Below are 72089 nucleotides of genomic sequence, written 5' to 3' on the forward strand. Positions count from 1 at the left end.
AAGACGAACATCGCAAACGTTCCGCTAGAGGCGCTGTTCGTGTTTGCATTCAAATTGAGATTTATCGCGAACGCGATGGAGACATTTTGTAACCGAAAACTTACACTACGGGCACTGGGCAACTTCTCGTGATCTGGCGGATTTTACGATCGGCCGCCGACATATACAAACGTAGGTACAATTCATAAAGCCAACTCATCTTTTGACGAGTATGGTGTAGGAAAAGGAATACACCGATCCAAACAATAGCGATTATGTCATGAACCAAGAGACAAGGTCGCAGTTATCGATTTTTACACAAAAACAACATCGAAAGGACCCTCTGCGCCGGCGCATGCGGGGCAGGGAGCGACAACATTTTTAGTTAATCCCACTAACATTATAAATTTGTAAAAGTTTGTAAGTCTGTTTGTTTGTATTTTATCACGTCTAAACCGCTGAACCGATGTAGATGGAATTCGGTAAACAGATAGTTTATGTCCCCGGGAAGGACATAGGACAGTTTTTATCCCGGAAATTGCATACTTATTTCGTTCGTTAATTTTACGATACCGATGAAACTCGAGGGCCCTTGCTTTCTTTTGACTATTATAGTAGTACGAGTACAAATATTGTATTGTATTGTATTGTATTGTAAAACTCTTTATTGTACATAACACACATGAAAATAACATCAAATATATGTCATTTCATCGTATTATGTCTGATAAGTTCGGTACAGGTTGTGCCACCAGAGTTCAAGTCACGCACACAAGAACATGTCGTTACGTGTGATGACTAGTCCTTCCTTCTTTCTGTAAAAAAGGTTGCCTGGAAGAGATCGCTCTTAAGCGATAAGGCCTATTGCTCACCTTGTAATTTTAATAATTTGTTTTCTGTACCGCTTACTATGTCTGGTGTACAATAAAGAGTCTTTGTATTGTATTGTATTGTATTGACAGCAGGATTTTGACATTTACTCATTCATTGAATTCTCCTTTTGTAATATCTTTTTGTAGATATGTAATAGGCATTCGATTTGTAGCATTCGAAGATGGCGGATGTAGACAATATCTAATTTTGCTATTTCTGTTTCTTTGGCTAGTTGAAGTATAATTTTGATAGTGTTTTATGCGACGATTAACCTTAACAGTGATCAGTGATCCCAAAATCCTATATTGCTCTCGTGTCTAACATTTTTTTAGTGTCTAACATTTTTTAATGCGCAAGTGGTCTACACGTGGTTTCTGGAATTTTACTATCAAGTTGCAAAAACTACAATCACTGTACAACGTGCCTCTCAAAGAGAGTTTAACTTGACACTGGCGAAATTGTCCTATTTATTAGGACAGAAAAGCCATATTTTAAAAGAGAAGAAGAAGAAGATATGTAATAAATAATTCCATGGAATAATTCACTTCAACTTTCGTGGCACTACCAATAAGTAAATTCAGTAAGCCGTTGTGAAAGCAAGATAAACACGCTTTTTCCGACAAAATACGATGGCTAAACTTTATTCACTTCATCCTTTGAGTATTTATCTAGCTAAATACTCAAAGACTTCATCTGTATTCTCGTACGGTTATTAGTCCCTTTATAAATCCTTAAAATGTGAACCTACGTCGTCGGGCCCCTGCCGGCAGCTGTCCCGCAGCTGTGCGCGACCGTTACGCCGCACGCGCCGGTCCCCATTCACACTCATACAACTCATTCTACTATATGATAAACTAGCTGTTTCCCGCGACTCGGTCCGCGCAGAATTCGCTTATTGCTTTCCCGCTGGAACAATTTTCGCGGGTCAAAAACTATTGTCTGTCTTCGGGACTTAAACTATCTGCAAGTAGGTATGCCATTTGTCATATTAAGTGGCATGCGAAAGTCGGTAAGTATATGTATGTAGGTATGTAAACTCTATATTGCACATAAAAATTAAAATACAAATACACAGAGAGTAGAACAAAGGCGAGCTTATCCCTAAAAAGGGATCTCTTCCAGCTAACCTAGTATATGTGTATATGTTTCGTTAAAACGGCTCGAATTGGGATGAAACTTGGTATGTACTCGTAGATCTGGACATCTGGAATAACAAATAAGCTACCTACTTTTTATCCTGATATTCCCACGGGATGGGGATAAAATCTCATAAACTTAACGGGTTTTGTTTTCGGAATGAAATGCCAAAATGTTTACCGCTAAGACTAGGGGCAGTCCAACAAATTGAATCATGTAGATACCAGAGTGGAACCTTGTGCAACTAATGTCATGTTGATAATGATATTCCATACTTTTGTCAAAGCAATCATAGTGAAATTGATTCATCATCATCATCATCCCAGCCTATATACGTCCCACTGCTGGGCACAGGCCTCCTCTCAGAACAAGAGGGCTTGGGCCGTAGTTCCCACGCGGGCCCAGTGCGGATTGGGAACTTCACACGCACCATTGAATTGCTTCGCAGGTTTGTGCAGGTTTCCTCACGATGTTTTCCTTCACCGCAAAGCTCGTGGTAAATTACAAATGTAATTCCGCACATGAATTTCGAAAAACTCAGAGGTGCGAGCCGGGGTTTGAACCCACGACCCTCTGTTTGAGAGGCGACAGGTCAAACCACTAGGCCACCACGGCTTACTAAAAATTGATTATTAAAAATTAATGTTCCACCTTGGTACGGACAAGGACTTTAATCCCTGACCCACCACGGAACCGTTTCAAAGTAAACGACATAGTGCCATCGCATAAGGAAAATCGTAATGACTTTTTCCTCTGAAAAGGTTCCATGGTGGCTCATGATCCTTGATCCTTGAACATACATGAATCAGTTTGTTCGACTGCTTACTTTACTAGCTTTTGCGCGCGGCTTCGCTCGCGCAGAATTGGTATATAGCTTAAACCTTTTTTTGATCCCACAGGAACCATACATTATTTCGGGATTAAAAGTAGCCTATATGTTAATCCAGGGTATATATTACCTGTATGCCAAATTTCATGCAAATTTTTGTAGGTAGTAGGACCTTGTGTAAGGTCCGCCCGGATTGCTACCACCATCTTGCTCGCTAATCCTGCCGTGAAGCAGCAGTGCTTGCACTGTTGTGTTTCGGCGTGGAGAGTAAGACAGCCGGTGAAATTACTGGCACTTGAGGTATCCCATCTTAGGCCTCTAGGCTGGCAACGCATCTGCAATAACAAACAAACAAACAAATAGGTAGTTACATATATATATGTATAATTAAATTGTAACGAGCGCGTTCTCACCAACAAACTGTAATATCAGTTTGGCGAGTGGATATTGTACAGTAAATAAGTGTATGTAATACCTATGAGAAATAAAATGATTAAAAAACCCCCTGGTGTTGCAGGTGTCTATGGGCGGTGGTGATCTCTTACCGTCAGGAGACCCACATGCTCGTTTGCCATCCAGTCGAATAAATAATCCTTTCAGTAGTTTTTTCGTGAAATAGTAACAAACATCCATCCATACAAACTTTCGCGTTTATAATATACTGAACGGCAAAAAATTTGCCCATCAAATGTATGCAAAATCGGCAATTTTGTATGAAGGGTGGGCCAAATTTTTTGCCGCTGAGTATATTAGTAAGAAGAGATCTCAACCAAAATAGGTATAATCGTACTGTGACCTTTGTCCCTCGCTAGAGAGAGACATACAAACGACAGAGAGAGCAACAACATCTGCCGGCAGGTGCGTGCGCTCGAGTGCACCGACAGGACTGCATTGTTTTCATCTTGCAGTTTATAATTAAGCGTATTTCTGCGAGCTTTTATTTAAATGCAATATTCATATGTAGTACTTAAGTATCTATATAATATTTAGGTGTGTAAGTTATCTTTTAAATTTGCAAATCGGGCACACTTAGCGACGTAAGTACAGTCGAAGAAACTGTATCGCGTACAGGGTGTAATCTTTGTGCTTCTAATGTCATGTTGATATTTCATACAACCACCTAAAACAAAGACATCTGCCAAAAAACAAAGGTAAGACTTTTATTTACACATATTCGATACACATAAAAGTACATTAGATGGAAAGAATATAAAAATAACATCGAATAGGTAGTATAAAGTACGATGTCAATTTAGAAAGAATGGAACACAATAATAAATAAAAATTGGACTCATTTAAAAATATTAATAAAAGTAAAACAAACTAATAACTAAACTATAACTATAAGAAAATTAAAAAAGTATCCCCCGCGGCATGAACCCAAAGATGTTGGCAGCATTTCCTCGCTGTGTTGTGCGAGGAAGCTGCCAGCTCCACGGTTCTCTGTCCTATCCGAAAGACGTTTAAAGTGAAATTGATTATGAAAAGGTTCCACCTTGGTATGCGTTCAGCAGAGTATGCCGAAGACGTTAAGGTACGCGGCTCATTTTATACTTTTTATACATTTATAGGTTTTGAAACTCCATCTGCAAAATATTAGGTATCGCTAAGTATCCCGCGGGACTCCGGGACCCACGTAATAACCTTTTATTTTATTTTAATTGCGGCATCAACAGCAATACAATATAGTTCCGGGATAAAAACTATCCTATGTCCTTCCCAGAGTCTCAAGCTATCTTCATACCAAATTTCATTTAAAAAATCGGTTCAGCGCTTTAAGCGATTTGATTATTTTCACATTTATATAGTAAGGATTCTGATGCATTCAACTATTATGTTAGGAAATTTATATTTTTACAGAAATTTGGCGTAATTACGCCTGAAATTATAAAATTCCCATAAACATATTTGTCGAAATTACGTCACTTCTAGTTCTAGCGTGATTAGCCGCAGCACTTCGGTTAACGTCTGACCGAAGTTAAAACGCCAAAACAAAACATGACGCAATTGCGGCAAACGTGTTGATAATAATTAAAAAAAGTATTTCAGGCGTAACTACGCAAAAATTCAGTTACGTAACTTCGATAAAGTGTGAATAAACCTTATATAAAACTCATGGTACCATCAGCCAAATATGTGGTCTACCACCCTAAAGTTGATAATCGTTTGCATGTCACAAAACAATAAATGCTAAATAGACTAGTCTGTCAAATTGAAAGTTCGACTTTAACAACATATTCATTTGATACGAAATTGTTTAAAAATTGATAGACCACTTATTTGGGTCAATCAACTATTTTACCGACACTTTGGGCGTCTCCTGCGTTTCCAAAATTGTCTCTGGCGTTACCAAAAAATCGTACTTTCAACAAGATATTTCACGGTTAATAGGTTGAACTTACGAAGGATGGCATATATTCATGTATACCATCTATTAAATTACAGAAAAAAATGTTACTTACAAAAATCTGCAATTGTTTGAAAAATGTTGCGGACAGATTAATGTCGGTAAAAAGTTGATTGACCCATTTGGCTGATGATACCTAAGTAAACTAAGTTTAGTATCCAAACCTCTTACTTATATAATTGACGAATTAAATGTTTGTCGCTAGTTTTAGAATGAACGCGATTTCCAATGCGAAAACTTTTACATCAATTTACAAGTATTGCACAAAGTTGATTGTGGACAACACTTAATATAAAATGATCCCAAAATTCCGTTACCGATAGCAGAACCTCTTATTATTACATAGGGTACCCTAAAATGATAAAATGTCACCCTCAAAGGCCTTCCGCTCACCGTCATTCAATAATTGCACAAAGTATAGATGTACACACATATAGGTACACATTAATATTATAAACATTTTAAAACCCTTAAAAATCCACCTTAACTCAAAGAAGTTCATTCTAAAGTGTCACTATTTAAAATCAAACTTAGGTCGTTTTCAAATTGACTCATTTAAGAAAAATAAAATATTCGTTCCATCGATAAACAGCTTTAACGGTTAAGTTTAAGTTTGAAAATGGCACTGCTATAGTTTTATTTGAATTCGGAACGAACAGCGCGTGCCACAAGGGTGCGCGTACGCATCGACCCCAAGTTTTTTTGAAATTGGAAGGAATGGCAGTTGACGGTTTACCGTTGAACGATGTAGACGTGTATGATAATAATAATTAAGGAATAATAATAAGTGAGTTATTAAATTAAGGAATCGTAACATAAGTTAGTGACAGTGTTAGAATAAGAAGAGAAAAGTGTTTGTGTGATTTAAAAAATACGTGATACTGGATTGCTGTCAACTTAAAGACATCTCACTTCAGAACAACAAATAAATTTTTGATAATACTCGTAATACAATTACTGCTCAATATAATTAAAAAACTATAAAAGCTCTTAACCACGATACAAAGAACAATTTAATTAAAGTGAACTAAGCTTTTATAAAACTTAACCGACCGAAGCTTTGCAACACCGTCTCGCAACTTAAAGAAAACCATAAAAGCACAACGGTCATGCTTTACAGCACACCCCTTTCTGAAGAATCCAACGGAAGCACGCTCTAAACACCCGGGGAAACTCTACGCTTAAAACATGGAATCGCCCAAAATAGTTTATAAATATTACTCTAATCCAGCCTTTTGCGGCCAAAGCGAGGGCTACAGTAAATACGCCAGGACTCCGGATAGAAGAATGTCGCCTCTAGGTGGCAATTCTCCGAGGAAATACGATTATGGTAACCGCATTGTCAGAACAGATATATCTGACAATCCGTTAAGAATGTCTCCAGCTGGGGCTTTAAGAAACAGAGATGAGCCACCAGAATTGCCACCTAAACCTCCAAAGTTTCAAAGGCATTTCCAAAGACAGTCCTCTTTAATATGTAAGCCTACCAGAACAGCTGTGAGGTGCCGATCAAGAAGTGAGGATCTAGAAATGGCACAATTCAAACTGGAGAAAACAAAGTATGACAGAAACGCTGAGAGCGACGATGGACTGGAAGACAGCAGGCAGAAACATAGATATGAAGTCATAAGAGACTTTGACGATTTAGTAGACTATTCTCCAACCAAAAAGAGGATAATAGAAGCAGATGCCAATGAAATAGATGAATATAACGTCGATGCGCCCGACGAGAATGAAATGAAAGAAATACCGACGGAAATAGTGAAAACTGTTAATGGTAAACTACACAGATACGCTATAGTTCCCTCTGATGATGATGAACCGGTTAGAAAACACGTTGCTATTACAAGTCCTGTTATGAATAAGAAGAATTTGATAGCTACACAGAAATTGCACGAGCTTTTGTCGACTCCTAGGAAATTGAAGAGTTATGCTAGCCAGCCTTCTGTGAGGATAACTCCGAACAAGACCATAAGCCCTATTAGATTTACAGAGACTCCTCAAAGGATAGTATCAAGTACTCCAACTCGAGGAGTTACTCCGTCAAAATCGTGTGCGAATTTAACGTCCTCAAGAAACCCTGCGTCCCCAATTTCACCGAAAGCACAGCAGAAGCTGAACTATGGGACACCTGGTGAATTCGAAAGGCCTGACGTGTTTGTAACCAGTTTCAGAGAGAAGAGTAGAGAGAGAAGTTTTGATCTGGATCGGAGGGAAGCGAGTCGAGAGAGCAGGAGGGAGTATGATAGGAGAAGTCCTAAGAAGGATAAGAAGAGTACTGCTATTATTATTCCTAGGTAAGTGATAGGTTTTAGGCAAAATGACCCAATCATGACCCAGGGTGGAACCTTTGTGCTACTAATGCCATGTTGACATCTCATACTTTTGTAAAGTTCCACTCTGGATCATGACTCATTGCTACCTACACTCTACAGATCATATTTGTCGTGAAATATTGTGACGAGGTTCTATAGTTATATGATTAGAGTTTCGTCCATCTGTCAAGATCCATTTTCACAGAAAGGCGTAACAGTATCAAACTGAAATTAATAACGAATACTTAGGTTTGCTATCCCATGAAAAAGATTTTTTTTATTTGAAGGTCCTTGTTTAATTGTTATACCTAAGTCGAAAATTCTTCAAGTTAACGTGTTTTTGCTTCAAAATGCATGAAAAAAGTACAAATCTGATGTTACAATAAGCAGCATGTTATCCGTAGTGTGTCCAAATCCATCCATACTAATATTATAAATGCGAAAGTCTGTGTGTTTGTATGGTTGTCGAAACGAAACGAAGGATCGACGTGACTTTTGGCATAGAGATAGTTTGTGGGCCGGACAGTGCAGTGACATAGGCTACTTTTTATGACGAAAAATGCACAGTTCCCGAGGGAACAGCGCGCGATAACCGAATTCCACACGAGCGAAGCCGCGGGCAAAAGCTAGTTTTATTATAATTGCATGCATTCACGGTTCTGTGGATCATTACGGCTATAAAGTTTTATGCGATTTCTCAAAAGTATTTTTTAGATACAGTTTTGTCATGACAGCAGGGCCGGACAACAAAGTGATCCTAGGGTTCCGTTTTTACCAACTAAGGCACAGTACCCTGAAAAATACCAAAAACAATACTGGCTTTTCCAGGGTGGCAGCTCCTCCGTCAGTATACTCCGACGAAACCTACAAGTCCTTTACGAGCGTGAAGACCGTCAGCGCTGCGGCCGCCTCGCTCACCATCGCAGCGCTGATGCTGACCCTGTGCGGCGGGCTCACCACTGGACTCAGTTTCTACATGATGTATACGGTAAAAACAGTTAGGGGTGACCTGTCGTTTTGCCGAGTTTAATTAGGCAGATTTTCGTTTCGCAGACAACTATTGACAGATTTTTCTTTTGGCCGAGCAACGTTTGGTATAATTTCGTTACGCCTATTATTTGTTTCGCCGAGTAGTCGGTAGGAAGAATAGCGATATGCAGATTTACTTTTAGTCGATTGTTTGTTTCGTAATTGTTTCAGTTGATCGAGCAACTGTTCGCCGAAACACGATAAGCAGAGTTATCGCATGACATCAAAATGTGTGGTTAGGTGCGATGACGAGCGTCAGCGAAGAGTGTTAGGTAGAATTGTGACCAACAATGCCAGAACCGAACTGCTGGCGTCGCGAATTATTTAGTTTGTTTTGACTTCAATATAAAATAAACCCAAATTCGAAAGCGAAAAGTTGTTCGAGCAAACGTTGAATATTTGTAGTGATTAATCGGCTAAACGAATTTCTGTTAATTGTTGTTCGGCTTACTGACTCAGAAGCCAACTGCCTACTAAAGGTTGAGTTACGAAACGTTAGTCTGCGAAACAATACATCTGCGTACAAATTCATCGGCGTACCGTTACTCGGCGAAACTTGGTCTGCCAATCAATAATCTGCGTAAAAATTGTCGGCGAATCATTAGGTAACCATACGGTAAAAGCAGTTAGGGTCTCCCTACATAATAAATTATATCCGAGGCCGCATTTAAGGCTGCTTGTAGACGTCCGCTGCTTTTACCGGACAACGGGCCGTCTATAAATGGATATCCTTGTATACATGTAATATTTTTACCGGATGGAAGTCATCAAGTAGACGGGAGCTAATAAACAAAACCTACCAAGAGCGTGTCGGACACGCCCAAAATAGGGCTCCGTAGCCATTACGAAAGTACTTAGTAAGTATTGTGAAAATAATAGTTAACAAGACAAAGAGCGTACAAAGGCGAACTTATCCCATAAAAGGGATGTCTTCCAGTTTGTATTAAGAGCTTGCATTAATAATGAAATATTTAGGACTTTTGTTTAAGTTATTATTGTGTTTTTAATTAGAGCGATCTGTTCAGGTGGGGCGTCGCTACTACCTTGACTTCGGAGTGCTGGCGGGCTTCACGTGCTTTCTGCTAGGGCTGCTTGGGCTGCGCTCGCGCAGGCAACAGTTGCTTCCTAACCGGAATTACATCTCTGGTAAGTGCAGCGTTCAAGATTAAATGGTGAATTTTTTTAAATATTTTTTTTACTTACATAATTGCGGTGGGCAATTTTTTTTTTACTTTTGTTGAATATAATCACTTGTTGAGATACAGCTTCGGATTAGGATTTCAATGATACAAGAGGCACCTAGTTATATTCAATAACTAAGTAGCTATGCGATATTGAAAAAAAAGTCGCCACCAAAATTACAATAGTGACAGCGAAATGAGGGCTATCGTTTTTTTCACTAGATGGCGCACTGTTGCGTGAGGTTTTTAAGTGTGGCTTTCAAAGTCTGTTATTACGGGCGTGAAAGCAAAGTTTAGATTAAATCATATTCAATACACCTTAAAACCGTACCATATCGAGCATGCCACAGTGTTCCATAGTCCCCGTTTGTTCGGAAAAAAGGGAGGACAAAGGTTTCCGAAAGACATAACTGTCTCAAAACACAGACATTCATTGCCCCGGAACGCATATTTGCCATAATTAATTTCAGATATTGCAAAATATTCACAAAATTATTCTAATTATAAATAACCGCGTAGCTCACCAAAAACTATGAGATTTGACATGTCGGAGACCTCACGCTACACTAGCGCCTCTAGCGGTGAATTCATACGCGATAGCCCTCATTACGTCTTTATCATTTTCATAGGTAATTAGTTTGAAATTACGAACTATTTACTATGATTACACTTACGTTTGTTTAGCACTGGTGTTTACCCGTGGCTTCGCATACCAACGTAACTCATTAGATAAGAACAACAGTTAGAATTGAAATTCCGGGATTTTCTACATCGTTGTTTTTATTGACGTTGCATTATATTATAAACAACCAGTGCCAAATTTCGTGACTTCATACCCTGGGGTTGTTATTTCAAGATTTTATCCATACCTATTCCGCAGGAATATCTAGAATAAGTTGCCAAGAGGCCCGCCTCTCTTTTTTAATTAGTTTTAGTTTTAGTTATTTTAATTTAATAGTAGTTTTAGTCCTATGGATATTTTGTATTTTCTTAATATTTTCTTAATAATTTATTGCCTAAGCTTTATTCCAGAGGTCCAGCTATCTGCTTACCAAATTTCATTCAAATCCGTCCAGCCGTTTTAGCGTGAACAGAATACACACAAACTTTCGCATTCATAATATTACTAGGATTAATAAAGTCTCATTCACTGTCTTTCCAGGGTACATCGTGCTATCTTCCTTCTCGCTCCTCAGCGCGTTTGGGCTCCTCTTACTCCTGTCCATGCAACCGCAGCCCGGCACGGCGCTGAGCGACATAACCTCCGGCGCTGTCTGCGCTGTCAGCGCTTTATCGCTGTTTGTGGCGTCGCTAGGCGTCCTAGCATCGTACTGCTGTGCTAGGGACCCGCCTGACAACAGGGTTGGGACTGCTAGGTGGTACTGATTAAGAAACGCTATCAATGTTCTTAACAAATATTTAGCCTTTGCAGCGAAAATGTGTAGTAGATTAGACGCTACTCAGAAAGTAGTGCTATCTCTTTCTGTATTACGGTACTGTAAACTCAGGTTTCTATAGTCCCAAGCGTTCATCAATTAGTCCAAAAAGTCTATTGGATTAGGCTGCCATGAACCTCCAAGATGACGTTAGCAGTTCCGTTATTGTTCGAAATGTTAAAAATCCGTTTGGACTAATTGATGAACGCTGGGACTATAGAAACCTGAGTTTACGGGAATTACCAACACTATTTTCTCTGTCATGTCATGATTGAAAATAAGTGAGCTAACACAATTCGGTGCGGTTATAAAAGTATTCGGTTACTCCTTACAATAAAGTACTCCCATACATAATGTTATCTTTGAAATTGTAGAGATTCTATACTTTTTGCCCGTGTCACTTGAAAATGTATAATCTAATCGCCATTTACTACGAAGTCTGAAGTTTGCATCGAGGCATTCCTTTCACGCTAATTTTTTTTTTTATACAATATAAGCTTGCGTTTGGCCACAATCAGGCCTGATGGAAAGCGAGGATGAGGCCTACGATGGAGCACGCTTGCCTAGTAAATGCTCATTCACCCTAGACGTGAAAGCGGCCAAATTGTAGTGTTCAGGAAACACAGTCGCAGGCGGGGAATGAGGGCTATCGCGTATGAATTCGCCACTAGAGGCGCTAGTGTAGCGTGAGGTCTCCGAATTGTTAAATCTCATAGTTTTTGGGTGAGCTACGCGAGTTTATTTATAATTAGAATAATTTTGTGAATATTTTGCAATATCTGAAATTAATTATGGCAAATATGCGTTCCGGGGCAATGAATGTCTGTGTTTTAAGACAGTTTTATCTTTCGGAAACCTTTGTCTTCGCTTTTTTCCGAACAAAACGGGGACTATGCAACACTGTGGCATGCTCGATATTTTTATGGTACAGTTTTAAGGTGTATTAAATATGATTTTAATCTAAACTTTGTTTTCACGCCCGTAATAACAGACTTTGAAAGCCATACTGAAAAACCTCACGCAACATTGCGCCATCTAGTGAGACAAAAAACGATAGCCCTCATTCCACTCCTTTACTGTGCGGTTGATGAAGGAAGAGCGAAAACGCTGTGCGGATTTTTTTAAATTTTATTAGGAGAATAAGAGGGATGGTATGTCGCGAACTTCATTTTAACTATTAGGGGGTAACCACACTTTACCGAAATTACGGACGAACACACTTTGCTAAGATTACGCGAGTCAATTTGGCGTAATTACGCCTGCAATGCTGCTTTAATTACTACCAACATTTGCTGAAATTACGTCACGTTTTGAGTATAACCGAACTTCGGTTAGGCGGTAACTGAAGTTAGTAATCACGCCAATACTTGACGTTTTTTCCCGCGAATGTGTAACTTATTATTATAATTGAAACAGGCTTTGTAAAGTGCAAAATTCGAACTTCATATCTTGCCGTTGCGCTGACGCTATACTACTCGTACTATTTATTAAGTGTGAGAGGGACGGAAGATACGACAAAAACTTCGATTTTCGTAGTAGCCCCCCGTATTGCAGGCGTAATGCTAATGACTAATGAATTCACAGAACAATAAGGGTTTATAAATCAATAAGGGTTTCTTGACCGGCGAAATATCGCTAGATGGCGTTAGTATCGACAGTCGAGAGGTCCGTTGGACAGTTCTTGTTTGCGATTGGCTATGCGAGCGGTGAGAAGACGCTGACGTTCGACAAACGCTATGAGGGCTATCGTTTTTTGTCTCACTAGATGGCGCACTGTTGCGTGAGGTTTTTAAGTATGGCTTTCAAAGTCTGTTATTACGGGCGTGAAAACAAAGTTTAGATTAAAATCATATTTAATACACCTTAAAACCGTACCATAAAAATATCGAGCATGCCACAGTGTTGCAAAGTCCCCGTTTTGTTCGGAAAAAGGGAGGACAAAGGTTTCCGAAAGACAAAACTGTCTCAAAACACAGACATTCATTGCCCCGGAACGCATATTTGACATAATTAATTTCAGATATTGCAAAATATTCACAAAATAATTCTAATTATAAATAAACCCGCGTAGCTCACCCAAAAACTATGAGATTTGACATTTCGGAGACCTCACGCTACACTAGCGCCTCTAGCGGCGAATTCATTTGCGATAGCCCTCATTGACACCGCGTCGACGCTGCGCGGGCGCCCGAAAGACGCCACTGGCGTCGTAGCACCGCAGCGTGAACGTAACGTTACGTCGACGCTGCGCGGGCGTTTACTAGACAGACGACGACGCTCGAAAGACGCTAAGTGGGCCCGGGCCCTAAAGTATGATCGAGCAAGCAATGAAGGTCTTCTGAGAGGTGAACCGATAGATGGCATTAGGGCGTTTTCAAAAAAGCGTACTTAACCTTTATTTTTTTGAAATTTTGGATATAATATGATTTACCTACTTAGAATCAAGAACACAATCGATTCTAATCGTTTAAAAGTCAGTTTTGTCACGCCTATCTGAGTGTATGAAAAAAACGTCGCAAAACTGACTTTTTTTTGGAAACATTTTTTAAACTATCGAAATCGATTGTACTCTTGATTCTTGAGTAGGAAAAGCCATATATTTTTCCAAAATTAAAAAAAGGTACACTTTTTTTTTTAAAACGCCCATTCGTCTTGGGGTCCGTTACATATTTAATTTTGTGTCACGTTTGGTATTGGTTTAGAACTAATTATGTAAATCTAAAGCACTCTAAAGCAAAATTTTAATGCTAAATGGACCTCTTTTATAAAGAAAAAGTTTCTCAAACCAGCATCCCTTCCAACTGGACCACGGGGCCCAACTATGAAATCGGGGAATCCCCTTTCTATAATTGAATGGTACAATAACGTATTGACGTCTTACTATGGTTTTTAAAACCTTAAACTAGAGGGCAGCAAAATTTTCTTCCGCCCCGGGTGGCTGTTACCCCGCTAAGCCACTGGATAAAGGAATTACTTTGGAGCAGTTACTTTTTAAGAGGTAGATCTGCTTCTTCTGTTGTCTGTTGACCTATGAAATCAAAAAATAGTACTCAAAATTTGTTATTAATTATGTACCTACTTTTATTAATGAAAATTTTCCTGTATTTTTTAGCCAAAGCTTTTTCGCTCTATGTTTATTTGTACTTATGAAATTGTTAAATTATAAAATAAATATTTATATAAAATGAACGTGTAATAATACTTATTAGTCCCAAAGTCTCTTTTTCGTTTCACAAAACCTGCAATGAATATAAGTTTAGTTAGCTACCGATTAACAAATAACAGATGCTTAACGATTTTGTGGAATGACTGCTCTCGGTTAGTCATTTCACAATTTTAATAACAAACATTGCAACATCCTATAAATAAAATTATCCTTTAGATCAGGAAATTGATGGTTGGGATTTACCCGTGGAATTTATCCTGCAGGGCTACTACGAAACTCGAAGTTCGTGTCGTGCGGTCCCTCTGACACTTATACTATTTAATACGAGAGCGAGAGGGACCGCACGACACGAACTTCGAGTTTCGAGTTTCGTAGTAGCCCTGCTGAACCTGACTGAACAAAAGAAAGGAAAATGTCACAGAATTTGTATTGTCCAATACACTTTCTTTACAATACACTTTAGTATGTTACGTAGAACGGAACTCAAAAAAATTATCGTCGTATTTTCCAGGAAAATATTTTAAAACTTCGATAGTGCATGAATTATTCCAGGATTTGAATACCTTTTACAATTTATTTTGATGCAAATTTATTACTTTAAAATCACATGCAAAATGTTTCCTACGCAGTAACGTTCATTTTATCAACGTTCGTCGCCACGTGTAATGGAATGGAACATCAGTCAGTCAGTCAGTGTCACAGACTATTAAGTGTTACTAATAAACGTCAATCAGTTCGCAAGTTATATCTAATTTTGATAACAAATTTAATTGAAACAACAATACAACATGATTTCCTGATAAAAGCTACGATTCAATAACATAACTGTAGATCGTACCACCGCTAGTTATGCATTATATACCTAGTTTATAGTAATTTAAGTTAGTTCGTGGTGATATTGTTAACTAATCAAGTAAGTCTTTGTTAACGTCGTATTTTACGTTTGGCTGTTTACAAATCGACCTTTGTTATTAAAAAAAAGTAATAAAGAAGTAACTGTTCTTGTTTTTCTTCATATCCATTGTGAGTCAGAATGGGCTTAAGATTTGATAAAAAGCCAAATTAAGTAGAGCAGTACGAATGCATATAAATTAGACATTTTGCTCTCTGTTAATTATAGCTATCTTAAAAATAATGTTATGTGAACTGTAGTTTCCTTTTTTTTATTAATTTACTGTTGATAGTGGGTTCATAGGGTTTGAGCAAATTTTTAGTGTTGAATGAATCACTTTTAAATTGTTTTATTTGGTGCTGAAATTTAACCTCGGTAGCTTGACAATATTTCTTAATCACTTTAAACTAAAAACTATTAACATAAATTTCCATGCAAATGATTTGTGCATCACAGAAAACTTGTCAGCTTGTCTTAACAGAACAAATATTGTACTTATTGTTATTGAAGTATACACTATGTTTTTCATGATTTACCATTAAACACAACAGATGGTTCAGTTCATTGATAAAAATATAACCTGGAAATTATTTTTTTTCACCAGTGATTTATTTTCATACATAATAAGTAATTAGTTGTTAAGGTCAAATTGCACAATTTACAAACTTTATAAGTGACATTGATTCAATTCAATTTTTGGTATTATAATGGCCCCATCGAACGATGCGATGATTCCGCCAATGTCGAGGTTGGATAAGACACTGCCAGTCGACTTCAGGTTGAGTACGGTAGAGCTGTCCTTGTTCGGTAGAATACCAGCCACAACCAATCTAAAACAAAAAGTAACCACCTGCCACCACTGAATAACCCACTACTTAACATATAGTTAGACACAGCTTAAACTACTGGATACTTTTTCTTTCAACTAAGGGATTTTAGGGTAATATACCAAAAAAAAAAACAAGGGGGGGGGAAGTAAAAAGGGAATCGGGTTTGGATTATAATTTGATGTTATTTTTAGATAAAAATGAGTCTGGTATACTACAAAAGGGGGAGAAAACCAGTGTTAAAAGGATAAGTGACATTGAAATGCAAATTAGAGAAACATCAAAAAAACTCACTTTTTAAATCATCTTTTGCTAAATTCATATTATGTGTGAATTAAAAAAAATGTAGTTCTGGACTTGAATAATCTTTGCACCATTTTACTGCAGATCATTAATTACCTATTTTAATTCTTAATTATCTTTTAAACATAATACTTTAAGCCACCATTGTCTTTTAAAAATTAACTTTAATGGGTATGAAAATGTCACTCATTTAATACAATAATTAATTGACACTTCGGGTATTTAATTTAAGATCTGTCTTTTTCTGATCGAAATAATGACAGATAATGATATTTATAAGTAATGACATCTTAAGTATGGTAATTACACACACACAAACATCACGCCTGTATTCCCAAATGGGGTAGGCAGAGCACACAAAACGTTACTGGTTCAGAGCCACTTTTAGCAATTTTAGATTTACAAAAACGGTACTATAGTGACAGGTTGCTAGCCTGTCGCCTACGGTATACCTAACCCCTTATCCTCAGTCGCCTCTTACGACATCCACGGAAGAAATGGAGAGGTGTAATTCTAACCTGACACCACGCGGGGAAATTACAATTAGTCTATTTTTTCGCTGATTTCTTATAACAATGGTCCAGACTAGAAGACAAATGTGCTAAGTGCAAAATTTTGAATTTTTAACATTTGAATGCCAAATACACAAAATAAGCATGCTCTTGCGTTTTCTCTTGTCAAAATAAAAATCTCTTGGCATGTCTACTAGTCTAGACCATTGAATTATGTATGTAACTTAATTTCGAAAAGAAAAATGACAGATGCGGCTTCATATGGTATGATGGCAGTTAAGCCGTTCAGTATCTAAGTAAAGATGCCCTGAATACAAACTATCAAGTGTCATTAAGTGTTATCTCTCCAGGCAGCAGAATGACGGACCACTCCGTCAGAATAGCTGCAGAGTCCCTGCTGGGCAGTGTGAACAACTCCCACTACAGGACTTTGTGTGAGTATTATTTAAATATTTTTTCTCAAAAATGACCGTAAAAATTGACATTATTCTTTACATATCAGAAGGTGAAGTGCATAGTTTATGGTCAGCGAAAAATTAAAAAGTTAAAACGATTGCAGGCGCGCTAGCTCGACAATAATGAATTAGCGCGCCTGCAATCAGTCACATTTTTTTAAAGTTAAAAAGGCCATGGCAATATTGGCACAAGTCGTATACATACAGCCAAGTCTAATGGCCGGTATCAGATATTTTGTTGGAACTCCGGACCTGCAGTTTATTTTTAATGAAAAAAGGCGGGAAAGCATAAGAAAAATATTGGAATAAAATTAAATTTTACAATATATTTTGAGAAAAAGTTTATTCTATTTCAGAATTATTCACCATTTTTGAGAAAAGCTTTATATTAGTCTCGGCTGAAATAGCAATTGCTGGCTTCGTATTAGTTAAACGGACTCGCAAGCTCGTCCGTTTAATACTCATACTCAGCCAGCAATTGCCTACTTCCAGGCCACGACAATAATCTACTATTTTATTAACTTCCAATTTATTGAATCAGGCATTACTTTGCGGAGGTCGTTATAAATTTCGTGATCGTAAATTGAAGTAAAAACACCTTTTAAAAGTAAAATAAATTTAATAAAAAATCACGTCTTTCGTCTTCCGTGGCTAGCCAATCTCTCGTTTTAAATGAAAAATTAATACATCTTTTAGTCTTTCTTTCTCCTTCACTCTTATACACTCAAATCTCATGCCATCTCTTATACTCGTTCATATACGTCATGCTACACTCCTTTCCACTCATCCTACAATCGGCCATACTATTAGTCTGCCCTTAGACTATACTACATAGTTTTTATAGTAACTTTAATGATTGCAAGTGAGCAAATTAGGTACCATCAGCCAAATATGTGCTCTACCACCCTAAAGTCGATAATCGCTTGCATGTCGCATATCAATAATGCCAATAGACGTGTCTCTCAACTTGAAAGTTCGACTTAAGCGACATATTCATTTGATAGGAACTTGTTTAAAAGTTGATAGACCACTTATTTGGCTGATTGTTTGATTGTTTGACCTAATTGTTTTTAGTTTATTAGCTTCCAGTAATCATAATGCTCATAATATAATAAATAATATGTTTCATAGTTTACAAATTATCTATTTATGTAGTCTTATGTTTAGTAATAAAACTGTGTAGTATATCTAAAACTGTGTAATATATCTTTGTAGCGGTCCGAGGGTCACCAACGGTGCTGGCTGAAAATCAGCGCTGGGGTGTTTATTATTAACGCTTCAGCATTATGCTGAGCCAGTGTCCGATTCACAACCGCAATGACGCATACTTCTTTCTACATGTTGTCTATTTGTACTTAATACTATTGTTGTGTCTTGCTTGTGTTGTGAATAAATGTATTTTCTTTCTTTCTTTCTTCTTTATAATGTTACTGATAGGGGATGGTCGCTAGTAATATTATTATAAAAGCGAAAGTTTGTATCTCTGTATGTCTGTTTATTACTCCCTCACACTAAAACGGCTGGACGAATTTAGACGATGAAGCTTTCGCAATTTTCATTCATATTCAATTAAATTCTTGTAAGCAATTATCATTAATAATTAATAGTATTTGGGCGATTGATAAAACTCGATAACACATGTTTTTCCAGATAACACGAAGGCTAGAGATTGTTTGTTCCCGAAAATAAACATGTAGCTAAATTAATTAAAATAAATAATTGGAGTATCGAAAATACAAACTGAAATATAGATGCACAGAAAAACCAGAAAAATAAGACCAGCTGCTTAAGTGGCTAAATAAGAAACAACGCAAGCTGAGATATGAGGTGCATAGGAGAAATTCGTGTCTGTATCGTTGTCCAGCGGTGGTGTAGCGGTATAGCACACGGCACGGAATGCCGAGGACCTGGGTTCGATTCCCAGTTTGTATTTTCGATATAGGTTTTACGGGATGACCGTAAAAGTAACAAAAAATTTGGAATTGAAATAAAAAATACAAAAAGATTCCAAAAAACCAATCTTAAATAATTGGAGCCCACACACACACATGAGTAATATTTACCTCGACGTTTTGGCAATATTACAGTGGCCGTGGTCACGAGTAGACACGTCGAGGTAAATATTACTTGTGTGTGTTAGCGTGATAAGTCCCGTTGGTGGTATTTTGACTATGAGTGAAAATCAAGAAAGTTTAAAACATTAAATTAGAGCGTTATCAAAGATCCCCGAAATTATATTAAAAAAAATGTCTCGTCTTGGTCTGTATAAGTCCTACTGGAGGGCCGGGGAGCACAGGCCTCCTCTCACTCTCAGAATGAAGGGTTCAGGCTTTAGTTTCCATGCTTCACACACGCTTCGCAGATTAGTATAGGTTTCCTCACGATGTTTTCGCTTACTCTAAAGTGGTAAATTTCAAATGTAATTTCGCACATGAATTTCAAAAGGTTCAGAGAACGAGCCCAGATTTGATTGAACCCATGGGCCTCTGCTTGAGAGACCGTAGGTCAAACCACTAGGCCACCACTGATGTTTTAATGTGAAAATATTTTTAATATAATTTCTGAATAACGTTATATATTTAATGCCAATGCTCTCTTATCAATATCACGTATCAAACAGGTATAGTGTTACACAATTCTGATGTACTGTACAATGCAATTTCTTTATTAAGCTCCAAACTATAAAAATTAAAGTTTTTGTTGAAAAAGTAATTTTTAATACAAGCTTTTTTGCTGACTGTACTTTTTATTGTCTCCAAACTGCATTTCCGTACCAAATTTCAAGTCAATGCCATTAACCGTTGAGGAGTTCTGTCCTGCGGAGACGATCTTGGCCGGACTACCAGGATGTCACTGCCAGATTAATGTATTGTCACCGGACTTACATAAGTATGTCAAATTTCAAGTCAATCCGACTACTAAAAGTGCGTCTAACTTGCAAGATTTGACTCATATAGAGGTTAACATACTTACACATCAAGATAAATGCTATTAAAATTCCAAACGCGCCTCTAGTAATTTCATTTTAGCCATAAAAAGTATACTGGGTGGTACCAAACGATGGTACTATGTAAAGTAACAAGTGATAGTGTTGTTAAAAATTAAGTTGTGGTAAATACTTGTGATGTATAGATATCATTTAATAATATTGTAAATCTGTTTATAAAAAATATATTACCTTGTTGAGTTTCCTGCCAGATTCTCCTCAAAAGAGGTTTTTCCGAACGTGTTTGTTTGCATAAATTGAATAAAGATATTTTGAGTCTGACTTTGATTTTAAACTGAACAACTTTCTCCAAGGAACATAGGTCGAAAAACGATTTTTTTTCGCCATTCCATAGTAAGTTGGTCAGCTAATCAATACATTTTGTATGGGAGTCAGAATTTTTTTTTTCGGTTTTCGACCTATGTTTTTTGGAGAAAGTTGTTCAGTGTAAGTAACACTCACCTGTTTATAAAGTATCATCGTTTGGTACCATCCTGTATACTTACTTAGATTAATCTCAATTAAGTTTTTTAATTACGGGACCCCATACATCCCTGTATTGTTATTTTTTTTCATGTAATTTTTGCTTAAATTTATACTGTACTTTATAAGTATTTACTTTGTAATTATTTATTTTGGAAAAATTACTTTCTGCCAAGTTTCTTCCGGCGCATTCTTCTTTGCAATGATGGTCTTTGTCGTATAAAAGTGGCCATTGTGGCCTAATTACTAAATAATTTTAAATTTTCTAAGTGACCGCACTCTCCACAGAGTGGTCCTGATCGGTCGATTTCGATAGATTGGTGCGGTAACACTGAAAGCATTACATTCTTTTTTTTCCAGCTAACTCCCACTCCCTGAACCTGGTGTCGGAAGACCTGGCGGCGGGGCACCGGCCCGAGGGCAAGATGTCCACCGTCCGACGGTTCTTCTGTCTGTTCGTCACCTTTGACCTGCTCTTCACCAGTCTCATGTGGCTGATCTGTGTTATGGTATGTTTTAGACACTAGGGTTTACCCGCGACTTCACGCGCGGAAATCATTAGATACAACTGCTGAATTTATTCCAGAATTTTACAAAAAATCCTGTGGGAATATTTTTTACTTAAAACCTAAAATTGTTAAAAGTGACTCTGAAGCGGTGACGTTTCGTGTGCTTTGCCTACCCCATTTGGGAATACAGGCGTGATGCTTGTGTGTGTGTGTGTGTGTGTGTGTATGTGTGTGTGTGTGTGTGTGTGTGTGTGAATATATATATATATATATATATAATCTATACAATATAGGCTTGCGCTTGGCCACAATCACGCCTGATGGAAAGCGAGGATGAGGCCTACGATGGAGCACGCTTGCCTAGTAAATGCTCATTCACCCTAGACTTGAAAGCGGCCAAATTGTAGTGTTCAGGATACACAGTCGCAGGCAGGGAATTCCACTCCTATATCGAGATAAAAAGTAGCCTATGTGTTATTCCAGAGGTCCAGTTATCTTATGCAGATGTGTGTTTCTATTCAATTAATGAGTTCCATGAGTATAAGATTGTATAATTATTGTAATTGTAAATTAACCTGAGCTAATTTTTGCGACAATAATTGGATAATTTAATTTAATTTAACGAATATAAAATTGGAACTCTAACATTTCTACGCCGATGAGGCAGGATATGACGCACTTAATGTAATTCGACCATCTTTTGTACCATATTCTAAGAAATAAGCAGATTATTATTATTACGTTTCCACCAGAGATGTGTTGCGCCGAATCTGTTTTTCATCCTCGCGCAGCACATTTCTAATGGAAACAGCTGAGGCTGCAGGTGGTAGGACCTTGTGCAAGGTCCGCCCGGATTGCTACCACCATCTGGCTCGCAAATCCTGCCGTCAAACAGCAGTGCTTGCACTGTTGTGTTTCGGCGTGGAGAGTACCTAAGACAGCCGGTGAAATTACTGGCACTTGAGGTATCCCATTAGGCCTCTAGGTTGGCAACGCATCTGCAATACCCCTGGTGTTGCAGATGTTTATGGGCGGTGGTTATCTCTTACCATCAGGCGACCCACTTTGCCACCCAGATGAATAAAAAAAAAAGGCTGAGCGGATCGAGGTGAGGTAAATGAAGCATTTCTATTGGTTCATGAAAAACACGATCTTCGCACAACTGGTGTACACGGAGCCTGAGCGTGAAGAGGTCGAGGAACAGATAGAGAGACAGACATTCACATTAATAATATTCGTTGTTTCAGATGAAAGGCGAGACGCTAGAACAAATATTCAATAGAGAAATAATAAACTACAACATAAAAATATCGCTGTTCGATATAGTGCTGGTCGCTGTCTGTCGGTTCATACTTCTCCTTCTGTTCTACGCTGTCATCTATATTAATAACTGGAGTGTTATAGCCGTAAGTATGATCATCATCATCATCATCATGTCAGTCTATACACGTCCCATTGCTGGGCACAAGCCTCTCAGAATGGGCTTGGGTTGTAGTTCCCACGCGCGCCCAGCGCGGATTGGGAACTTCAGACACAGTTGAATTGCTTCGTAGGTTTGTGTAGGTTTCCTCGCGATGCTTTCCTTCACTGCAAAGCTCGTGGTAAATTTCAAATGTAATATCGCATATGAGCTCTGGTTACAGGGCTACGGCACATGCTGAGCCGAGTCCTTTTGGCATCACACTACAGCACAACGTCTCTAATTTTTCTCTCTTCTCCTATTTATGTTTTTGCTGTGTCTTTGTTGTGATGTAGTGTGTTTTTGTTGTCAATAAATCTTGTGAGTTTGAACCCACGATCCTCTGCTTGAGAGGCCAGAGGTCAAAACCACTCGGCCACCACGGCTTATTAAATAAATATGTATGTATTTTTTTTCTAGCTCTCTACAAGTTGTTCCTGTGCCTTCTTAATAGCAAAAGTATTTGTATATGATGTGAGTATTGCCTGCATTATTTTTAAGTAAAAAAATAATATATCTAGGCCCAATCATGGTCATATTAAGCACAGTATACCCAACCCAGTAATGGGCAACAAGGGTTCAATGCCTTGTAGCTCGCCATGAACTTTACTACAGTACTTTCATTGTAGCATGGTGCGGGTGACAGCTGTCAATATCACAAGACTAGAGAGTCAAAGTGTCGAAACTTGAGTCGATAAAACTAATAATTTAAAATCTTAATCATAATTAATGTCATTAATCCGATTATTAAGCTAATTTTGATGAGAATGTTAGTGAAATTCTAGGTTGGAATATTATTTGCTACTTAAGTAAGATTAAACGGAGTTTGCAAGAATAATCGTTACTTGGGCCAGTCAACTATTTTACCGACACTTTGGGCGTCTCCTACGTTACCAAAATTGTCTCTGGCGTTACCAAAAAATCGTACTTCCAACAAGATATTTCACGTTTTAATAGGCTGAACTTACGGTGGATGCCATGTATTCATGTACCCCATCTATTAAATTACTCAAAAAACATGTTTACTTACAAAAATCTGCAATTGTTTGAAAAATGTCGCGGACAGATTAGTGTCGGTAAAAAAGTTGATTGGCCCACTTACCAATTAATAAGTACCGATATAACTCAAGATCCACAGGTCCCATCACTAAACGAGTCTCTGGTGTTACGTTACACGCATATTACGTTTCTTCACTTAATAGTGCTTTGAATTTAATTAATTGATTATAAAAATTTGATAGCTTAAATTTATTTCGTATAACATAGTTCTTTATGTTCAAATATTTTACGCCAGTCATATTCAGGCTACAACTGAAATATAATTCCATGTATTTAGACCGCAGCAACTTTTTTTGAGTGAAACGAAACGTGCATCAAGTGTCACCCGCAACATGTTAGAATGAAAGCACTGTAGTTATGATCGTCAGTTAGTAGTATTCTATTGTATTACCCTTTATTGTACCTACATAAAAACACATGAAATTAACAGATGACAAGGTAATAAGAAGCACAAAGGCGAACTTATCCCTTGAAGGGATCTCATCCAGTTAACCTTAGTCATTGAGGACACAATATTCCCATTGAATTCTCACCCTATGAATCTCAACGTCTTCTGTGTTTAGACTAGACAGTTGCTTACTCTCTGTACTAACGTACTATAATAATGTACTAACGCTTATATGGACTCCGTCTGCAGTAAACTGATATGGCCTATTTCTTACCTTAATAATCTCTATATACCTGTGCTTTCTGTACTGCTTACTATATGTTGGTGTTCAATAAAGAGTTATTATATTGTATTGTAATCCCCAGTGGCCAAATGCTGAGCAGCCAGTGTACCAAGTATTCCTGATCCTGGCATCCTTCACTCTGTCCTGGGGCGAGGCTTGGTTCCTGGACTTCCGGGTGCTGCCTCAGGAGTTGCAGGCCAAGACCATCCTCGAAGCCATTGGTGAGTGATGACGCTGACAGTAAGGATGATCCGATATAGACGCTCTGCTACACCAGTTTTATTAGGTGTTTAAGGTCAGAAAAAATGTACTTCTGAACATGTATTCTGACTAAATTGCCAAGATGTATTCAAGTCCTTCAAGACAATTTATATAAAAATACATATTATTTGTTCAATGCTAATAAAATAAAGCCAAACAACTAGACCGATTAAAAAAATACTTTCTCTAATAGAAAAGCGCAAAGTTCCACGCGTCACTGACAAAGTAGCGTGCGTAATAGTACATTGTGTCTTAAGGGCGGTAAATAAGGAATTACGAACGAGAGTCTATTAGAAGCCCGAAGTCGAAGACTGAGGGCTTTAATGAGTCGATGTTCGTAATTCTAGTACCGCCCGTGCGACATACAATGTTTTTCATCACATTTGCGAGTAAAATTGTATATTTGTAAAAGAAAAACTAATATTTTTTCAAAAATTGCCGATACCGCTGACTACGCTCTTGGCAGCGCCAGCCTCCGTTTCCCCCAAATTAAATTTCTGCTGCGCGCCGAGGTAGTTAAATGAAAAATAAATCTCCGTTATAACTCCGCAAAAAAAATGGCCGGAGGCGGAGGCGAAGATACGATTTCTTGCGGAACTTCCGCAGTAACGGAGGCGGAGGCGAAGTTCCGTTACAGTTACAACCCTAGTGGAAACAGCTGAGCGGAGCGAGGATAGGTTGAATGAAGCATTTCTATTGGTTCATGAAAAACGCATTGTTCGCAACACATCCTCGCACATCTCTGGTTGAAGCGCCAGCCTAAGGGTATGTTTCACCATCCATTGATTAGTGTTTAACTGACGGTTAAATGTGATGCCGTCTCTATTTGTTTTGTTCGAATAGAAGGAGACTGCATCATATTTAACCGTCAGTTAACACTAATCAATGGATGCTGAAACAGCCCCTAAGTCAGAGCCAAATTTCAACTAATCGGTCCAGTTAACTCTGATTCTGGGTATGACAGACCGACGGACAAACGAGGGCATTCCAAAAATAACCATGACTTCTCTCTCCAGCCGGTCACCAGCACCACCAAAGCACGGAGCGGACTCCCCTCCTCAAGCCTCAAGCGTCCACGTTCGGCGAGTCCACGGCCAACTGGTTCTCGCCGGTGGAGTCCCCGGCCGGGACTCCGCGCCCCGGACGGGACGTCATACTCACTGTTGACCAGGTAACGAACTATACTCATCATCATCATCATCACGTCCACTGCTGGACAAAGGCATCCCTCTTAGAACGCCACATTGAACGAGAACTCGCCACTTTCATTCACCGGTTGCCCGCAACTCTATCGTCAGTCGTAGTGGGATGCCTGCCAACGAAGCGAAGTATGCGAAGTAACGTTATGCCAATTTGAATTAGGAATATTACGTTATGCGAATTATTATAGACCCAACTGTACTGCAAAATGCGTACAATGTAAAGCTTAAGATTTGTCAGCTAGCGCATATTATGTGGGAGCGGTATCAATGGTCCGATGTAGACGCTCCGCTACAGCAGTTATACTAGGTGTAGTCGCCATGAGATATATCGTAGCGGGCGATACTCAAATTTATAATAAATAAATATCATGGACACTTCACACCAATTATCCCGAACTAAGCATAGCTATAGCTATAGCTAAGCATAATTATATAGCGAAAATACAAACTGAGACGTGGATGCACAGAAAAACCAGAAAAAGAGACCAGCACTGGGAATCGAACCCAGGTCCTCAGTATCCGTGCTGCGTGCTATAACCCTACACCACTGCTGGACAGGAATCTAGACACGAATTTTCCTATGCATACATATCTCAGGTTGCTTATTTCTACTATGTTACTTAAGCAGTAGCACTAGCGACATCTATGTTTCGTCGACAGACATCACACTCTTTCGGAACTAACCGCTCACCCAGACAAGAGATGTCGCTACTAAGCAATCAAATTATGATTAGTTTTTTGGGAGTCTTTTTGTATTTTTTATTTTTTCTTCTTTTTCTTCATGATGTCTTCATTTATTATTTCAAACTCAAACTCAAACTCACAACATTTATTGACAAGAAAAACACACTACATCACAACAAAAACACAGTAAAAACATAAATAGGAAAGAGAAGAAAATAAGAGATATTGTGCGTGTGTGATTTCTTCTTTTGCGTGGTTTTCTTACGGCTAGATTCCGTTGGTTCGTAATGGCAGGGTTGCCATGTAATGTGGGGCGATGGGAGACGAGTAATACTACCTAATGATGAGTAAATACTGCCTTTATTTAATAAGCTTACGATTATTATATACCGTACATATTGGGAGTGTGTGTGTATGTCGCAGCATACACTACAGATATGTGGTTATTGTATTTGACTTTCTTTTATTTATTTTATAAATTAAAGTATGTTATCGAACAGAAAAACAATTTTTAAGCTATCTTTAAATATTGCGTGTATTTTTGATTAGATATGCAACGGATAGTTGTTTAGCCGGATATCGGATAATCGGCGGGACCGTTGGCCGGATAGCCGGATATCCGGCCGCCGGATATTCGGCCAAGTTTTACGAAGGTAAGAACCTACAATAAAATTAAGCCAATGAGGGCTATCGCGTATGAATTTGCCACTAGAAACGCTAGTGTAGCGTGAGGTGTCCAAAATGTCAAATCTCATAGTTTTTGGGTGAGCTACGCGGGTTTATTTATAATTAGAATAAATTTGTGAATATTTTGCAATATCTGAAATTAATTATAGCAAATATGCGTTCCGGGGCAATGAATGTCTGTGTTTTGAGACAGTTTTGTCTTTCGGAAACCTTCTCGCTTTTTTCCGTTAAAACGGGGACTATGCAACACTGTGGTTGCTCGATATTTTTATGGCACGGTTTTAAGGTGTATTAAATATGATTTTAATCTAAACTTTGTTTTCACGCCCGCAATGTCAAAGTCAAAGTCAAAATATCTTTATTCAATTCAGGCTATAACAAGCACCCATGAATGTCAAAAAAAAATCTACCACCGGTTCGGAAAAACCTCTGTTGAGAAGAATCCGGCAAGAAACTCAACGAGGTATATATTTGAAAACAGATTTACAATATTATTAAATGATATAAATAAATAAATAAATATCATGGGACACTTGACACCAATTGACCTAGTCCCAAACTAAGCAAAGCTTGTACTTATGGATACTAGGCAACGGATAAACATACTTATATAGATAAATACATACTTAAATACATATTAAACATCCAAGACCGAGAACAAACATTCGTGTTATTCACACAAATATCTGCCCCGGCCGGGATTCGAACCCAGGACCTCAAAGCTTCGTAGTCAGGTTCTCTAACCACTTAGCCATCCGGTCGACATATATACATCACAAGTATTTAACACAGTAGGTTCGCTATTTGAAGGGATCGCTAATGCGGATCGGAATTATTTCCAAATATCCCTGTCCATGATATAATCATTAACTTTATAATACGCCTTGGATATTAATGTCTTCTTGACAATAGATCTGAATTTGTATCCGTTTCATTTATAATATTTTTTGGAATTTTATTATAAAAACGTATGCAATTTCCCAGAAACGACTTTTTGGTTTGAGTTAGATGAATTTATCAACGAGAATTTAATACATTTAGTTTTCTTAGGATTTAGTAACAAATTATTGGCAGCAAACCATGCGGATATCACGGACAGGGTTTCATTGGGCTCAATGAAGTCGGTATCTTTTCTACTAACCTTGAACAGTAAAGACGTGTCGTCAGCAAACATAACTATACCCGACTTTTGGCTTACCATATAAGTAAGGTCATTTACATAAATTAGATACAGGAATGGGGCAAGAATGGATCCTTGAGGCACTCCCATTTCGACCACAGATCCCTCCGATACCGTTCCGTTAATCGCTACCTTTTGCTTTCTTTGTGTGAGGTAAGATTTAATGAGTTCTAAAGCGAGGCCACGAATGCCATAAAAATGCAATAACAGACTTTGAAAGCCATACTTAAAAACCTCACGCAACAGTGCGCCATCTAGTGAGACAAAAAAAAATAGCCCTCATTCGAGCGCGCGCGTAGCACTCCGAGCAGGGGGGCTACTACGAAATTCGAAAATCGAAGTTTGTGTCGTTCCGTCCCTCTGGGACTTATACTATTTAATACGAGAGCGAGAGGGACGATACTATACGAATTTTGATTTTCGAATTTCGGAGTAGCCCCTCTGCTCAGTGCTCACGTCTCCCAAATCAACAAGTATTAGTTTAGATCTTAAACAAAGATCATGTTCAGTTTCCATTCATTACGATGACCTGTTTCGATGTCCGTTCTATCAATTGGCAGTAATTAGCTACCCTTTATAACTTGCCGAAGCACTAATAATACCAATTAGCTTTTAATCGACGAATTCGTATTACGTAGCCGAGAAACAATATGCGGGTAGCGAATTTATCCATTAGTTAACTCGGTGCAACTGTGTCGTAGGGTAGGACGCCTCTGCCGTCCTTATCAATTTTTAGGGTTCCGTACCTCGAAAGGAAAAAACGGAACCCTTATAGAATCACTTTGTCGTCCGTCCGTCAAGACTCTTTTTCTCAGGAACGCGTATTTTCTCGATGAGAGCTAAAAACATAGATGTCGCTAGTGTCGCTGCTTAAGTGGCTAGTAAAGAAAAAAACAGGCTGAAATGTGTGGTGCGTGGGAGGCATTTGTGTCTAGACTCCTGTCCAGTGGTGGTGTAGGGGTTATAGCACGCAGCAAGGAAAGCTGAGGACCTAGGTTCGATTCCCAGCGCTGGACTATTTTTAAGGGTAAAAACGGAGTACATTTATTCACAACAATACAAGACAACAATATTATTGCGGTTGGTTCCGAAAGAGTGTGACGTCTGTCGACACCACATAGATGTCGCTAGTGCTGCTGCATAAGTAGCAAAGGAGAAATAAGCAACCTGAGATATGTATGCATAGGAAAAATTCGTGTCTAGATTCCTGTCCATAAGTGGTGTAGGGGTTATAGCACGCAGCACGGAATGCTGAGGACCTGGGTTCGATTCCCAGCGCTGGTCTATTTTTCTGGGTTTTTTCTGTCCATCCATGTTTCAGTTTGTATTTTCGTTAAGTCTTTCTCTGTATAATCTTGAATTTGAAACGTTTATAACCCTGTTATACAGCGTTTATTGTTGATTATAGCCTCAAACTGTAACTAGACTTAGATTTAAGTGCTGTGAACCGACATTAAAACAAGTTGTTAACTTTAGATACCAGAGCGTATTAATTAATGTTTTTTTTTTCGAGCAGCTATTAATGCGTACAATAATGACAGCTGTCATCAACAAGTGCGACGTTTTGACTAAAAACAAAGTAGTATCATGTTGTGATACATTGCACGCTTATTTATTTTATAAGGAAAATAATAAGTCTAAATTGTTTACTAAAACATAATAAAGTTTGATTTTTAGGGCATTCATTAACTACCCTTAAAGTTTGAGGTAGTATCAAAACTAGAGATGCAACGGATATCCGGCCGTAATAATGTTACTATTCGGCCGAATACCAACTCCCGCTCCGCTGGTTATCCGATATCCGGGCAAACAACTATCCGTTGCATATCTAATCAAAAATACACGCTGTATTTAAAGATAGCTTAAAAATTGTTTTTCTGTTCGATAACATACTTTAATTTATAAAATAAATAAAAAAAGTCAAATACCGTATCATATTTAAGTAACCACACCTTTCAGTGGCTAATTTTCTGAATAAATCAAATATTAGACACTTATTTTAACTAGTAACTGATAAACGCAAAAAGACTAGAAACTAAATATTTACTTTGATAACATTTTTTTTCGATTATGTCTGACTTCTTATCTTTCAAAGAAACAAATCAAATACTGTGAAGAAATCTTGATATTACAAACTACTTATTACAGGAGTTGGTAAATATGACAAGATATGACGTGTTTTTTAGGGTTCCACACCTCAAAAGAAAAAACGGCACCCTTATAGGATCACTGTGTGGGCCGTCTGTCTGTCCGTCAGGTACAGTTTCTTAACCCCTGTCGCGAAAAGGAGCGTTATAAGGTTGACGCCAATGTCAGTCTATCTGAGGCATCGTGCTCTCAAACGGATGGACCGATTTTGATGCGGTTTTTTAAAATAGAAGGGCTACGGATTAGCCCGAAACATGCCGCGCATGTCGTGTTAAGCCGTGGTGGCCTAGTGGTTTGACCTATCGCCTCTCAAACAGAGGTCGTGGGTTCAAACCCCGGCTCGCACCTCTGAGTTTTTCGAAATTCATGTGCGGAATTACATTTGAAATTTACCACGAGCTTTGCGGTGAAAGAAAACATCGTGAGAAACCTGCACAAACCTGCGAAGCAATTCAATGGTGCGTGTGAAGTTCCCAATCCGCACTGGGCCCGCGTGGGAACTATGGCCCAAGCCCTCTTGTTCTGAGAGGAGGCCTGTGCCCAGCAGTGGGACGTATATAGGCTGGGATGATGATGATGATGTCGCGCTAAATTCGATTTAAGACGTGAGTTATCCTGTTTTATTTCACTTAATGTAAGTCTCACGGTAGTTTCATGTTGAAAGCGAGTTTCCATGAGGTGGTTCTTAGCTACGTTTCATTAAAATGGGTTCAGCCGTTTTTGAAATATTGTAATTTGAAATTACAATGTCGGGAGTTTTCAACTTAGGAAAGTTGATTATTGAATGGATGAAAATAAAATGTATGAAGATGGTTGATTGGTGTCAAATGTCCCATGATATTTATTTATTGAACTGAGTGTGCTGTGGAGGAGCGTGGTGGCCTAGTGGTTTGACCTATCGCCTCTCAAGCGGAGGGTCGTGGGTTCAAACCCCCCGGCTCGCACCTCTGAGTTTTTCGAAATTACATTTGAAATTACCACGAGCTTTGCAGTGAAGGAAACATCGTGAGGAAACCTGCACTATCCTGCGAAGCAATTCAATGGTGCGTGTGAAGTTCCCAATCCGCACTGGGCCCGCGTGGGAACTATAGCCCAAGCCCTCTTGTTCTGAGAGGAGGCCTGTGTCCAGCAGTGGGACGTATATATGCTGGGATGGGATAGAGTGTGCTGTAATTATCACCAGCATTAATATCTGCCACAGCGGAGCGTGCAAAAATATCTGACACGTCTTACCGACCCTACAAATAGAGTCGTATCAGATATTTATGCACGCTTGTTGTGTCAGATATTGGGGCTGGTGACTGTACACATCTTCGCCTAATTTAACAACAATTTACCTAACAAATGTACCTGGGCCAATCAACAATTTTACCGACACTTTGGGCGTCTCCTGCGTTACCAAAACTGTCTCCGTTACCAAAAAATCGTACTTCCAACAAGATATTTCACGGTTTAATAGGTTAAACTTACGAAGAATGGCATGTATTAATGTACACCATCTATTAAATTACAGAAAAAACATATTTGCTTACAAAAATCTGCAATTGTTTGAAAAATGTCGCGGACAGATTAGTGTGGGTAAAAAAGTTGATTGGCCCACCTAACGCAGAAATAAGCTAAAGGTAACTCTTGTCGTAATAACTTTATCTTTGTTATCATGAAAGTAAAGTATACTGATAAAAATAATGATAACTTTAAATTATTTACCGTTGGTAGCCACTGATAACGTCGTGTTGAGTTTTTAAATAAGAATAAGAATTAGAATGAACATGAAACTACCGTGAGACTCACTCATATTAAATATAATGACCCGGATAACTCACGTCTTAAATCGAGTTCAGCTCGACATGTTTCGGGCTAATCCGTAGCCCTTCGTCGACATGTCGAGCTAAACTCGATTTAAGACGTGAGTTATCCGGGTCATTATATTTAATAAGAATTAGAATGGTTTATTGGCTGATAAAAATAGATACACATACAGAAACACTGAAATATACACATCCATGCCTATTCTTACCAGCCAAGATGGCCGCCACTCAGCTGTGTGTCGCGAAAAGATCTGAAGATGATTTCGCGACGCTGATTTTCAGTGACGCCAGTTACAGTTACATAGGTGGCTGTCACCAGGGACACATCCCAGTATCAGACTGACTAGGTATATGACTATATTGAAATTGTTATAAAACGGGGATTACAGGACGAAACATTCAGTTACAGTTTACTTATAACAATCAGTATAATTTGACGACCGGATGGCTAAGTGGTTAGAGCACCTGACTACGAAGCTTGAGGTCCTGGGTTCGAATCCCGGCCGGGGCAGATATTTGTGTGAATAACACGAATGTTTGTTCTCGGGTCTTGGATGTTTAATATGTATTTAAGTATGTATTTATCTATATAAGTATGTTTATACGTTGCCTAGTATCCATAGTACAAGCTTTGCTTAATTTGGGACTAGGTCAATTGGTGTCAAGTGTCCCATGATATTTATTTATTTATTTATAAATTATAGAAACATTGTGCATGCATTTGTGTGTGTGTGTGTGTGTGTGTGTGTGTGTGTGTGTGTGTGTGTGTGTGTGTGTGTGTGTGTGTGTGTGTGTGTGTGTGTGTGTGTAAAATACAGTTCTTTTCACTTTCATCATCATCATCATCCGAAAGACGTCTACTGCTGAACAAGACATCCGGCAGCTTATTATATTATACTTCGGCCAAAGCAGCAAAGCTCGGTTGCTCGGGTCTTTGTTTTATAAGCAGTATGGTTGCTCAACGATATTTTAAACGAAAAAGATTTTCTAGTGCGCCGACGGTTTCAAACTCCCCTGACATCACTAACCTAAAGTTCCCTTTTCAAAGTCGGTTTAAAATATAGCTCAAGTCAGTACCTACAAGATTAATATATACCATGTCAGATAAAAATGCGTGTGCGTTGATTACAAACATTATAATGCATTACCCGATTAACTTATCACAATTAGGGGCTGTTTCACCATCCATTGATTAGTGTTAACTGACGGTTAAACGTGATGCCGTCTCTATTTGTTTTGTTCGAATAGACGGAGACGGCATCACATTTAACCGTCGGTTACCACCGTCGTTTGGATGGCAAACGAGCAAGTGGGTCTCCTGATGGTAAAAGATCACCACCGCCCAGGGGTATTGCAGATGCGTTGCCAACCTAGAGGCCTAAGATGGGATACCTCAAGTGTCAGTAATTTCACCGGCTGTCTTACTCTCCACGCCGAAACAACAGTGCAAGCACTGCTGCTTCACGGCAGGATTAGCGAGCAAGATGGTGGTAGCAATACGGGCGGACCTTGCACAAGGTCCTACCACCTGCAGAGATCTGAACACGACTCTTTTGTTAACGGCGTAGAAGCGTGTTCAGATATTTTTGATCAAATTTTTGCTTACAAGTTTATGAACTCGACTGTTGTAATGACCTATGTTCACAAATAAACATATTGATTGATTGATTGATTTGGTGTTGCCATGATCGATATCTAATATACTTTGTATAACTAAATATTACCTTATTGCTTGACGTTAAGGTAGCTTTTGGCGTGGGATTATAACAGGATAATCATATTTAAATCATTTTCTATTTTCTTAGTAATTGTAAATACTAGTCTTCATGCGTGGCTTTGCACGCGTAAACTATTAGGTCTGGGAGTTGAATTGAAATTCCGAGATTTCGGAAAAATTAAAAATCGCATAAATTATGTACAGTCGGTGCCCTAACATAAGTATTCACTTTTCTATGCAACTAGTATGAAAAAGTGGATACATAAGTTAGGGAGCATTGGCATTATTGTTATATGACATGCAAACGATTATCAATTATCAACTTTAGGGTGGTGGACCACATATTTGGCTGATGGTACATTATCATTAAGGTTCTGTACCCAAAGGGTAAAAACGGAGTACATTTATTCACAACAATATTGTTACAAATAGGGAACACAAAGGATAGTCGTTGCGGTAGCGAATCGAAAAAAAAACAGTATAAGACTTTGTTACCATCTCTAAGGGCCTACCCTAGCTGACGCTTGCGCGGCGCGGGTGGCCGCCTGTTGAGCAATAGTGTGAGCAGCGCTGACTGAGCGCGTCGCGGGCATAGGATTGTACCTGCACCCGCCCGCAGGCGTGCGCCCGCGCAGTCCACCCGCGACAGATAGCGTAGGGCCTTAAGCAAAATAAATTATTTCAATTTCATTTCATTTGCCAGACGGCCCATTTATAGAACCTTGGTGGGCTGTATTCTGATTATCGGTGAATCAACTTTTTATTGTAACTTATTGCCATGGTAACCATGGTAAATGGTGGTTCTTACTTATTAAAAGTATGATTTTATTGGGTACAAATCCACTAAAAGTTAGGAGTTTTGACAGTTTTAAGGCAATTCCTTTATGGCTCATCTCTTAAGAATGCTAATAGTATAGAGTGCAAACAGTTTTCTAACAGTGTGTATTACTTGTAAATAAATAAATATCACGGGACAATTCACACCAATTGACCTAGTCCCAAAGTAAGCTTAGCAAAGCTTGTGTTATGGATACTAATCAACGGATAAATATATATAGATATAGATACATACTTAAATATATATTAAACACCCAAGACCCGAGAACAAACATTCGTATTTTTCATACAAATATCTGCCCCGACACGGGAATCGAACCCGGGACCTCAAGCTTCGTAGTCCGGTGCTCTAACCACTAGGCCATCTGGTCGTCTGGTCTGTCTACTTATGTCTCCTGAGTTTCGGGACAAAATAAAATATACTAAAAAGATGATTAACCCTTATAGTTGCATTAAAGCAGCGGTAAAACTTATTTCCATAGTGTAGGGGTAAATTTTTGGCTGGCAACACTGCGGCCGCCATGTTTTTCTAACTGTCACTAGATAGACCATCTAAAACTAAAACGTCAACATAACCAAAAACTAGTATGGACTGGTAGAGTAATAAAATCGTATTGGTCGTAAAACAGGTTGTAGTGAATGTATCGTGCTCTATTATTAGATTTTAATTGTTTTTTCGTGTGATAATGCTACATAAAAGTTAATAAAAAACATATTTATCTTCACTTAGGTTATACTGTGTGCCGAGACGCGTGAATTCGGTATAAAATGAATATAAAAACTGCTGTACCGTTTTTGATGCAGTTTTCAACTTTACGAGAGTGTGTAAAGTCGCAAGTAAGGTTTATTATAATAAATTGATTTACATTTTTATTTTATTATTTTCGTACAGTTGTTGCTCATTTTCATGTTTATTATACTTACATGATATAATTTTTATTGACATAAATAAAGTAAACCAATTTAAAATTATTACTAAACTTTAAACAAACTAATAACTAAACCAGTGGTGGGCAAACTTTCTTCATGGGGGGGCAGAAAGTTACAGATATTTTAGTGGAGGGCCAGATTACGCCGTTCCATTTTACACTATTTTTTTTTTGGTTTTTGCCAAATAACGAAATTATATTATGATCGCGGCGCATATATTTATGTAGGTACTATTCACTTAGAAGGAGCGTCGGCGGGCCGGAGTTGGCCCGCGGGCCGTACTTAACACATCACTGAACTAAACTATAACTAGAAAAAATAGTAAATGTATCCCCCCGCGGCATGGACCCAAAGATGCTGGCAGCATTTCCTCGCTGTATAGCAATGCTGATACGTTGTGCGAGGAAGCTGCCAGCTTTACAGTTTTATATAGTGTTTATAGGTACTGCTTTCGATAATAGAAGATTGTACAACGAGAGCATAAAAAGAGCCATTTTACCCGAGACGTTCATATAGCCTACCGAGCCGGTATGGCGAGGGTGGATAGACACGTCAAGGGGATTCGTTTTGTTGATATAAATTATAATTTTTAAAAAAATATATGTAGAAACATCTTTGTTTGTGGCTGTTTGTTTACATCTGATTGCCTTGGTCAAGATTTTACTTTATGGACTAAATCATAAAAAGTCATCTTATGTCGCCTAGATCCAGCTTATGCTGTACTTTACGAGCATCAGATGTGAAAATCATATTTGTATAGTATTAACCAACATAATACATATCATTGGTACGAAAAAAAAACGATATATTTTCGACGTTTTTAACATATTTATCTACTTATCAATATTAATACGGGCCGATTCTGCTGGAGATGTTAAAGATGATGAGATGACCAAATTTAATTAACTATGTTAATTATAAGCAAGCGTTAAGCCTAGTTTAGACTTGCAAGAAAAATCGTGCAAGTTGCATTACGAGTACATTGCGGCGCTCGATTGACCACTACACTCGTTGGCTTTACGGCCCCGCAATGTAATGCAACTTGCACGACTTTTCTTGCTAGTCTAAACTCAGCTTTACATAGATGAAGGCGCTAATTAGTGAGGTACTATTTTATGTTTTTAATTTTACCCGACGACTTATTTATGTACGTTTTTATTTCCCCACGTAATTACTCAACGGCTTAACCGAATTGATGAATACGTTATTAGATTCGTACCTATTGAGGGCGAAAATGACACTGGATGCATAGAATTTTTAAAAAGCCACAATATCGATATTCTGCGTTTTAGGGGCTGTTTCACCATCCTTTGATTAGTGTTAACTGGCGGTTAGGTGTGATGCCGTCTCTATTTGTTTTGTTCGGATAGACGGAGACGACATCACATTTAACCGTCGGTTAACACTAATCAATGGATGGTGAAACAGCCCCTTAATGTATCAATATAAACGGTTTGAAAAGTGTATTTAGGGGCTGTTTCACCATGCATTGATTAGTGTTAAATGACAGTTAAATGTGATGCTGTCTCCGTCTATTCGAACAAAACAAATAGAGACGGCATCACATTTAACCGCCAGTTAACACTAATCAATGGATGGTGAAACAGCCCCTTAATCTACTAGTGTTAACCCGCGGCTGCGCACGCGCAAATCATTAGATATACAGCAGTTGAATTGGAATTCCGGTGATTTGCAATATTCCCGTGGGGATTCCCTAAAAATTACATCGTGGTTTTCATTGACGTTGCATTAAAAAGAACAATGTCAAATTTCATGACTCTATCCCCAGCGGTTGTTATTTCGAGATTTTATCTCTATCCCGTGGGAGAATCGGGATAAAAAGTAGCCTGTGTGTTATTCCAGATGTCCAGTTATCTACATACCAAATTTCATCCAAATCCGTCCAGATGTTTTAGCGTGAAAGAGTAAAAAACACCCACTCACACAGTTAATTATAAAATAAAAATAAAAAAGAATATTGCGACCAACAAAAACAAGTTGTTTTTGTTTATAGTTATCTTAGCTTGACTCAAACAGTCATCGTGACATGATTAAACATGACCTTCGAGCTGTTAATTCATCAGAAATGCACAGTTGTTATATCATAATTATGTTCAATATGTTTGGAATAGGCACTATAAATATATTAGTTGAATTTGGTAGTTTCTAGGGTAATTAATTATTAACAGCTAAACATCGTGAAGGTCCTTAATTTATGAAGTTTTTTCAAAGTCCATAACTAATCCGCGTTTAATTCAAACATATTTACCAAAAGAAGGTTAAGTAATGTGTATTTTTTGATGTCTCTCTTACGAGTACAGTCACCAGCATTAATATCTGCCACAGCGGAGCGTGCAAAAATATCTGACACGTCTTACCGACCCTAGAAATAGAGTCGTATCAGATATTTATGCACGCTTGTTGTGTCAGATATTGGCGCTGGTGACTGTACTTATGTGCCACGTGAATGTCACTTGCCAAGTTTGTTTATTTTACTATTAACAATGAATGTGAAGCTATTATACCTACCTAGTGCCTGTGCTAGTGCCATCCACGAAGACGCGTGATTTTATCAAATTGTAATAAGAACCACGGCACGCGTCATCGTGAATGACATCGTTCAAAGGTTAACTGGAAGAGATCCCTTTAAGGGATAAGCTCTCCTTTGTACATCTTATTATCCTGTGTTATGTTATTTTCATGTGTGTTATGTACAATAAAGAGTTTTACAATACAATACAATACAATGACTCTATCTATATATGTAAGGAAAAAAACATTTTTATTTTCGATAATAAAACTAAGTATTATTTTCCGTTTCGGGAAAAAGTTAATCATCAGATACTAGTTCATATCAATGAACTTAGTTGTCTGCCGAAGTTAACGGATATAAAAAAACACGTCGGAATTATACTCGTACAGTCGCCATCAGATACTTCGGAGCAGCCAAGGTGATCAAAAATGTCGGAGCTTGAACTCTAATGCCTTGAGAATAGGGTGCATGCTCCGATATCTTTGACTACCTTGGCCGCTCCGAAATATCTGATGGCGACTGTACACAGGATTTCGGTCGTTGTCCAGAGAGTAGACAGAGTCACATGTTACAGTATAAAGAGCGACAAAATTAGTTAAACAACAGAAAAGTATAAAAACGTGCACAGTGTACTTATCAAGCAATAATAAGGCATACACGTGTCATCATCGCAATCAGTTTAGCCTCTAAATACTGTTATGAACGAACGAACTCAGTACGCTATTGGCCACGGTACGCGCCGGACGCATTTTTTTCTACTAAACTTATCTGAAATCAAAACTTGTTTTAAAAACCATTTGCAACATTGTTGTTTTGATACAGTGTTTTATCAAAGTTCGATAACCCAAAACCAATTGATAAGAATTACGAAATTTAATAAGTGCATTATCTTATCGAGTAGGAAGATATATGTTTCTAAGTGACTCTCCACACGTGAGAGATCTTAAGTACAAATTAATATTAAAAAAGATACGTAACGCATTCACTACGCCTTTTTTTTCGAACTTGCGCGAGGTTCAGTGCTCCAGACGCATATAAGCGTTCATCTTTCTTCTAGTGCCCTATAAACGCATATGAGCGTAACTTAATGAACTGACCGTAGCGACCAAGGCACTGGTGGCACACAAAACAACATAAAAAAGTAAAAAGTGCTGGCTGAATAAGTGCAAACTTAAGTCCTAATAACAAATTTAAAAAAAAGCAATCAAAGATGGCCGCGTCTTCATCAGATGCCACTAAAGACATGGATCAAGAAGTCATAGACAAGACACTGTCGGAAATTGAAAATGTCAAAACAACTGAAGAGTTCGAAGCGAAAATTGAATCGACCAGCAAATTTGGATTTTCTTTGGCTAGCTGGATGAAAGTGCTGTTCAATAAGGCACCAGAGGAAGACTTTAAGGCAGAATGGATGACTGTAAGTTTTTAACTTCTGTATAATTAAAAATCGGTCAAGTGCGAGAAGGACTCGTACATGAAGGGTTCCGTACCTCCGTACAATGCTTTAAAAACAAATAAATTTTTGCAGATAAAATTACCGTGAGACCCACTCATTTTAAATGATATTGTACCGGATAACTCACGTGCTAAATCGAGTTTAGCTCGACGTGTTTCGGACTAATTCGTAGCCCTTCCTAAACTCAAGCCGCCTAGCAACCAAAAAAACGCTGAAAAAAAAACATGTTTCCTGTATAACGTAACGACCCACTTTAATTTTTATACTTTATTTATTTCTAGTATTATTATTAGACGAAGGGGCAAACGAGCAGACGGGTCACCTGCAACACGCAACACGAGGGGGAATCACAGGTGTGTTGCCGACCCTTTAAGGAATTGGTAGGCTCGTTTTTTAAAGATCCCTAAGTTGTAACGCTCAGGGAATGTTGCCGCTGTAAGCTGATTCCAGATCTTCGTCGTGCGAGGAAAGAAGTTTCGCTTAAAACGCACGGTACTAGACTGCCAATCATCAAGATGGTGAGGATGGAAAGACGGTTCCTCGAAGTGCGGTAGTGGAATTTAGCCGCAGGCAGCAATTCGAAAAGTTTCTAGTATTTGTTGTTATAGCGGCCACAATAATACATAATCTGTGATAATTTCAAGTGTCTAGCTATTACGGCTCAAGAGATAGAGCCCTGTGACAGACGGACAGAACGACAGATACAGCAGTCTCACTAATAGAATCCCGGGCACCCTTTGCGTACGGAATCCTAAAAAGGACCCTTCAACCTTGTCTTTCCCGTAGTAAGCTCCAGGGAGCATGCAGCCGGGTTTTTTCACCGGTGAGAGTCCGGCCTGTGCCCAGCAGTGGGACGTATATAGGCTGGGATGGATGGATGGAGAGTCCGGCACTCTCTGGGCACTCCCTACCCAGTGGTCTATAACACGTGGAAGTGCTATGTAGGTGCAGCGTGCGTGCCAGAAGTAAGCGGGGCGGTACGCTTACTCGATGACGTAGGTAATCCTCCGTTCGTTGGGTTTTTTTCCTGCTATCATTTTTACATTCCAGAATTGAGCAATACGGCATAATTACTGTAAAACAAGGAATGTCGCGACACTACTAAACGTGATCATACTCTACGCAATGTTGAACAAGACTGTAAACTATTTGTATGGAGAATTGTACAGCGCCTCTACAAATAATTTACGCCGTCGCTATCGAGTACGGTCACTGTAAACTCATGGTAGTGGTACTGACATCGAGTAAACGTACCTCGGCTTACTTGTGGCACGCACCGCTGCACCTACATAACACTTCTACTTGTTTTTATTCTTCCGTGGTCTATAATGATTTTTTCCCGACTGCACGCCGCCATCTCCTATAAAGCACTTCATATAAGTACAGTGTTTTGTACCCGAATCCCGGTCGCCCCGGGACAGGCTTTGCCTAGTGTGGGACCAACGGTAAGCAATTTGTAAAATTACTTTTTTAATAAACTAATTTTTTTTATTAGTTTAGAAAACTATAGACAACTAAAAGCAAGGATGCCTAAAATGCTTGTTAAACTTGGGTTTTAATATACCCAAGATAATATTTAACGTTAACTTATCTTTATCTTATCACTTTAACAGATCTATATCGGATAGTTTTTAGTCCTATTGTACTCGTACTAAAGTAAATTATACTGAAACCATCATGAAAAACTAACCAAGAGCGTGTCGGACACGCCCGAAATAGGGTTCCGTAGCCATTACGAAAAAATTGAGTAAAAATATTACCTATATTATCTAAGGATTTCGTATTTTGTACGGAATATTCCAAGTTTAGGTATATTTTATACCTTAGGCTGCTATTTACTCTTAAACTACTAATAATTCTCAAGCAAACTTAGCCGTTATAGTTTTCCTTGTAAGTTTGATATACTTACTACCATCCTGAATTTTTTCAATTTTTTCCACCCACCGGTTTAGATTTTAGAGGGGGGGGGGGACGCTCGATTTTAATGAACATTTGCACTTTAAAGTTGAATATTTCGCAAACAAATCACTGAATCGAAAAATCGTCGTAGTAAACTCCTACCCCTTTTAAAAGACCTATCCAACGATACTCCACACTATAGGGTTGGATGCGAAAAAAAAATCCACCCCACTTTACGTCTATGGGAGGAAAAAAAATTTATTACACAATTTTGTCGGCATAGTTTACATATATATCCGTGCAAAATTACAGCTTTCTAGCATTGATCGTCCCTGAGCAAAGCCGCGGACGGACAGACAGGCAGACATGGCTAAACTATAAGGGTTCCATTTTTGCCATTTTGGCTACGGAACCCTAAAAATACTCATTTATGCGAGTGGCTGCTCTTTGACATTTGTCTTTGCCGGATACAGACAAAAACATAACAAGTTTGCAACATGTTTCTAATAATTTATGTATATATAGACATTGATGTAATTTTGACATTTATAGGAATATCATAAATAAATCATAATAAATAAATATCATGGGACACTTGACACCAATTGATCTAGTCCCAAACTAAGCAAAGCTTGTACTATGGAAACTAGGCAACGGATAAACATACTTATATAGATAAATACATACTTAAATACATATTAAACATCCAAGACCCGAGAACAAACATTCGTGTTATTCACACAAATATCTGCCCCGGCCGGGATTCGAACCCAGGACCTCAAGCTTCGTAGTCAGGTGCTCTAACCACTTAGCCATCCGGTCGTCAATAGCATATAGCTTTTGCTCGCGACTGCATCTACGAAGAAATTGTTTATCGCTATTCCGCGGGACTGTAAAATTTTCCGGGTTAAAAAATATCCTATGTCTTTCCAAGGGTCTCAAACTATTTTCACAAAATTTCGACTACATCGGTTTAGCGGTTTAAGTGTGAAAAGTAACAGACAGACATTCTTTCGCATTTTAATACTTACTAGCTTTTGCCCGCAACTCTACGTGTGAAAAATTCGTTTATCGCTATACCGCGGGAACTATACAATTTTCCGGGATAAAAACAATCCTATGGCCTTACCTTTTTCTTCAAAGTCACAATGTGAGGTAAGAAGCTAATTACGACTGGTTACGATTAATTTTCCGTTCATTAATAACATAACCTACACACAAACCCAACTATTACCACCACTGACGGGTTTCGAACACAACCAGAATTCATCATCAGAGCAACACAACTGTTCAGCTGGTCACTATGCTACCAGATGTTAAACTGACTGTGTGATATTTTATTTTCATTGTCAGGTCACAAATGTTTGGAATTGTTACTATTTAAGTTTATGTTTATATTTATGTATTTTAGTTTAATTTAGCACTTTTTCATTTTGATTTATATTAGCCTGACTGTATTTTTTTGTTATTTGTAATTAAACTGTTAGATGTTAGGTCTTACATCTGGTAGCATGGTGAACGGTTGTGTTGCTCTGAGGATGAACTCGGGTTGAGGTCGAAACGTGTGATGTTTGTGACGGTTGAGTATTTATGACTCATGTATTGCTATATGTAAGAGAAGGAGGGCAGATTTACGTGTTAACATATACGAGTATAATTGTCGCACGGTAACTATGCTGTAGTCCACGATTTGTAGCAGAGAAGCAAGGTAAAAGAAGTATACATAGTTTATCATAATAATATGGTCCTGGACTCCTGTCTTGACCTTTAAAAAGGTTTCAAGTCAAGCAATGCAATGAGCTATGGAGAGATCTATGCTCAGAGTTTCTTTGCGACGAAAGTTCGTCGAAGAACCTAGAGTCACCGACATTCGCTCGAAGAACATATAAATAAGTTGTAGTAACCATAGGAACATTATATACGTAATATACGTAGGTACTATGAATGACTCCGATAATACTGTGATGTTTGGTATTTAAGGTTTTCATCATAGATTAGAAATACCTTACTTATTATTTCGACACTTTATTATTCATATTTGTCTAGAGGGTAGAGACATAATTTGGTTGTATTTAGCATAGATGTGTAATCATATTACGTATAAGGTACCTACTATAATTAGGTATATTGAATTTTTATTTCGAATGATTACTCATCTTATTTCTAATTTTATACATAAAGGTTCTTGTTGAATTATGAATCCATCGTTCACTCATTCAATGACCATTTATATAGAGTTATCGCACAAAGTTTAGGCTGTTTAACGGTAGAGTTAATTTTTTTTTGTCATGATACAGACAACGATATAATATAATAAAGTATGATTTGTGTGTGTTCTTACAGTGTGGAGGTGGATATATTATTATGTTTCATAATCACTTGAATTTATATCATGCCAACAGATAGATGAATACAAGCACCTAGCGGAGGAGAGCATGCAGAATGCTTTCCGCGTGGTCACTCTGCCCAACTGGAAGCTGGAGAAGCGAGGGTCCACCAAGGGAGACGTGGTGGAGGTCACGCAGACAGATGCCTTCGGAAAGGTCTACCGGTTCACGGTGAGTGCCCAGGGTGACAGGGGCTGATCTGCCGCAAAGAATTAAGGCCATTGGTATTTGTCACAGCGCCAGAACAGCTGAAAGGGTGTCCATATTGGCTCGCATACTTACTGTTTGTCAGAGTGATTGTTTGTCATAACTCTTTTTTAGGGTTCCGGAGCCAAGATGGCAAAAACGGAACCCTTATAGTTTCGCTATGTCTGTCTGTCTGCAGGACCTGTAATTTTGCAGGAATATGTATGTAAACTATGCCGACAAAATGGTACAATAAAAATTGAAAAAAAAAAAATCTTTTTAGTGTACCTCATAGACGTAAAGTGGGGGTGATTTTTTTTTTCTCATCCAACCTTGTAGTGTGGGGTATCGTTGGATAGGTCTTTTAAAATCATTAGGGGGTTGCTAAAACGATTTTTCGATTTGTTTGCAAAATATTCAACTTTAAAGTGTGCAAATTTTCATTTAAATCGAAATTTATTGCTGCCAAGAAAGGTTAGGCAATTAATTTAATTGCAAGGAATGTTTAGTAAAATTTTATTCTGCTTTTTATTATCTTTATGCAAAGTAATATTGTGAGATATGTATTTCTGCGTAGCAACTGTTCGAACACACGAGTATAAATATTATTATTATCGATATTATGTGATGTTAATATTCTGCTTTACAAAATTATGAGAAATGATAGTATGAGAAAAAATATATGCGAAAAGTAATTCGGTGATATGATGATTCTGCTCAAGGTTGTTAGGAGAAACGAAATTATGAGCCCTTCAAAACTAGTGCACAAATAAATAAATCGCTAATAAAATACACTGTCTCAGATTAATTTAGGCTAATTTATGTCCCGGAAAAATCCAAGGTTCCGGGACTCATACAAAGTTACGGACTACAGTTATTCATGAAAGCCTGTGGTTCCAGGGTCTGGTGGACTGCCCCCCGGAGTTCCTCTTCAAGGAGTTCAAGGACAACGTCACCAAGCTGCCGGATTGGAACCCTACCATACTGAAGAGCGAGCTTATAAAGGTGAGCGGATTCTTTCGATTTCAAAATCGTCAATACTATGTTATGTATATAAGTAGTGCCACCAGAGTTGAGGTCACGCACACCAGAACATGTCGTAATGACAGCGGGCTTATGACATTCACTCGTTCATTTCACTCATTTTCCTTTTGTGTAATCATTCACTTCAAATCACGTGGCACTACTTATCCTTCTAATATTATAAATGCGAAAGTGAGTGAGTGAGTGAGTATGTTTTTTACTCCTTCACGCTTTTAATTTTTTAAAATCCCGAAATTTCCATTCAGCTGCTGGATCCAATTATTTACGTGTGCGAAGCCGCGGGTATACATTATTTATACTATTATGCAATATATTAAATCAGATAGTCGTTAATTTGCGGAGGTCCATATCAATTAACTATAAACAATTACTTTATGATCACGTCTACGCAATAAATGTGTGGTCATGCAGTTCCTCCACCTCCACACTCGCCCTTGCCCCGGAGCCCGACTCGCACTTGCCCCGTTAACCCTCAACCGGGCAAATCCTAATTATGTTTGTGGTTACAGGAGATATCGCCGGGCATTGACCTGTCGTACCAGGTGACAGCTGGAGGGGGGAAGGGCATCATAGCGCCGAGGGACTTTGTCATACTGCGCCGCTGCGCCGCGCTCAGCAAAGAGGTACATATATAGAATCCATAGAATACATAGAATCCTCCACATGAAGATAGAGGTCTTTACATATTTAACGTGTGTGCGGAGCTATCAATAGGTTGAGATGATTTAAAAGTAGTCATCTCGACCTATATACGGCCCACTGTAGGGCACAGGCCTCCTCTCAGAATGAAAGAACTTGGGTTTTAGTTCCCAAATATCTAAACTTTAATTTGGCCATTGGCATTAATAATCTAAACTTTAATTTGGCCTATATGCAGGAAAACAGATACAGTTGCCATTAAATCGTATTTTCACTAATCGTTCCTTCGATCTTTTCATTTCTCAGAATATGTTTTTCATCAACAGCTCAGTTCATCGACGAAAGTTTTTAAATATCGAACACCTGGTTACCCTTGCCTTATTTCTCGATTACAGGGGCACGTGGTGGAAAGGGATCCTTACTGCTACATCAGCAGCGGAGTTAGTGTCAATGTACCTGGATACCCACCTCATAGAGATATAGTCAGGTCAGTAAAACTATGAATATTAAAAACTAACACTTATACAACAATAAAACGCGCAATTTCACCCGAGAAGTTTATATACATCCGAGCCGTATGCGAGGATCGTTAAATCGACGGTAAAATGGGTTTTATGAATAAGTCTACACGCTCTGGTTTTCACTTCAATTGCAAGGATAAACAGCAACAATGCAAAATGTGCATTTACAAACTTATTTTTCATACATTGCTAGTTCTAAAGTAATTTATTAAAATCGTCTCTAGTTCTATTCATTTATTTGTGTCTATTTCTTTCATTGTCTGTTAAAAACTTGTAAAATGTCACTTTCTTAAAACACGAATCATAAAAAAAAATATTTCGTGGTATTATTTAGACTTTAAAGAAAAACTATGTCAAGGCAATATGTATAATCGAATCGAAAATCATAACAAATAGTATATAAGCAGTAGCAGGAAGTAATTAGTAGTAGTTATGTAACACATATATTAATCGGTCTTATTTCCTACCTGGATCCTGTAACAGGGACTCCTAGCACAGGATCCAGAGCCGTAGACTCTTGTTTATATGTTGACAAATAAATCACTTTGACTTTGAGTTTATAAGTTTTTTTATGCAATAAATTATTTTCATTACATTTTCATTTTACATTTTCATAAGCGTTTGTACCGCAGGGGTCACAACAAAGTGGCGTGCTGGTGCCTCAAACCAGCTAAGGTCCGTGCGGCGGACGGGAGTGAGACACTGCAGACTCAGTTCCAGTGGCTCATGTGCTGTGACCTCAAAGGTAAGTACTAAATACTTGAAAGGTAAAGTAATTACGGCTTGAATGGCGTGTGAATTGGTCTTCTCAGTCCCAGAGCTCCCAGTATTGGAGGTTGGCTGGCGAAGTTTAAATACTAATTACTCACAGGGTAAAAGGTACATGGGAGCTAACAGATTATGACGTACCTAAATATTAAGTATTTACAATGGAAATAGTAAATAATAAGTACTCATACAGTAAAAGACATGAATATTTACAGAATGAAGGTAAATAGTAAGTAAAGTATCCACAGAATAAAGGGTAAATAATAAGTATCGATATGTTAATACTAGGTTGTAAATACTTACAGGGCAAAAGTTACTTTAATAATTACCTAGAGTTAATGGTCATTAAATTTAAATAACTGAAAACCAGAAAGTAGTTTGCTCAGAATTGAGAGTAGAATCGATTACACTATGTTTTAAATCAGGTTGTGTTCGTGTTTTAAAATCCCTTTTTTATTGTGCCCAGTCTAAAAGTTACGACTGCAACAGGTATCAATTCAATACTTTAGCTAAACTCCAATTCAATAGAATCTGACAATCCTGTAGACACTTCCAGCCTACTAATATAAACACCGGGCTGCCTAAGGCTTTGTGATGTGACTATTATTCTTTTTTGATTCCTTTTAGATGATAATTGCAACAACAGGGACATATATAATTAAGTGTGCCCACGATAGGGTGTCTTAAATATGTAGAAAATTGACAGATTCTATTGAATTGTACTTTAAGTAGAATTACTGACTTAGCACAACACAAGAATATCTTTTAAATAATGACGACATTCAAAAATAAATGAATTCAACATACTTAAAATGAAAAAATATTTTTGGGGTGTCTGACGTTTTCAATTATTTAATTAACACCTGCTAACAAATTAGGTACCAATATTTTTACAGCTGATAGTACTCGTCTCTAGGAGTAGACTTAAGTATACAAAAAATATGTAAAAGTTCATGTTTCTTTTTGGAGATAATTAGAGAATCAACTTTGGTGCGTGAAAACACTCTGTTAATGAGATAATTATGTCACGAGTAACTGGCCACTTCACTTACAAAAATAAATGTCAAAGTCGCATAATGCTTACTAATAGTTTACTCGGATTCGCGCTGTCATCGTTCATCCACCATTACCTCTCATATTTCGTTTTCTAGAATTTTTTTACCGTACAACGGCAAAAACTACTAGACACTGGCAAAATTGTCCTCCGATGGACAGAGCCATATTTTTTTAAAGAAACAACAACAATAGTTTTCTCGCCAATCGTTGACGGTTATGACAAACGACGGGTTCACTTGACAGAAAGTGTTAAATATCTTGTTGTAAATCTTTGCTATTATTTTTCATTGTACATACTTAACATAAATTTTTATTGTACTTAAGTACTCAATAGTTCATAATTATTGTAAAATTAGTTTAAGCTGATGGCCGTGTTGCCAATGCTTCAATAAATAAAAAAATAAAAAAAATAAAATATCTTGTCAAGCAAATGCACAGGCTGATTATGTTTGGGCGGTATGATAATTTGATTGCTTAGTAGCGACATCTCTTGTCTGGGTGAGCGGTTAGTTCCGAAAGAATGTGACGTCTCTCGATGAGAGCGGAACATAGATGGCGCTAGTGCTGCTGCATAAGTAGCGTAGTAGAAATAAGCAACCTGAGATATGTATGCATAGGAAAAATTCGTGTCTAGATTCCTGTCCAGCGGTGGTGTAGGGGTTATAGCACGCAGCACGGATTGCTGAGGACCTGGGTTCGATTCCCAGCGCTGGTCTCTTTTTCTGGTTTTTCTGTGCATCCATGTCTGAGTTTGTATTTTCGGAATGATAATTTATTTATTTTGTTCAGGAAATTAAAACAATAATATCGTATAAAAAGTTTCCTTAATTTATATTTAAAGTTCATTGTTTTGATCTTATTTAATATTTCTTAAAATATTGGTACTTAATTTGTTAGCACCTTATACTATACCCAAGGGTTAAATTTAATAATAAACCCTCTCAGGGTAAAGGTCAAATTATAAAGTCACGCTCTGTAAAGTTGGGTGCCCGAAATGAGAGACCAGTTGGTTTTTGGACTTTTTACTCCGAAGCCGATTGCAATGGAACAGTGACAAACAAACTTAAAATCCTTATTTATATTGATGCGCGATACTAGCGCCACCACATTTTGTGTTTTATTTTGTAACTGCTGAGGTACATGAATGTCAACGGGCATCGATCATTTTGATTAATTAGCAAGCTATCTAGTTCAGCAGATGAACTATAGATGGCGCTGTATCGAACACGCTCTTCTTCATTTTAATTATCATTTTTCAGGTAAAATACCTCAGTTCGTGTTGGATGCGGCTTTTGCTACAGTAATGTTAGACTACATAGTTCACGTCAGGAAATTCGCGGCCGAATCGAGAGCCAAGGGTCTATTTTAAGTTATATTTATTGCTATACCTTGGGAAACACGTATTTTTCCGTGTCGTGCGTTAATTATTTCATATTAGCTGTTTTCTACGATTACGTTTGCGTCCAGCGGGAATTAGGGACCTTCCCGGGATAAAGAGAAGCGTAGCTTAGCGTTTATCAGTAGTCAAGCTAGAAAAGGATTTGGGGGAAGTTAGTTTTATGAGCGTTTCAAACGCTATCGGTTTTCTGTCGCATATATCAAAGGAATGACCTACAGTTAGCATAGTTTTAACAAACTGAAATGAGGGCTATCGCGTATGAATTCGCCACTAGAGGCGCTAGTGTAGCGTGAGGTCTCCGAAATGTCAAATCTCATAGTTTTTGGGTGAGCTACGCGGGTTTATTTATAATTAGAATAATTTTGTGTATATTTTGCAATATCTGGAATTAATTATGGCAAATATGCGTTCCGGTGCAATGAATGTCTGTGTTTTGAGACCTTTGTCCTCCCTTTTTTCCGAACAAAACGGGGACTATGCAACACTGTGGCATGCTCGATATTTTTATGGTACGGCTTTAAGGTGTATTAAATATGATTTTAATCTAAACTTTGTTTTCACGCCCGTAATAACAGACTTTGAAAGCCATACTTAAAAACCTCACGCAACAGTGCGCCATCTAGTGAGACAAAAAACGATAGCCCTCATTGTGTTAAGCACACTGTGTTTTGTTTTATAAGAAAAATCCGCTCGGTTAGTATAATGTCTTCAATATCTGTGACAGGATACTGATAGCGGTTGAGACGCGCGTAGAACTACCCATGAGGCATTCAAGCGTTACAACCGCCTCATTTTCGTGGTCACGTTTTTTTTATGAATGTGCTGTAGAATTTGATGACGTTTCCGATTATTTTTTGGACGTCCTGTACTTCTATTAGATAACCTTGATACTGTAACAGAATTATACGCGGTTTTTTTATGTGACCTCACACTGCATACATTTTGCATAGGAGCAGGGCCCTGTTAACACTGGTTATTCATAGATACCTATTTTGTACGGAACACTCGATGCGCGAGTCCGAATCGCACTTGGCCGGGTTTGTGGTATCTTCTACACTAACCCTGATTTAACATAACTTTTCCTGGAAAAGAGGGAAAATCAGCTCTCACTGGACGTAGACGGACTTGCAGGAAACAGATGGTATTAAATATATCAATATACGAGTATGTATTTGTAAGTTTCATATAGTAAGGTGGACGACACAAAGTATTTTATTTTCTCATTCGGATTTTATTGGGCATTTTTTTTACACAAATATTTACCTTTAGTCATTTTAAACTGACATATGAAATCTGAAATTGTGGTTCAAAGAAAATTAACTAAAATATTTTTCTTGATATTTCTGTACCAAAGCTGTTTTTAATTGTATTATTTTAAACCAATTCCTGGGAATTCAGTTTACGTAAATAATTATATAACCTAGGCTTATTTCAGTTTTACTATCTCTAAGACTTAAATTTTATTGTAGTGCATTTTTATTTTGAATCTAAACTTGGTAAGCAATTAAAAAGGTCGCATTCTTTATCGTCGTATATCAAGCTCTGAGAGATTTGACCCATTTTTGTTGAACTTAGGTATAGTTCATTTGTACAATTAATATTAACTTAGACAACTAATCTAAATTAGGTTCTACATTTTAATATTATTTATTTTAATCAATCAGCAAATCCGTTTTTTGCAAGAGTTTATTTGTTAAAGATTTTATGTTTAACAAAAATTTATAGATACTTGTTCAAATTCAATGACACGAAGCATAAAATAGAAAAACTTCGACAATAGAATGAATCGGGGACGTATCTGAATATTGAAAATTAATATATCGAATGTTAAAAGTCGACGGTCAAAATATCGAAAGTAGTTAAGCTTAGGTTAGGTTCGATATTGTGACCGTCAATATTTTAACCATCGATATTTAAATTTTCGATATTCAGATACGCGCCCGAATTAATTAAGAATAAATATGGATTTGTCTTGAAATTATTGTGTGCTTAAGATTGGTTTTTTGGAATCTTTTTGTAATTTTTTTTATTTCAATTTAAAATTTTTACTTTTACGGTCATCCCGTAAAACCTAAATTGAAAATACAAACTGAAATATAGATGCCGAATACACGACGTACGGAATACCGAGGACCTGGGTTCGATTCCCAGTGCTGGTCTTATTTTTCTGGTTTTTCTGTGCATCTATATTTCAGTTTGTATTTTCAATTATTGTGTGCGTCTGCACTATAATGAATGAGTATTGGATTTCATATCTGAAATATGTAACTACATTTTGTTAGTATTGAAATTTGTTTAAAGATTATCAACTCAGAATTATCTACAAATTCTGTAGAAAAGAAGTCTAAACCAGGGTAATTATTGCAACGTTTCACCGTCTCATTTTCGTGGTATTTTTTTTTTACAATTTTGATTACATTTTCGATTATTTTGTAGACGTCCTGTACTTCTACTGGATAACCTAAAAAATTAACAGAATCTTCTACAATGTCAACAGAAATGTGCCCATGAAAATTATACGGAATAAATATTCGACCCAACAGTTTTTTTTTAAATCGCGACTGTATATTTTATTTGTCTTTCTTGTTGTATTTTAAACGTGACAAAAATAGTTTTAAAGGGGCTACGAATCAAAATGGTAACCTTTATGTTTATATTTAAATAGATTTTAAGTTTAAAACGCTTGTATATTTTGTATTTTATAATAAGTATTTTGTAAGTGATAAATAAATGCATTTTTATACTGAACTTTTATTTTGTTTGATTGCGAAACCTTGTGAATAGATGATGACAGAAAGTACTTATAATGCTTCTACGCAGTCACTGATGAGTGTTGTCAAGCACATATGCGTTCAAATGTGTGTAAAGTATATTACAAGATTTATTTAGTTTCACCTGTCCCGTTGTCTGTCTGTCTGTAATGAAATCTTGCAAGTTAAATTCGACTAAGTTCCAGTAGTCAAATTGACTTGAAATTTGGAATACTTATGTAAATCGCGTGACAATACAATAATCTAGTAGTGACAATACCCTGGTAGTGCAGCCAGGATCGTCTCTTTTTTTTGTTTATTCGACTGGATGACAAACGAGCAAGTGGGTCTCCTGATGGTAAGAGATTACCACCGCCCATAAACATCTGCAACATCAGGGGTATTGCAGATGCGTTTTCAACCTAGAGGCCTAAGATGGGATAAGTGCCAGTAATTTCACCGGCTGTCTTACTCTCCACGCCGAAACACAACAGTGCAAGCACTGCTGCTTCACGGTAGGATTAGCGAGCAAGATGGTGGTAGCAATCCGGGCGGACCGTGCACAAGGTCCTACCACCTGCAAAACTCTTCAACGGTTAATAGCATAGACTTGAAATTTGGTATGCAAATGTAGTTTGGGTGGCAATGCAAGTAGGTACAGTCAGCAAAAAAAACTTGTATTAAAAATATATTTTTTACCAAAAACTTGTTTTTATTCTTCTTTTAACATAAGTCGCTACAGTCTTGACAGTGGTCGTTGTCCGATGAATATCAATAGTCAACCTTCATGGCGACTTTCGTGGGGAAATAGTGAGATGGTTTTTTTCTTGTTTACACGCTGCAGTACTGGAGTCCGGAATCCGTAGTTGGCAATAAAGTCCGCTGCCCACCCTCAAATCAGGCTCTTTAGTTAAGGCACAGTACATGTTTCCCTACAGTAATTCGACGGTGACGTCTTGACAGTGTAATCGTGCGGGGCGTGCGGGGTGTGACGCGGGTGGGAGGAGCCCCAGCTGCATACTTCGCCGTTCTTAGTAGCTTGGGACAAATCTTCTAGGGCTATCGCGTTTTTTTAACATTTATAATAAAAATTATTACGGTGCATACGACATGTACTGTGAGTGCGTGCAAATCTTCATCTCGCATAAATAAAGAACTAAGATTTCATCTATTTATACAATTATATTTATTTATTTTTTATTTAATTAATTTAAATAACAGGAACTTTAAGTCCGTTAAGTCTAGAAACCAAAAGTATTTGTCGGTTACTAATCTATAAGTAGTAAGTATATTTTGTAGAATTTTTTTTTTTTTTATTTCAAAAATTGTATAATTTTAATACTTCTTACCCCTAGTAAGTATGCCACCCTTAATTCATTTTGTTTTGTATAATTTCGCAATACCAATATGTACCGATTCGTAAAAGACCTACCTTCAAAATTTTAAATGTGTGGCAACCTTTCCTTACTTGCGTAAATATACCTATACAGGCTGCGTATCGCTCAACTTCAAAGGAGTCGGCCTACTGTAGGGAAAACTTGTTATAGGTCAGTACCTATACCACAGTTGGTTAGGGCCTACGCTAGCTGACGCTTGCACGGCGCGGGTGGCCGCCTGTTGAGCAATAGTGTGAGCAGCGCTGACTGCGCGCGTCGCGTGCATAGGATTGTACCTGCACCCGCGACAGATAGCGTAGCCCCTAATATCCCAGTAAAGCTGTTAGTGCGACCTTATGGAAAACAGCTGAGAAATACAAACGATTATCAACCCTAGGGTGGTGGTAGGGGGGACACACCTGCACCCGCCCCAGCCAGGCGCGGATCTAGCCCTCAAAAAAGGTTATGGTCACAGAAAATCGGCTAAGTGCGAGTCGGAGTACGAACTCGCTCATGAATAATCACGACGATGAACTATCGATCTCAATAGACCGTGAATGCGTGTCATCACAAGTCTATAGGCCCCATCAAAGTCAAAGTTAAAATATCTTTATTTGACGACCAGATGGCCTAGTGGTTAGAGAACCAGACTACGAAGCTTGAGGTCCCGGGTTCGATTCCCGTGTCGGGGCAGATATTTGTATGAAAAATACGAATGTTTTTTCTCGGGTCTTGGGTGTTTAATATGTATTTAAGTATGTATCTATCTAAATAATTATATTTATCCGTTGCTTAGTACCCATAACTCAAGCTTTGCTATAAGCTTACTTTGGGACTAGGTTAATTGGTGTTAATTGTCCCGTTATATTTATTTATTATTTATTTATTTATTCAATTTAAGCTATAATTAGCAAGGTAAGGTAAAGCAAGGTAATTTAGAGCAGTAATTGTTTTTGCAAAACCATAAGACATTAATGCTAAGTAGGCATTACCTATTATTGATCAATGATGTGTTGTAAGCGTGCCACAATCAGCAACAGATAAATCGGTCCGATTTTCGCTCGCTGATCATAATTATTATGTAGATAAATAAAAAATATCTAAAATATTAAAAACTTATGAATGTCAAAAAGCCAGACAGGCAATGGTGCCTACAACAGTGTATCCGCCCTTGCCCACAGCTAACGCACTTTTAGTTAGTTATATTTTAAATATTTATATTCTGTAGGTACCTCGAATTAACACATACGTACATACCTACAGCATGTTTGTATGTGCTGCTATCTCGTTCAGATCATGTCTTTAGGTTGTTTTGTGAGACAAAAACTTGTTTGTAAAAATGGCCACGCGCGTGGGTATAAGTAGTTTTGTGCTACTTGCCAAGAGATGGCGCTACTTTGTATAAATTACTTTCGAAGAATGATATCTATAGGTACATACGGTACGTACTTTAAAGGTTTAGGTAATTAACTAAATGGTCTACTGCCTTTTCGGCGAAATATGTTTCGCCAAATTTCACTTAGCAACCAACCTTTCACCGAAGTTTCATTTGGCTAATCGTTGGCATAACTTTACTTCGCATTTTTCTAATGAATTTCGCAACATTTTTATATTCCAAAATTTTACTTCATCACACTTTTATGTGTCAAAAAATTATGTAGCAAATGATTGGTTTAGGAAAATGACAAATTGTTAAATAACATTTGGCCAAATTTTATATTGCAAAGTTTTACTTCAATTTGATTTGTGCGAGCGAGCGAAGCGAGCGAGCAAGACGGTTCGAAGCAGAAGCGACTTGGATAGTTTAGGTTCAGAAGGCTGAGGTGGGAGCGAAGCGGAGTAGTATGAGTAAAATGGTTAAAATCCTTGAATACGTGTCAAATCTAGCAGCTGGAGTTTGTTTACATTTAGTTAACTACCTAAACCTTTAAGTACTTACGACTATAACAGTAAATTTTTGCTTTGTCTTAAAATTTTAAAAAGCTGTTAACTAGACATTTGTATACCTCGTTGCTGGAGAGTTTATCGCTGCATACATTTATTTTAGACTAGCTTTGCCTGCGACTCCATCCACGAAAAATTCGCATTACGCTATCCCGCGGGAACTTGTCAATTTTCCGGGATGAAAACTATGTTCTACTTTACCCAGAATCTCAAACTATCTTCATACCTCCCTTTAAGGGATAAGTTCGACCTTGTATGTACCTACCTACTGTCTGTTTATCAATGCAATTTGCTATTGTTATTTCTAACTAATATAATATATAAAATTCTCGTGTCATACATTTGTGCTTGTGTGTCTTTGTGAATGTCAATAAATGTCTTCTTTCTTTCTTTCTTTAATATATTCGATAGGTCTGAGAATGGGTGTAAACTATTTTTCATACTTTTACGCAGACGGAGTCACGGGCAATAGCTACCGTGTTTTATATAAATGAAATAACTGCAAATTAAGAAAGTAGTTCAGAATCGAGAGTAATATATATATACACTACACTTAACAAGGTTGCATATTTTTACCAAGGCTGTATATCTTTACCGGGTGTGGCCTGTAATATGAGCAAATAATTAAAACAAAGATCATACTCTTCAAGCAACAACATTAGTTCAGCGACTATTAAAATAATTCGTTTTTTTAGTTTTATTACACTTTTATTATTCGAAGAAGCAATGTAAAGCAAAATGCTTGATGTGTGTAGCGTGACAGGCGACGTCAGTTGTATTCTAGGATGGCTACGTTGATAGCCAGTACTTAATTTGTATGAAAAAAGGAAAATTCAAAGACTCCATTATTTTTAGAAGTCGCTGAACTAATGTTGTTCAGTTTGACGAGGACGACCTATGTTATAATTTTTCGCTCTTATTACAAGCCACACCCGGTATAAGGGTGCATATTTTTACAAGGTTGCAATAATTTACAAATGCAACACATACGCGAATCACGATTTAATGTCATTCGGTGCAAATGGAAAATCGTCGACCAATTGGCCATTATGAATTTGGACCAAAATGAATACCATCCAAAGTGAATTTTGTCTAAATGTAATCAAGTTAAAAAATATTTACAACCCAATTTATTTTTGTTCCAAATTAATTAAAACCAAACGGAATAAATTTAACTTAATTAAATTTAAATTTATTTGTCATCAAAATCAAAATCGTTTCGTTCATCATTCATGTTACCCGACACCACACAGGGTATGGTTGCACTACACCTCTCCATTTCTTCCGTGGATGTCGTAAGAGGCGACTGAGGATATAGGTTAAGGTATACCGTAGGCGACAGGCTAGAAAGCTGTTAGGTACCTACTATTGTACCGTTTTTTTGTCAAACTTTAAACCTAAAATTGCTAAGTGTCTCCGAAGCGGTAACGTTTCTTGTGCTCTGCCTCCCCAAATGGGAATAATTCTACACTCATGATTTGTATTTGTCAGCTGCGCTTTGACGTTTCTATGCTGGCACTTCACTTGGCATATTCGCAGAAATATTTGCGTGTGTGAAAGAGATGCACTATATTGTTATTGCTAGCGTGAGTGACGGAGATGTCATTAAAGCCTTGTTCGGACTAGGCTAGTATTTTAGTCTAGTGGCGAGTAATTTAGTAGCTAAACGTGTCTGAACACCAAAAAATTAGTCGAGTGGATTAGTAAGTAATTTAGTCGAGCCAATCCATTTTATTCTATTTTTTTAGTAGTCTAGTAGCGAGTAGCACCCCCACCACGCGTCCGTGCTCACTCGGCCGCCGGCTAAACAAGTCCGAACCTGTCGATTTAGTCGAGTTCATTAGTTGACGTGAAGAAGAGTACCACTGACTTGTGAGCTTTACTCGACTGTAATGCGAACGATTTTTAGGCAGTAGCGAATAGTTTAGCTACTAAATTACTCGCCACTAGACTAAAATACTAGCCTAGTCCGAACAAGGCTTAACGCAACACGAATACGCAATACCAAGTGAAGTGCCACCAGAAGAAAATCACACAATGATAAGCAAACCGACCAGAACTATCGAGATAGTATGCAACCTCGCTAAAACATTTAAGTAATTGGCACCTGGTCCTGCATGCTGCAGCCGTTACTTTTAGACTGGGCACAATAAAAAAGGGATTTAAAAACACAAGTAGTTACAACCTGTTTTTTTTTTTTTTTTTATTTGACTGGATGGCAAACGAGCAAGTGGGTCTCCTGATGGTAAGAGATCACCACCGCCCATAGACACCTGCAATACCAGGGGGATTGCAGGGGGATTTAAAACATAGTGTAATCGATTCTACTCTCGATTCTGACCAAAGTACTTTCTGGTTTTCAGCTATTTAATTAACACCTTGTATATTATATATGTGATAGTAATATAAGATAAGATAATTTATTGAATGATTCGTCCAATATTTATTTCATATATGTACATAAAAAAAACGTAAAACAAATAAAATTAACAGTTCTAACCTAACATACACATAACCAAAAAAAAGTTGGAAAACCCCCGACTTCGTCACTTCAAAGTTCAATATTTCAAAAACGGTTAAACCGATTTTGATGAAACAGTTTGAAGAACCATCGTTAGAAAACCTGATTACAAAAAAAAACGCATTCGAATCGGTTCACCCGTTTGAGCTACGGTGCCACAGACAGACAGACACACAAACACACAGCGGTCAAACTTATAACACCCCTCTTTTTGCGTTGGTGGTTAAAAATAAGACAAAAAGAACCTACCCATCTTAATAATAATACTTGCAGTGCATCAATTAAAATGAAATTTAGTAGGGTGATAGTTTCAGATTCGGAAGGACATAGATATGCTTTTTATCCCGGAAAATTTCATAGTTCCCGTGGGATGATAAACGAATTCTAGGCTGACGAATTAACTAGGTCTACCTAGGTACCATTATAATTTTTATTCAGGTTTTTAAGCCAACATTTAAGGTAGGAAAGAGAGGTATAAAGACTCTTACCTACTAAAAAACAAACAAATCTCTTGTTTATAAAATCTGTCGGTAAACCCCATACCTACACCTACTAAACTAATTGTGGTATACCTAGTTAGGTAAGGTATATTTAATATCTATCTTTAGAAGAGTATATTATATAAGTATACCTGTACCTACTTATTATATCCGTACTTCTACTTAACTACAGGATATCTTCCCAACCATCCATAGAAAAAAACTGTAATGTGACATGCAATTTATTATGTTTTTTATTTTATTTTGAAAAGAAGTTCTACGTGTACAAAATGTTTGATACTTATAGCTATCTACATAAGACCTAATATGTTTTAAGCAAGTTGTTTTCGAATAATTTATTCAATCAAGCGTTACTTTGCGGAGGTCCATATCAATGAAATGAACTAAAAGAATTTCTTTGCTAACCCGCGACCTTAAGACAGTTAAGTTTATGAAAGATATGCATGTTCATGCAGTTCCTCCACCTACACACTGTAAGAACACACACAAATCACACAAACCCATCTATCACCACCACCACAACACTGACGCGTTTCGAACTCAACCAGAGCTCTCTTCAGAGCAACACAACCGTAAACCATACTACCAGATGTTAGACCCAACACATGAGACACATAATGGGATGTTAACATCTGGTAGCATGGTGTAATAGTTCAGACTGATGAAAATTAATATTTTCAATAATATTCATCAGTCCCACTTAATCTGTCATCTCCCAGGATAACAGAATCGAAGGATTTTGGGCACACATTTGTGCCTCTGGGAGAGGACAGGTTAAATTACGGAAAACCTGAATAGGACTACTTACACTGGCGACAGAAGATATGTACATACCTAACTAACCGAAGTCGTAGGTGTACGGTCAAGGACTTTAATTCATGAGCCACCAGGCCTTTTCAAAGGAAAAGCCATTGCGATTTGCCTTGTTATAATTAACGCGATGTCACGATGACGTTTACTGTGAAATGGTTCCATGGTGACTAGTGAATTAAGTCCTTGGCCGTACGTTTGTAGGTAGGTACTGTAGTGGGCAGACGGTCCACGATTCCTATCAAGCCCTATTTAAATTAAAATCACTCGCTCATGAAACTTCGTATATAATTATCAAATCAACTAACTTCGTGGGTAACGTGGGGTAATATGGGTTATTTATATGAAGCCGTGGTGGCCTAGTGGTTTGACCTATCGCCTCTCAAGCAGAGGGTCGTGGGTTCAAACCCCGGCTCGCACCTCTGAGTTTTTCCAAATTCATGTGCTGAATTACATTTGAAATTTGCCACGAGCTTTGCGGTGAAGGAAAACATCGTGAGGAAACCTGCACAATCCTGCGAAGCAATTCAATGGTGCGTGTGAAGTTCCCAATCCGCACTGGGCCCGCGTGGGAACTATAGCCCAAGCCCTCTTGTTCTGAGAGGAGGCCTGTGCCCAGCAGTGGGACGTATATAGGCAGGGATGATACGATTTAAATACTGTTATAGGTAGGTACGACCTAATTCATTAGTCAGTGAAAAACCATGTTTAAAATAAGGAAAACGGACTTGATAAGTAAACTACTCATTTAGTGTTGTCAAGCTACATATATGTATAAGGTTATAGTTTAGTTATTAGTTAGTTTTATTTTACTTTTAGTTATAATTTTAACTTAGTTTAGTATATCATGTATAATGAAGTTTATATGTATAGGCCTGCATACCTACATTATATTTTTGTTTTTTTTACCCTTTTTGTATTATTTAAGTTTTACGCGTGTTTCGAATAAACTCTTTTCATTCATTCTGCCCTGATAGGTACCCACGACTGCGTCCGCGCAGAATCTTTTATCGCTCCCGCGGGAACTATGCAATTTTCCAGGATAAAAACTATCCTAATGTCCTTCCCCGGGACTCAATAACTATCTGTATACTTTCATAATTATCTAGTTCAATGTTCCTTACCTGTGGTTCGCGGCCCTCGGGGTCCGCAGACAAAACCAAAATTAACTTATTCATATGAAAATAAGAAAACAAATTTTTTTAGGGGTCCGCTGTTGAGGAAGATCTAAGGGGTTCATCTTTAAAAAAATATATAAACAAACCGCCCTACCTCTACCCCGTTAATAGTTACATAGTAGGTAACTGTAACTGTTTGTATTTTTAGGGTTCCGTACAGGGTACAATAAAACAGGATAAAATAAATATGTAAAGGGAATAAAATAAACAAGCAAAACTACGGCAAAGAATTACGCTTTTTGTATGAGGGCCCCCAACGTAATTTTTTTGCCGTTTCTTGCTCGATATAGGTAATAACGGCAACAGTACCTACCCTTAGTGTAAGTTTTCGGTTACAAAATAGTTTAAAGTAAGTCTCGATCGCGTTCGCGTTAAAATCTCAATTTGTATGGAAACACGAACATCGCAAAACGTACCGCTAGAGGCGCTGTTCGTGTTTGCATACAAATTGAGATTTTGACGCGAACGTGATCGAGACGTATTTTGTAACCGAAAACTTACACTAAGGGCACAGGTAACAGACGCTTGATATATTCATAAAATATTTAGTCATAGGTATATTCACTTTAAAAATAATAATTAGATTAAAATTAAAATAAATACCTACTTAAGAGAGGCTCCCAGGGTGACACTCTTTCCCGGCCCGGATAATACCGACCCTGTTTTTTGTGTAGGTACCATCAGCCAAATAAGTGATCTATCAATTCTTAAACAAGTTCCTATCAAATGAATATGTCGCTAAAGTTGAACTTTCAAGTTGACAGACACGTCTATTGGCATTATTGTTTTATGACATGCAAACGATTATCAACTTTAGGGTGGTAGACCACATATTTGGCTGATGGTACACGCCCATAGAAACTGACGTGACCTTCTATGGGCGTGTACACGAAAAACAGGGTCGGTATTTCCATCCCGGTATTATCCAGGCCGGCAAAAAATTGTCACCCAGGCTCCCATACAACAAGTTAAACGTGTTTTTTTGCTAATATCTAATGTTGTATAGATAGGAACCCTTCGTGCGCGAGTCCGACTCGCACTTGGTTGATTTCTTGTGATGCATCAACTTGTAAACAATAGTAGACAAAAAGTTGATAAAGCCTAAGTAGGTACGTTACCTGGTTTAAACAATTTGCACCGTTATTAAAAAAAACGAACCAAATTTGTTAAAATGATTTATTAACATTTCCGTTCAATTAAAATTCTCACTGTGTTCAACATTCAAAATCAACGAAAAAATATAATAAGTAATAAAAATAATTTTCCTGTTTTGCCAACACACTAAAATTGTACTAGCGTCTATGTTAATGCCTAGGGTCCGATATCCGATTATATACATAACAAACTAGGTACGATAGTAAATATACCCCCACTTCCGTTTATGTTAGCATTTGAAAAAGGGTAAACAATATAGACGTCTTTTTATTGAAAACACTTTTAAAAAATAGTAATTATTAATTAAGAAACAATAGATTGTAAATGACCACATGTTACGCTGAGACATATTTTCGAAAAGTGTTTTTCAATAAAAAGACAGATCAAGATTGCTACCTTCTTTCTAATGTTAAAATAAACGAAGTTATAAGTAGTATTAACAATTTTGTATTGAAATTCAGTAATACTATTAACATATCACTTTAACACGCAACCGTAACATGTGACTTTATATGCAATTGGACCTTAGACATTAATTTTGAAATACTTACCATCGAATCTACGATGCAAAAATGGCAAAGATCTGTGTAGGTTGGTACTTACTTATATTGTTATAAAATCGCAAGTTAAGTTATAAATTTCCGACACTTTTATAAGATTAATTAGAGCCATTCTACTCCACTCATATTCCTTCAGCACATTTTGACCGATTTCGAAATATATTTTCGATTTCTGATTGCAAAAATCGGTTCCCATCATTTCAAACGCCAATTAACGCTCAAAATGTCACAACACAAACAACACTTCCTAATACTAAAAGAATGTTAAATTGTCTACGCCTTTTTGGGCTTCATTTTAGGTGGTTTTATAATAGAACCGATGCTTTTTCTCTTCTTTATCATAGCTTTCTTACTTGGAGTCCCTGTTGCGGATTTCTTCAACTTTTTCTCTTTGACTTCCTTCATTTTCCTTTTCTTCTCCATCTTCGGCTTCTCAACTTTCTTGATGCCTTCTTTCTTTTCAATCGTAACCTTCTTCACTATCTTCTTCTCAACCTTCTCAGATTTGGCTTTGGTCTTTTCCTTGACAATCTTTTCTTTGACCAGCTTTTCCTTCGTTGGTTTCTCTATAATTTTCTCCTTTTTTGCTTTCGGTTTTTTAGCTTTTTCTTTAACAGGAGCGAGTTTGAAAGAGCCTGATGCTCCGATTCCCTTCACCTGGATTATACTTCCATCTTCAACTCCTGATTTCAGGGTTTTCTTTATCAAATAATTAACTTTCTCCGTCTCGACATTGTATCTCGTTTCTAGATACTTCTTAATAGCATACGAGGAAACACCTTTCCGCGTTTTCAGTTCATTTAAAGCTTCGTGTATCATCGATTTAGTCGTTATCTTCTTCTCTTGGCTTTTCAGTATGGTTTCGGTTGGACTTTTTGGCGGTTTCTTCACAGGTTTCATTGGCGCAATTTTTTTTATCTCGATATCGGAGTCCGACATTTTGTTTAGTTGAAAAAACTCGTCAGTTTAGTAAAGTGCACCGTTACCATAAAGAGAGCCGTTCTGAGGGTAAATTGGAAAGTAGGCTTGGGAAACTACCCTCATTTTGTTAGGCGATTTTTCGACTGCCAGATTTAATGGTTTACGCAAAGCTGCGGTTTTAGGAGTCAAAAGCGTATTTTTTTAGCCGCGTATTTTCGGTCGCGGTCAAAATGAGAACTCATTTTCAGCCCCTGTCTGTCACAAACTGGACTTTTGTATAAAACCGAATGCAGCTGAAATTACGCGACCGGAAATACGCGGCTCACGATTTCAAAAAATACGCTCGTCTGGCTTTAACCCTTAATGTAATAGTAGATTGTACAACAAGAGCATAAAGCGAGCCATTTTAGGTGCCCGAGACGTTCATAATATTTTTTTTTGACAGTGGAAACTTTCTACACCTCCACTGAACGTAGGTACCTACATAATTACCTAGTAAAAATGTTTAGTTTTAGTTTCTTAACTAAGGGACTCCATATATCCCTGTAGTTTTTTTCCTTTATTTCTATAGTGTATAATGTATGTGTGTTCATATTTTATTTGTAATTATATATTTTGTTTTGTTTGGAAAAAAATACTTTCTGCCAAGTTTCTTGCGGCGCATTGTTCTTGGCAATGATGGTATTTCCGAAAGCATTGGTACAGTCGCCAATCAGATGTTTCTGAGCGGCCAAGGTGGTCAAAACTATCGGCACATTATTAATGTGTTATCCTAGTTCAGGGTAGTAACCCTAGGGGTTCGCTATTCGACGGTAGGGGGTTCGCGACAAGGTTTACGTGATGGTGGCTGCAAGACTCGCAAGATGATTAAGATTGGTTTTTGGAGTCTTTTTGTATTTTTTATTTCAACTCCAAATTTGACACTTATTTGTTTGTTATTTGTTGTTGTTTGTTTCAGTTTGTTTTTTAGTTGGCAAGACGATTCTTACCTATATTTGGTACCTTTTATGACAATAATGGGTTCGCTGTGGTCTAGAAACTTTAACAGGGGTACGTGGAGCCATAATTTTGAGAAACCCTGTCCTAGTTCATGTTTCGGTATTTTTGATCACCTTGGCCGCTTCGACATAGCTGATGGCGACTGTACTTAGTATAAAAAGTGACATGAAGAAAAGCGGAGACAGTTAATTTTACGAGACTTCATTTTGATTTTAATAGTTGATTGTACAACAAGAGCATAAAACGAGTCATTTCACCTAAGACGTTCTAGCCACCCGGGCTGGCACGGCGCGGGTGGATAGACACGTCGAGGGGAAATGGGTTTAATGCTCGAGTTAAACTCTGCTTTTCACTTCGACTGCGAGGAAATGAGATAGCATCAGTGGAAACAATTGTTCACTTACTATGTACCTTTTATTTTCATACATTACATAAATTAAAAATGATTAAAAAAATGTGTGGAAACTTTTTTGTTTATGGCTGTTTTCATCTGATTTCCTTGGTCTTAGACGAAGGTTTTACTTTATGCACTAGACCATGAAAAGTCATTTTATGTCGCCTAGATTTATAAACACGAACTTTACGAGCATGAGAAGTGAAAAAATAGTTTTAATTGCCTTCAAAGATTTTTTTCTAATAGCTTGCCTGATAATATCGGTTTCTGAAACTATCTTAGAGTATTTATAATATGTGTGTAGATAAAACAACGTATGTAACTGTAATTAGGCCTTAAAAGTCTTAAAACACTCATGTGATCCTTTTATGAAACTCGGCTACGCTACGCTTCATTTCATAAACCAATAAGTAAGTACTCGTGTTTTAAGGACCATTATTAAGTAGGTAACAGTTGCATAAACTAAGCATTATAGGCTTATATAGGGGGGGCCGGGTGGGCCGTGCCCACCCCAGTATGGTCTAGTGCCCATCCCAGGATGTTGGGCTACCGATTAAAAATTCCATAATACTGATATTTCCAAACAAAAATCCAGGCCAGCCCCCCCTGAAAAATAACCCTAGATACGCCAATTAAACTAAGTACTATAATAATAATGCACAGGCATCTTAGAGCTGCTGCGTGCATATATACACATGTAGTACCTAAATAGTGGATTAGTTTCTAAAAAAAAAAATAGTCCGTTAGTTATCAAGTTATCATTAGGTATCAGACGTTGGACACAGTTTTTTCTTTTGTCTATCAAACAAAAAATTATAAAGATAAGTATATATATATCAGAAACACTGATCTGCGCTCCAGAACTCAAATTGTCGATGTGGGAATGAAGACCGCCAAATTAAAATGGGACTGGGCGGGACACGTCTGCCGCATGCATCCGGATCGCTGGGCCAAATACCTAATCACCGATTGGGTTCCATGCGACGGGCACCGGAGCAGAGGCAGACCTAGGAGGAGATGGCGGGACGACCTGGACCGATTCCAGTCAGATTGGCAAGAGCTGGCCAAGAGTAGAGACGAGTGGAATAAGAAAGGAAGGCTTTTGCCCTGCAGTGGGACACATTATAAGCTATTAAATAAATAAATAAATAAAAGACCCGTGTGACGTAACGCCATGCGACACTTTAACACGGCGTGACGTAACGGGCCCCCGCTCCCGAACTTTGAACGCTCATCTTCATCTTTGTAAAAAAAAATTGACAAAAGAAAAAATACTTGACCAATATTTTGTGATAATCAATTGACAGGTTAAATAAAATAAATTTTTTTTGCTCGGGAATTTTCAAAACATAAACGCGGGTGAGCAAAGAAATTGTTTATAAATACTTAGTTCATTGATATGACCTCTGCAAAGTAGCGCCTGATTCATAAAATTTGTGCAAACCAATACAGTATTCATAGAAATCCCAGAGAATGCCACAGAGCTCAATCGTCTTCACAAAAACTGTTCTTCGTTCAAAGACAGGTTTAAATTCGATTCAGAAAATCTATGTCTGCTAAGCCTTCGGTACCAATCAGAACTTAGGCAAGTACTAGAATTATATCAACAACGACATACATAAAATATTATAGATAGACTAAAACATAATAATCAAAACCTAGAAATTGTCTTCCTTTATGATCATTTCTTCGATTAAATACATAGGTCATTTCAACGGCAAATAATAGCTAAAAGCATAGAATGAATTATGAACCTAGCTTAGCCTAACTTAGTTAATAATAGCTGTCAAAGTCTAAATTAGAATAAGGGAATTCCTTTGTCCAGTGCAGTCTAGACGAAACGGCTGGCTGGAAAAAAAAACAGTCGTTGCCATTTTATTCCATTTTGAAGTTCCTGGCTGTATTCTTTGTGTAAAAGGGTGTTCCATAGCCCTCGTCCCCTAGTATTGAAAAGGCGAAATAAAATAAAAGTACGTTTTTATTACACGCAAAAAGGCCTATCAGACCGAAGTAATTTATACCATCAGCCATACTGTTGACGTCACGTTATTAATAATCGTGAAACTGTATAACCATTATCAACTCTAGCACTGAGCGAAAAAGTATGTAATCTTTTGAGTCATCTTAAACAAAAGTAGATTCTTTCCGCATCAGACAACACAAATAGCCACGGTCTCTTTTACTCCCGACTTTTTTTTTCATAAGACAGAGTGAGACGAAAACAACATTCTCGCGCGTACTTGAACGATCACGGTTATTTGGGGTCATGGAACGTGTTTGAATTTCGAAACTAGTTCCGTCCAATGCGATGCGTTTGGGTTTAGCTCGCCGCCATTGGTTAGGGTGGCTGGTACCAAAAATGCGTCTGTCTTTCGAAAATCGATAAAACTGTCGTGTTCTTCTAGGGAGTTATCGCAAAACTGTCGCTAGTGCTCGTTTCCTGTGGGTCTCGTGGTACTGGGTGACGTTCCGAGTTGATAGGCGGTGTGCGTTATTTCGTGCAGCTATTTTGTGTTGAAACATGTCGGTCGCTGTGTTCAATGGAGTTTTAATATAGTTTTAACGTGATTACGTTAAGTTAAGTGTGTTTTGGCAGTGTCAGTGGATGTGAAACTGTGGAGGTAAGTGTGTTTTATAATAATATCGTGTAATTATTGTGTGTATCCGTGATTTACAGTGAAATTTGAGAGTAAAATCGATAATTACCCTAACAATGAGTGTTGCTCGGTTAAAATGTGTCGATATGTTTACGCTGCGTTAGTTTTTTGAGGACAGGACTTTACGTTTGATATCCCGTTGGTGGAAATTTCGTGTGACTAATTTGTTTTGTAATTAATTTGGTTATTCTTGGAAACTTTGGGACTTTATCGTCGGATACATAATCTATTTGGTAGTTATACGTAAATTGTGTCCTATATTTATATCTGTGATGTTGAATTATCACTTGTCAATAAAGACGTCTTTTGATTGGACGTCCGCGTCTGTCTCGCTCACTCGCGCGTCGGGTCGTATATCGCTGTTCTTGTCGCACTAGTGCAGTATTTATAGTTAGACGCGCGCCCCCAGGGTGCTGTATATTTGTTTAGTGCTGTCTTTTAGGATTGATATTATTATCGACTGTCGATAATGTTTTTTATAATATCGATATGTTAGTGTTTAATTTGGGTTGCACATAGTTATTTGGATAGGGCAATTTAAGGGGATTGTTATAACATTGTACTTATTCTCTCACTAACTTTATCAAATCCCCTCTCTTTATCTTTATATTTCCTCTCTCCCACCTACCCTCTCTTTCCTCTTGTTACTTTGCTTTGATGTACATTTTTAAAGATATTTTTTTTTATTGTACTGATTTGGTGTTCAATACAGGATATTTATATTTGTATGAATTTATTTAAACAAGAACAAACATAAAAAAACATTATTAAACTATAGGTAGAATTAATTAAAATTAAAACAATTACATTTAAAATTTATCACAAGCTTAAGAAAATATTGTGAAGAACCCTGCATACCTTCGAAGCAATTCAATGGCGTGTATGAAGTTACCAATCCACACTAGGCTCACATAGCAACTAAAGCACTCAAGCCTTCTCATTCTGAGAGGAGGCCTGTGTCCAGCAGTGAGATGAGTATTGATCGGTTTTAATGCGATATAAAGAACTAGGTTAGTATAATAATATATTGCTACTGCAACCTCGCACTAACAGAAATATGACCTGTTACTTATTAGGCATTTTATGAACGTCGCCAGTGAGTCGCGAACAAAGCAGTTGTAAATATTTTCACGCGTGTCATACGTACGTCATATTTCACAACACAATGGCCGGTTATAGCGTTATGTTGCCAGAAGGAAAGCTATCAACCAATCTTTTCCATACAACAGGCAAGCCGAGGTTACGTGTTAACAGGAATTTAGGAGGAAACTTATTGTGTCAGCTGATATTAAATATGCCAATTAATTGGTAGTATCAAATTTTTCTTCTACTGATGTTGTTCATTATGATGGTGGGAAAAGAACTGGGCAAAATGCTACTGCAAGTAGCGGCATTTATTTTCCTCTTGAGTAAGGACATCAGAGGCAGAGACACGTATTGGAATGGTATGGGTTTGTTGAATGGAGCCGTAAACGTGAGGGCCCATGAGGCCGATATAGACACATTAGGTGTACTAAAGCCTCGTTAAAATATAAGATTAAAAAAACAGCGGTAACACACTACATCCGGCTCGCACCTCTGAGTTTTTCCAAATTCATGTGCGGAATTACATTTGAAATTTACCACGAGCTATGCGGTGAAGGAAAACATCGTGAGGAAACCTGCACAAACCTGCGAAGCAATTCAATGGTGCGTGTGAAGTTCCCAATCCGCACTGGGCCCGCGTGGGAACTATGGCCCAAGCCCTCTTGTTCTGAGAGGAGGCCTGTGCCCAGCAGTGGGACGTATATAGGCTGGGATGATGATGATGATGAACACACTACATATTTCCTCGAAACAAGTCGTCATCGTATCATAGTATCTGCCATAAGACGTCCACTGTTGGACATGTCTCCCCCTAAATTAATTATCACTTATTACTATTAGTTATGATTGTTGTGTTACTAGCTTCGCCCGCATTAGAAATATCTTCCTTTACGAAAAACATTTTATCTTAGACTTTAGCCTGTACCCTTAGTGTAAGTTTTCGGTTACAAAATACGTCGCGTTCGCGTTCGCGTTAAAATCTCAATTTGTATGGAAACACGAACAGCGCCTCTAGCGGAACGTTTGCGATGTTCATGTTTGCATACAAATAGAGATTTTAACGCGAACGCGATCGAGACGTATTTTGTAGCCGAAAACTTACACTAGTGGCACTGAAAAAAGCCAACAACGCTATCTATTTCGCAGAAGTTACCTCGTCATCGTAAAAGCCGGGAAAATTTTACGTACTTGGCTATCCAAGTACGTAAAATGGTCCCGGCATTCACTCTTTAGTTTATAAGAAATAAATCGATAAATGTAACCAATGAAATAAAAGATACAACTGTCCCAGATGGTGGGTGACGGATTAGTCAAGCTGGAGTCTGTATAATTAGCACGTGTTAGCCATATCGCGAGCTAAGCGACCCTGTGTCGCTACATATGTTTCACTTTGCCAGCTACCAACGGACAAGGTAGAATACAATACAATAGCTCTTTATTGAACACTAACACATACATAGTAAACAGTACAGAAAACACATGTAAGTGTATAGATTTTCCAAGGTCGGCAATAGGCGGCCTTATTGCTTCTGAGCGATCTCTTCCAGGCAACCTTTACAATAGACAAGGAATACATTTTAGCAGGTGGTGTAATTTACAGTCCATTGAAGCAATATCAATAATACATAAAACTAACTATTTATGAAAGGTAGTTAAATCTGTACAATATATACATATGTGTTTTTATGCAGAAAACCCGCCCTTGATTAAATCGACATAATATCACACAGACAGACTGAACTATCACAAGCACCATAATTAGCTAACGCGTTCCAAACACTATACGAATTCGTTCTCAGAGCTATATTAAGCCCAAAACGGTTTCCAAACAAATGAATGACGAGTGAGAATATAAGAAAAATACACTCGCCAACTCGCGAGCCAAATGCGCGCTGCGGCCCTGGTGCGCCGGGTGCGCGACAGCTCCAACACCGTCCTGGTGATGATAGCCGACAAACTGCCCTACATTATGCACTGTTGTAGCCGGCATGTTAGTGGGATAGGATAGGTAGATTTCAGTGATCCAACGACTATTCTTTATAATTTTAATTTTAAATAATTTTCTGTTATTTTGACTATTATTGTATAATTTTTAATTTTAGAACTATGACATCCTATTTATTTTTATTGTTTTGATAAATTCAATCGCAATTAATTAAACTACTAACATTATCATTATAAGACTGTAACTAACACGAAGTATATGGGACTAGAGCCTGAAATAAACGTTAAATTATTATTATTATTAATAAATACATCACTGCATTTTTTGTCCCCAAAGCATCATCCCAGCCTATATACGTCCCACTGCAGGGCACAGGCCTCCTGTCGGAATGAGAGGGCTTGGGCAGTAGTTCCCACGCGGGCCCAGTGCGGATTGGGAACTTCACACACACTGTTGAATTGCTTCGCAGGTTTGTTGTGCAGGTTTCCTCACGATGTTTTCCTTCACCGTAAAGCTTGTTTTAAACTTGCCCATACTGCCTGATCTAAATATGTTAACTTCCCTTTAATATGAACTATAAACCTTCGTAAAGTAACAGTTAATTTAATTAAATCTATTATTTATAAAAAATCTATCGATATTAAGTTATTGACCGGTATAAACACTGTCCCATCACTACTCGCAAAAAAAACTAAAAATGTCTGACGTCCCTGCGTTCGTTGGGATTATTATTACGTACCCTCACACAAACCAAAAGCAACTTTAACCCATTTAAAATAAAATTGCGATTCCCTTGACTAATGGCACGCTTCAATTTAGCATTCCTTTAAATTTGCTAGAGTCATTTAGGACTTTATTGCCGTAGAATAAGGTTCGAAGATTTTTTGTTTTTGTATTGCATGATTTACGAAGGGTAAGAGAGAGATAAAGTTCGATTCCACGTCTTTATTAGCAGGTAGGGAGTTTTTATAAGGGGAGATAAACGGGCAAGTGAACAACTGATGGTAAGTTATTGCCGATGTCCATAGACAATTAGACTTTTTTTCACCCTTGCGCAAAAAGGGAGTGTTATAAGTTTGACGCCATTGTCTGTCTGTCTGTGGCATTGTAGCTCTCAAACGGATGGACTGATTGCAATACGGCTGTGTTTCACCAAAATCAGTTAAGCCATTTTTGAGATATTAAAGTTTGAAATGACAATATGGGTTTTCCACTTTTTAAGTTGGTCAGGTTATATGACGTACATATTTGTATTCGTTTCTCTAAATGTCTATACAAGTTGGTTGTCTGGAAGAGATCGCTTTTAAGCGATAAGACCACCTATTGGTAACCATGCATTTTGTTTTTGTGTTAATTTTAATGTTATTGTATTGTATTCTGTGACAGGCCTGCGCCAGAGGGCGCCAAACACTCTGTAATAGGGAGCAATGAAGCGTGCGGTTC

At 37.8% G+C, this 72089-nt stretch overlaps 4 protein-coding genes across 4 annotated transcripts in view; 3 read left to right on the forward strand and 1 right to left on the reverse strand.

Annotated features, from left to right (window-relative positions):
* Window positions 1–5967: 5967 nt before the first annotated feature.
* Window positions 5968–14246, forward strand: spdo (sanpodo). The gene is made up of 4 exons (XM_074108498.1): window positions 5968–7522; window positions 8369–8528; window positions 9595–9715; window positions 10913–14246. The coding sequence occupies exons 1-4, from the start codon at window positions 6414–6416 to the stop codon at window positions 11134–11136; spliced, it is 1614 nt and encodes a 537-aa protein (XP_073964599.1). The 5' UTR covers window positions 5968–6413; the 3' UTR covers window positions 11137–14246.
* An 811-nt stretch (window positions 14247–15057) lies between these two features.
* Window positions 15058–52598, forward strand: Start1 (Steroidogenic acute regulatory protein-like). The gene is made up of 13 exons (XM_074108499.1): window positions 15058–15265; window positions 17237–17320; window positions 21171–21319; window positions 22567–22725; window positions 23199–23252; window positions 24591–24729; window positions 25786–25940; window positions 44253–44408; window positions 45324–45428; window positions 45977–46090; window positions 46502–46593; window positions 47260–47372; window positions 49711–52598. Exons 2-13 carry the CDS (start codon window positions 17245–17247, stop codon window positions 49818–49820), a joined length of 1422 nt encoding a protein of 473 aa, XP_073964600.1. The 5' UTR covers window positions 15058–15265; window positions 17237–17244; the 3' UTR covers window positions 49821–52598.
* Window positions 52599–62100: 9502 nt separating this feature from the next.
* LOC141443432 (uncharacterized) lies at window positions 62101–63640 on the reverse strand. Its single transcript, XM_074108726.1, has one exon. The coding sequence runs from the start codon at window positions 63581–63583 to the stop codon at window positions 62918–62920; it is 666 nt and encodes a 221-aa protein (XP_073964827.1). The 5' UTR covers window positions 63584–63640; the 3' UTR covers window positions 62101–62917.
* Window positions 63641–67294: 3654 nt separating this feature from the next.
* LOC141443429 (uncharacterized) overlaps window positions 67295–72089 on the forward strand; it is a 14796-nt gene continuing 10001 nt past the window's right edge. Inside the window, exon 1 of the mRNA XM_074108722.1 lies at window positions 67295–67579. The gene's annotated coding sequence lies outside the window, so the exon portion shown is untranslated. The remainder of the gene's footprint in view (window positions 67580–72089) is intronic.

The sequence above is a fragment of the Choristoneura fumiferana genome, chromosome 27, assembly GCF_025370935.1.
Source record: "Choristoneura fumiferana chromosome 27, NRCan_CFum_1, whole genome shotgun sequence".
NCBI lineage: Eukaryota > Metazoa > Arthropoda > Insecta > Lepidoptera > Tortricidae > Choristoneura > Choristoneura fumiferana.

Excerpts from the sequence above, each read along its gene's own strand:
- spdo (XM_074108498.1), top strand. The coding sequence starts at position 6,414 with ATGGAATCGCCCAAAATAGTTTATAAATATTACTCTAATCCAGCCTTT. Across the intron at positions 7,523-8,368 it reads ACTGCTATTATTATTCCTAG|GGTGGCAGCTCCTCCGTCAG; the intron begins GTAAGTGATAGG and ends TGGCTTTTCCAG. Across the intron at positions 8,529-9,594 it reads GTTTCTACATGATGTATACG|GTGGGGCGTCGCTACTACCT; the intron begins GTAAAAACAGTT and ends CGATCTGTTCAG.
- Start1 (XM_074108499.1), top strand. The coding sequence starts at position 17,245 with ATGACGGACCACTCCGTCAGAATAGCTGCAGAGTCCCTGCTGGGCAGT. Across the intron at positions 25,941-44,252 it reads TCATACTCACTGTTGACCAG|ATAGATGAATACAAGCACCT; the intron begins GTAACGAACTAT and ends TCATGCCAACAG. Across the intron at positions 45,429-45,976 it reads TGAAGAGCGAGCTTATAAAG|GAGATATCGCCGGGCATTGA; the intron begins GTGAGCGGATTC and ends TTGTGGTTACAG.
- LOC141443432 (XM_074108726.1), bottom strand. The coding sequence starts at position 63,583 with ATGTCGGACTCCGATATCGAGATAAAAAAAATTGCGCCAATGAAACCT.